Raw genomic sequence first — 72089 nt, 5'->3', positions numbered from 1 at the left:
CTTGGGAAGCCTAAGCATGAAATCTATGCTAATGTCTTGCCAAGGAGCATGTGACACAAGTAATGACGTATATAATCAAGAATTTTTCTTTTGCTGCTTTGCCATCTGATACGTTCTACACTGCTCTAAATTTTTGGTGACATCTCGCTTGAGACTTGGCTAGTAGAAACGATCCTCTACGAGGACAATAGTCTTATTGCGGCCAAAGTGGCCAGCTATCCCTCCAGAATGAAGCTCCTTGACGATGAATTCAAGAAAGGGACGTACGGGGAATACATAAACGATTTTCTTTAAAAAGGAATCCATCTCTCAACATGAAATCCCCCGCACTTTGCTGATCACTCGCGAGTGATGTATAGGTACCCCCAAAATCTGGACACATGAGGTACTCGTCTCTCAGTTGCTCAAAGCTGACAACTCTTACTCTCAAAGAATTGAGCAACACCACTTTATGGCTAAGGGCATCGACTGGTTTATTCTCTACTCCAGCCTTATGTTTCAAGACAAACAAATACTCTTGAAGGAATGCAACCCACTAGCATGCCTTGGGTTAAGTTTCTTTTGGGAGTGAAGATAATGTAAGGCCTCATGATCAGAGAATAAGGCAAATTCTTGTGGTAGGAGGTAGTGGCGCCACTATCTCAAAGACGGTACTATCACATAGAATTCCTTATCATAGGTAGAGTATTTTTGTTTTGTCTCATTCAGTTTCTCACTGAAATAGGTAACAGGATAACCCTCTTGACTCAGGACTCCACCTATACCAACACCAGATGCATCACACACAACTTCAAAGACTTTAGAAAATCGGGAAGGCGCATGACGGGAGCTTCGACCATTTCGCCCTTAATTTCTTTGAAAGCCTTAACTGCGGCTTTCAACCACATGAATTCTCCCTTCTTCATACACTCTGTAATGGGAGCCATAATCATGCTAAAACTCCTAATGAACTGACGATAGAATGTGGCTAAGCCATGGAAGCTTCGCACTTCATGGATGTTCCTTAGTTTAGGCCAATCAACTATGGCCTTAACTTTCTCTGGGTCAGCACGCTTCTCTTTTGTTGACATTATAAACCCTAAGAACACAATTTGACTAGACATGAACGAGCACTTTTTAAGGTTAGCGTATAATTTCTCTGCCCTAAGGACGCTACAGACCAACTTCGAATGTTCAAGGTGCGATTCTCTAGTGGTGCTATAGATCAGGATATCATCAAAGAACACCACTAAGATTTCCCCATGAACGGTCTCAAGACCTGGGTTATCACTCACATGAAAGTGCTAGGTGCGTTAGTCAAGCCAAAAGGCATGACCAACCACTCATATAGCCCATCCTTCGTTTTGAAGGTTGTCTTCCATTCATCATCGGGGAGTATACGGATTTGGTGATACCCAATTTTAAGATCTATTTTGGAGAAAATGATGGATTTAGCCATCATGTCTAGCATGTCATCAAGCCTAGATATGGAAAACCTATACTTGACCGTGATTTTATTGATGGCTCTACTGTCCACACATATGTGCCAAGTGACATCTTTCTTAGGTGTCAGTAAAACGGGTATGACACATGGGCTCACGCTCTCCCAGATAAAACCCTTTCGCTAGAGCTCATCTACCTACTTCTTCAACTTTGCATGCTCTGCAGGGTTCATTATAGTGAGGAAGGTTTGGTAGAGTCGACCCAGGGACAAGATCAATGACATACTAGATATCCCTGGCAACTCATCTGGCAAATCCTCAGGGAATACATCTTTGTACTCCTCTAAGACTGGGGCTACCTCGTGAGGTAACTTTACTGGTACTTCTGGTGTAGCCTCTCTAGCCACTAAGGCATACACCGTCGAATCCTCCTCTGTCTCTCTTTCAAACTCTTTAGTTGTGATGATGTGGAGAGACTTGGGTATGAATTTCCTTACTTCTTTAGGCTCACTAGCCTTCTCACCTTTCTTCATTATGCATGAAGGTACACACATTAGAACGATCGTAGATCGTGACATCATTATCGAATAGCCACGGTCTACCTAGGATGATGTGACCTACATCCATGGGTAACACATCACACCATAGGGACTCCTTATAAGACCCGAACTCGATGGGTACATGACATTGATGGGGGACATGAATGGAAGTCTTGTCTACCCATGAGACTTTGTACGGGTAAGGTCAGGATAAAGGGTGGCCTCTAACTTTAGACGCCCTAAGGTGCTAGTAGAAATTACATTCTAGTAACTTCCACTGTCTACTATCACCTTACAATTTTTCTCGCCACACTTGGTGATCGTGTAGAAGATAGTATTACGATCCCTAAATACTACTTCTAGTTTAGGCTAGCATACGCTTGACAACTGCTAATGTGGCATCATCACCCACATCATCTTCATCACTCAATGATCATATGGGCTGATATTCTTCAACTTCATAGTTGTCCTGATCATACTTGTTATCTTGGGAATTGCCTATGACTAAAGTTATTCCTTTGCTCTCAATGGAACACTGAGTTGCAAAATGACTAATATTCCCACATTCGTAGCATCGCACATTCTGTCCTCCACCTGTACCAGTACGAAGGACGCATTTTCCCTTATCATCCTTAGGCATAGGTGGAACATTCGCCTGCGCCCTGGGTTGATTACCAATGTTGGGTCTAGTTCCCTGAGAAGCAGTCTTAAAATTAGAGTTTCGGGAATCGAACCATCTTGTGATATGAGTCTTCAAATAGTGCTCTAATTCCGCACCACATGGTACATCGCATCCAAATTTGTCACGAGATGAGCCCAAAGCTCATGTTGAAGATCCAATCGAAGGCTCATCTTGAAATGCGTGAGCGTTACTAGAGGGTCTTCCTCAATATCACACCACATAATGAATTCCTCAAATTTTGCAATGTATTCTGTGACAGGCATGGATCCTTGGCGTAAAGATTGACATTGTTCTAGGAGCATCTGGCGATAAGAGAGAGGGAGGTACTTCTCTCTTAGCATAGTTGAGAAGGAGACACTTCTCTCTTTGCATAGTTTTCATCTCGCTTCATTAGGTAACGGGAGCTCCTCCCACCTATTTAATCATACATTCTTTATTGATCTAATACATCTTCGCTTGCCCCATAAGCTTCATTTTGGCAAATCCCAAATGTCGATTCTCTGACATCTCATGCCACTCAAAATAGTGTTCCATGTCAGCTAACCAATTAAGGAATGCCTTGGGATCAAAGAGACCATCAAAGCTCAGGGCATCAATCCTGACATTCTTCATGGTCCTCTTGTTAAGGTCAAAGCGGTCCTGATATGTCCGTTCTCTACCCGCATCCCGCCATTGGTGGGGGTTTGTCTATGTGCTGGCTCCTCACCAACACCACTTGTATGCGACTGCCCATCTCCCCCAACAGTGGTGTTCTCCCTTTGGGATGCCTCTAATCACTGAAATCTAGCTTCGGTGGCGGTCAATTTTCATTCGATATTTTTATTGGATGTCTCTATGGAAGTTATCTTTTGGAGTAATTGAGCGAAGTGATCGGTTATTTGCTTGTTACTCACGATGGGGTGTTGGCCAAAACCCTTACCACTTCTAATGGGCATACACCAAAAACTCAAACTTGATTTTCCTAAGCTCGACTCTAAGGTTTGAACATACCTCAATATGGATGTATGATCTTATTTCTATATGATGTATGAATGTTGCAGATTTTCAGATTTAACTAGAATGAAAACACAAATCTAGAAATTCTTATTTATATCTCATGAGACTGTGAATATGAAAAATTAAGTTCGCAATTTCTATGTGATGTCGATATGGAATTATCTAGACAATCCTAGATGAGAAAACATATGATCCTAAGTTCAGGTAACTTGATCTAACAAAAATCATGCAAAACCTAAAGCTTTGATACCAAATTTGATGCAAGACAGTCTAAACTAGAATACATGTGTGAGCACAGAAATTATCCAACGAAATAAGCTAAGCAAATCAATTGAAATATTCAACATTCCAAATTCCACATCATAGTAAAGTTAATAACAAAGGAAACATGCGATGGTTGCCGACCATCATCATAATCTTCTGATACCGTATTCAAATCATGCGTGGATTGGATTCGGCGAGGGATGGGACCTCCCGATCTTGCATGGTTTCAATCCAACAATCAATGCAGCTTCTCTAGTCCAGAAAATTAAAAGATTTCTAGAATATGGACGGCTGAAAAATCTAAGAGATGGTTGAGATCAATTCTCAAATTTTCATAGTCAATAATAATCAAAGAATACTAGACATAGAAAGAGAAGAAGAAGGTTGGAGGGTTAGAAATAAAATTTAGAAGAAGAGAAGAGATTAAGGGGAGAGAAGAAATTACCACAGAGAGAAAGGGGAAGGAGGCACCAAGCTTTCATTAAAAAAAATATATTATTAGATTTAGGGTAGAAAACACCTTATTTATAAAATTTAGATTTAAAGGAAAATTATTAAAATACCCCTATAACAAAAGGAAAAAAAATGCGCAAAACAAAGCTTACTATATAAAAAAATCCCGTGTAACAGATCAGTCTTTTAACTCATCCTACATGTGTGTCCTCCTAATGTGGGGGCTTCAATTAATCCAGGAACATGTGTAAAGTCTTCAAAATCCCCATTGGTTGTACCATGAATCATCTTCGAGCCATAAAGATTTATTCGCCGACCACCTTCATCTTTAATAAACTTTGAAGGGTCTGATGTCCTCATCAACCCTACTATATATGGGCCACCTAGCCAATGTGCCACCCGTACAAAGGCTCCATGCCAGTGGGCCCCACTTTGTTTAAAAATAAATAATAATAATAATAATAATAATAATAAACGCAAAAGAAAGATAGGAGAAGATCATCATGGTGTGAATGTGCATACCAGCCCACCTTGTTGTCCACATACAAACACACATCAAGTGGGGTCCACGGTTGGTGGGCACCTCAAAAATCTACTCATAAGCAGCCATACGCCCCACATATATCTTGAGTGGGTCCCACATCTAACTAGGACCCACATTGGCGCTTAAAAATGGATGTCTCAATCATACACCAAAAACTAATCTGATTTAGGACCATTTCAACAACGGTGGTTTCCACCCTTGGTGGGCCACCTAGCTGGCCTCATTGGCCAGTTGTGCACATAAACAAGGGCCCCACACAGCAAGCCTCACTCACATCAAATCAAAGAAAATAAAGAAGGAATGGAGGAGAAGGAATAAGGGAACAAAGGGCATGGACTCACTTAGGTCGGTTGGAAGGTTGGGTGGGCAGATGGGCTGACCTCTTCTTGCTAAGCTCCTCTCCACGTCTCTCCCTCTATCTTAGCTCTGTCTTTTGGAGATGGGGTGGGTGTGCATAAGGAAAGGAAGAAAGGGGAGTGGAAGAGAAGGGGGTGCCTCTCTCTCTCGTCTCTCTTTTTCATTTCTTTTTCAAATTTTTTTTTTTCATTTAATGTAGAAACGAGGAAGAGGCAAGGATGATGTGGGGAAGAGGGGAGGGGAATGGTTGCCATAATGGCTAGCAATTATTACATTCTTTTCTTTTAGTTTTTTTTTTTTAATTATTTTAATTGTAATAAATGTGGAGTGTAATTTCTAAGTATAATAAATTGGTATAATAATTGCAAAAGAAAGGAAAGTGATTTATTGGGAGAACGTTCTAGGCATGGCCTACTTAGGTGGGCCCCACGCAGATGTATAAATTTTTTATGGATTTGATCAAATGCACATAACTTTGCACTCGGGTATCAGATTGACGCACTGTTTTCATTGTTGTGATCGCAGCGACAATGTAATTGACCAAATAGATGTTTTAAGGTCATCCAAGATAACTCACTATGGTCCAATTCTAAGTGCTCAAGGGTGTTGTGTAAGGGTCGATCGAGACAAGTGCGCGCTTTAGCTATGTTACAAAGGACCGATGTCTCACACTAATTTTCTAAAACTATGCGATTTATGACTATTAATATACATGTGTGATGTTCAAGTTATATAATATGATTAATATATTCTTATCCTAATGCATGTAGGCAACGTTATTATAACCCGAGCATAATGCCATGCAATTATAATTGAATGTGCATAGTGCATGTTACCCTCATTCAACCACTCATCATTACATGCATGTGTATGGTTCAATAAACATCAGTAATTACTTTTCCAAACCATTCATGTCTTCTCCACATTGTGGGTAAAATGAAGAAAAGGGAGTTGAAGGGCTTCAAAAAAATTTTTGATTCTTTCTAACGATGGGGCCCACTTGACTGATGTTTTGTTGATGAGAAAAGAGAAACAAAGACGATAAATAGCCAAGTAAAGCAAAGTGCATGGGACCCTTTTGCATGAATATATAACATCATGTGCTTGACCTGTTGATCATCAATGTGTGCATGACCTGCTTATCATCACAGCATGCTTGACCCACTAAGAAGTAGTGCCAAGCCATGGAATGAATGAACATTGAATGTGAATACCTAATCAACCTTGTTAATTGAAAGCCAACATCATGGATGGATTTTAAGTAAAGAAAAAATACCCATAAATTCCATTTTCTTGAAAATGGCTTAATTCTCGGTACTATGTTAAGATTGATGTGCTTGAAATTCAAAGAGAATTTGTAAATTAAAGTGTGTTATGCCCACATCTAATAGCCATTGTCAAAGTCATGTGTTTGACTTGTACTTCGTTGTTTACACTGAGGAGATGTTTTAAATAACCAATAAGTATCTTATACAACAAATACCCTTTAAAAGCCGGAGGTATACGCTACTTGCGTGTAGGGTAAGCTACATAATATTTCTAAATATTTTCTTAAAGTAACACTTGATTGCACCAAATATCCAAAAAAATTTATTAACCAAACAAATCTTAGAATAATATGAAAAATATAGTAAAGATTTAAATATAAAGATAAAGAAATAATAATGGAACTAATTTTAAAAAAAAAATACTCATATTATTTTATTCAAATCATTAAAACCTATTGAAAATTGCAAAATGTAATAAATTATTGATATTATTAATTAATTTTAATGTTTAGTCAGTAATAACTTATTGTATGTATAAGCTACATAACATGTAGTGTTGGCTAATTAGCATGTGGCATGGGCTACAAATAATTTAAGCTATTTTCATTAGTTAAGCAACATGAAAGTTAAGCTACGCTATGTAGCGTGAGCTACACGTTGCACCCTTTGTGCATCATCCAAGCCATTTAGACATTGTGTCAAGTTTCTAAGTTTCTAAACTATGCTATTTATAACTATTAATATACATGTGTGATGTTCAAGTTAGATAACATGATTAATACATTCTTATCCTAATGCATGTAGGCTACGTTATTATAGCCCGAGCGTAATGCCATGCAATCCTAACTGAATATGTGTAGTGCCTATTACCCTCATTCAACCACTCATCATCGCATGTATGTGTACAGTTCAATAGACATCAATATTTACTTTTCCAAACCATTCATGTCTTGTGCACATTGTGGATAAAATAAAGAAAAGGGAGTTGAAGGGCTTCGAATTTTTTCTTATTCTTCCTAACGATGGGACCAACCTGACTGATGATTTGTTGATGAGAAAAGAGAAACAAAGACAATAAATAACCAAGTAAAACAAAGTGCACGGTCCCCTTTAGCATGAATAAATAGCATCAAGTGCTTGACCCATTGATCATCAATGCATGCATGACCCGTTTATCATCAGGGCGTGCATGGCCCACTAAGAAATAGTGTCAAACCATGGAATGAATGAACATTGAACGCAAATACCTATTTAACCTTGTCAATCGAGAACTAACATCATGGACAACTTTTAAGTAAAGAAACAATACCTAGAAATTTTATTTTCTTGAAAGTCACTTAATTCTCGGTACCATGTTAAGATTGATGTGCTTGGAATTCAAAGAGCATTTGTGAAAAGGGCGAGCTTAACAGACCTAGGGGGGGTGAATAGGACTATGCTAAATGAAAACTAAAGTGCTAAAATAATAAATAAATTAGAAAACTCAATTGCACTAGTGTTGAAAATTTGATTCAAACTAGTTCATGGGACAACCTACACCTAAAACAAAGTTTGGGTAGGACAACCTTACATCACAAATGATCGTAAGGATCAAGATCTCAAACCAAGCAAGAGAAAATAAAATTATCTATTACAAACGTTCACCACTTTTGCATAAATAAAATTATAGCTTTTCTCCACATATACAAAAAGTAAACATTTACCACAACACCAAGAGTTATAGTGGTTCGATGTGTACAACAACTGTTCTCAAACAACCACACCTACTCCACTCCCAATAATCACTATCCATGCGATATTGGCTTTCACTATAAATAAGGTTTTCACATGATCACCTTAAAACCTGATACAGTTGTGATTTTAAAAAGTTATTACAAACAAAAACCCCTTACTGAGATTTTCTGGCTATCTCAGAAAAACCAACAAATGAGATTTTCTGAGATAGATAGAATAGGCTTATCTTCACCTTTAAGACGTATCTCTTGATGTAGCCTGTAGAATCGCTTCTCTTGAAGTAGATTGTTCAATGTCCAGTCATATAAACAAGGGTTCTAGGTTCTATATTGATTTTAAATTGATTCAAACCAAAGGCTACTTGTTTGAATTCCTTAAGATCTCAAAGAAGAGTATCTACTCTCTTTAATAGAATAACATTCATAAAACAAGAGATCTAGGAATTGAAACAAAAAGCTATTAAAGAAATATTAAAAATACCATGCAATAGCTTGACAATAATGGAGACTTCTCTCTCTCTTGATGAAGGATTTTATCAGCTTGAATTGGTAATTTCAAAATGAGAGAAGGCCTCTATTTATAGGTTGAAAAGTTGTTGCTTTGACTCGTCTAAGGTTTTCTTCGACTCGTCTAAGGACTAATAAATTTTTAAATTTTGAGTGCGATCGGATAAAACAGAACTTCGATTGGTCGAGGGTGCCAGATTTTAGTTGATGGACTTCGAGTCGAGCACCCCTCGGCTGGTCGAAGGCCTCTCTTTGACTGGTTGATAAAGAAACGGAAAAATTCATTTTTCTGAATTCAAACTTGGATTGGTCGAAGATTTCTTAGACTGGTTGAGCCACAGCTTAGATTAGTCGAACTTAAGCTTAGACTAGTCGAAATATAGCCTAAGATAAGTATAACAACCCATATAAGTTTGTATCTTGAAAGAACCTAGGCTTAAGGTCTTTCTAGGGTCTGATATACCTGATATGACTGAATTATTGAAGTAGCTTAACCTTCATGGAACTTGTTCTTCTTCTTGAATCTTCAATAGAGCTTGAAGTTGAAGATGGAGCTTGATCTTCTACTAGAAGTGTAATAGAACTTGAATTTAGTCATCTTGAACTTTGAACTTTCCATCTTGATCCACTACTTATCTTGAAGTATAGTCTTGAACTTAAAGTAAGGTCTTGAACTTTCCATCTTGATCCACATTAGATGGACCACTTCATAAGTTATTTTGTCTAAAAGAAATTTGACAAATAAAGGTGTGCTTTATACAATATAACACTTATAATTTGTAAATTAAAATGTTTTAGGCCCACATCTAATGGCCACTGTCAATGTCATGTTTTTGACTTGTACTTCGTTGTTTGTGACTTTCAACCAAAGTATCCTGGGATACCTTCAACTGAACAACTTTCTCTTCCAATCACTTGAGCCAATCATCAACCTAAAAAGGTTGATAGTCAGAATCAGGTTCATCATCCGATTCATCCAGCTCAGCAAAGATGTCATCCATGGATGTGTCCTTAGGTAAAGGAGCGTCTTCTTCCTCTTCTTCATCCTCATTTCTCTGGCCGAGAAAGAATGCCAGTTTCATCTTATAAATATTTGTATTATCAAATGATAAAGCTGTCTCTGGTGCCTTGGTCGATGGAATGACAACGTTGCAATAAATAGTAAGGCTTGTCATGAGATAGGTAAAAGGGATCGACCCATGGCCAGGATGGATATGAAATTAGATAATCAAATAACATATCAAGGAGGGAAGACATAGGAACACCAAACACAACAGCATGAAGGACACAAGTCATGAAGGGAGTAAGTTCAGACTTATTCCCAAACCATGGATAGATATTAGATGTGAAAATGCGATGAAGGACTCTGTATTTAGGAATCATCTGGTTGGCACGGAGGGCATTACCAGAACTCCATTCCACATTAAATTAACATAATTTTCAAGTAATATTCCTTCGCTCAGATTCCATTATTTTTTCAGCAAGGGTGGCAATGGGTATACTTTCATCATTGACATTAACATCAAGTAAACCTGAAATCAGGTGTCGATCAATGGGAACTGTCCCTTCTCTAAAATAAATAGAGAATGTCAGATTATCAAAGGACAATTCACATATTGAAGCATATATGCCTTGCACTATTGATGTAACACCCCGTACTTTTCAGTACTTGGGTGTTACCTGGTAACTAAACTTAGTATAAATATAAACCTAACCTATTTGAACATTTCCCTTCATTATAGCCACGTCCGGGGAAATTCCAGTAGAATTGATCATGGATCTGAAGAATGGGCCATGTTTCTACAGCGTAACAACCAAAAAGCTCAAGAAGGACCCAATCTACATCTGATCTAAATCTATAAGAGACTTAACTGCTCAATTAAACCTATGGTAAACATCCACCCCAAATCAGTAAATGTAAAAGTAAGTTTAGACAATTTAAACATTCCTAACCGTTGGATCAAGATCACACTAACGATTCATGGATTTGATCCTCACCATTGGTATGACCCTAAAATTTATTATAGACTATCACTCAAACGGAGCCTAGAACACTTAGATCATTGATGTTCAAATTCAGTTCGATCTAATCATTAGAACCACCTGTAAACATTAGCAAACCTCACAAAAGTAAGTAATATGATCCACCTGAACATTTGATCCACCTCACCTTTGGTGGAATGGCCCAACAAACCTATTCAAGACAAATGGATGGAGTAGAGTTCACTAATCAACTTTGTGGACCATTAGTACCCTTATTATACAAACAAAAACTGATTCAATCATTAGATCGATGATAATTGGTGCTTAACGGCCATATTTTTGTCATTATGGTCCACCTAAGCTATGGATCTGGCTCACCTTCCATCCTCTGCCCTAATATGGTCTTGAAAGATGAACTGATGAAGTGGATTTGTTAAAGACATCCGTGTGAACCCCACTCTAAGATTGCATGCACGCCTGCAAGTGGTGCACTCGATGTGCACCAAACTATAACTTGGGTCAACAAGCTATTGACCCGACGAATTCTTGGAAAAAGAGGATTTCCTCTCCGCTTTCTTGGAAATTTCCCGCTGCTGGGATATTTAAACCAACAAGTTTCATTTTCATCCCAAAGCGGCCCACCATCAAAGGTCGACTTCACGATCAGAACCGTCCATTATGATCAATGGGACCCACCGACCATATCCATGTTCGGCCTACACATGTTAGTACACGCTCACGCACACGATGATCCACCCCAAGCAGCAACACATGAAAATCCTTGCTGGAAACAAAACCACATCACCACGACTCCTTGCTGGAAAATCCATTCGTCCAGAGTTTTCCCACGCACCACACCAGCGTCCTAGTCACGCTTTCCATTTCTGGAAATAACCACCTATTCGGCGAAAGGCGGAAGGAATCTCGCCATTTTAAGAAACAAGCCATCTCAGCCGAACGTTGATCTCTAAAAGCTTCCCACAGACAGATCCCGGGCGTTGGAATTAGGGCTGTTGGAGATATCGTAACTAGCCGAGAAACTCGACGAGAAGATGAAGAGAAAATGGGTCGGCGCGAACTGCCTCCATATGATTAAGCAAGACTAACCGATGGCTCTCCTTTCATCATTTAGTGGACCCCACGAGCCTCCTGTATCCGACCCACTTAAATGTTCCAGAACATCAGATCAACCGACCAACATAAAAATTCCATGATTGGCGTGATCATCTTCCTTGTTAAACCAGAAATACCCATCATCCTTTAGTGGGCCCCATTCCTCGATCTAAGTCGTTCATTTGGTGGCTCCTGGTCTCAGATGTCCATCCATATTGTCCGATCGCAGCCGTGCAAGCTAGATTGGGAGTTGTGTATCTGAGCTCTCTCAATTAGAGCAAGCACTCATCATTAATCCCTTGATTAGTTACTGCTCGAATCTTCCAGAAAGGGATTAAGATAGCCTTATAAAAGGCACCCTTTTAGGGCATCCCTTTTTGAAATAGGAAAGCCAGTAAGAGAAAGGAGAGATGCACCATTCTCCATACAACATTGGGTTGAGTTGACTCAGTCTGAGCCTGGGCCGAGTTCAGGCGTGTTTTAGTTGGGGGAGAGAGAGAGAGAGAGAGAGAGAGAGAGAGAGGAAGAAGAAAAGAAGGAGAAACAGAGAAAAGAAAGAGGAAAGGAAGGTGAGAGAGAAGATGGAGAAAATGAGTGAAAGAGAGAGAGAGAGCTCGACTCAACTGTATGAGTCAGCTCAGTTTGGTCTGAGTGTGGGTCGAGTCCAGACGTCGTCTTGTCCAACAAGAAGAAGATAGAAGAAGAAAGAGGGAGAAAGCACTGTTTAAGAAGGAAGAAGAAGATGAGGAGAGGAAGGATGGAAGGCTGTCGAGTCGGGCTGACTCGTTGTGTAGAGTCAAGTCGAACCGAGTCGGCCTGATCGAGTCATCCCTAGTTGAGCTTGGAGCAGATTTTGAGTTGAGTGGTTCTTGGCCTTGTTACAGGAGAGAAAAGACAACAGGAAAAGGAGAAAGAGAGGAAAACAAGAAGGAAAGAAAAATAAGAGGAGAGGTTGGGCGAGTTACTGAGTCGACTCGGTTCAATACCGAGTCAGGTCTCCAATCCACTGACTGGTCAAGTCCAGACTCTGCTGGAAATTCTCAGCAAAAGAAGAAGAGAAGAAAAGAGAAACTAGGAAGAAAAGGTGATGATGAGTCAAGTTGACTCAACCGAGTCAACATAGGTGAGCTGTTTTCATTCTCTTCCCAAATCAAATCCTTGTCGTTAATTACTTTCATTATTAAAATCATTTAAAATTTGTGATTAATATCATCCTATAACTATTGTCAAAGATTATAATTGAGGTTTTAAATTTGCATTAGATAGTTGTACTAAGTAGTGTTACTATCATCATCAATTATAACCCCTACTACTCATGTTCATCCGTTGCACAACTTAGACTTTAAAATTTCTAAAATGACTAACCTTAAAACGTAGGTTAGAGGTCAAATCTTGAGGTTAAATCTTAACCGTAGATGGTGTGCGGAACTTAGATCTAAACCGTCCAAGTTGGATTCGTACATTGGAGCATTCTTGTTGCGATCACATAATTTAAGGTGAGGATCACCCTTTTCCTACATCATGATGGTTATCTTAGTTCATTTATTTCACTGATTGCTTAATTTAATATTAATAGAAGATGAAGATAAATGTTAGTTCTATTCATATAATTCTTTATAGATGATTGATGGCTAGATTTAGAATTTAAGTATGATATCAAATATTCTTATTCTAGTTTGAATCGAACACTTTATATGTGCAAGTACTTTTGATATCGCACGTGACTTGTTTTACCACTTTTGATTTCTTTATGGTGTATTTAAAGGTCCTTGAATTAGTGGCCATTTGTGTAATAGATTAAATGGAATTATCTAGTGGACTTGCCATCTTTTGAATCATTTGTAGCCTAAGTGGCATTTGGGATATTTCCTTTTATCACATCCTTGAGATGAATTTGTTTGCCCTATGTGGCTTGATTTAATATTTGCCCTATGTGGCTTTAAGGAACCATCTTTATATAACCTTATGATAATAAGTCTCACTTGTAGAACTATAATTGGCCACTAGTTGAGTAGGTTACCTCTAAACATCATATTTGTTAATCTCATGAGCCAGTGATGGTGCAATAGGACACCATGCCTGAGCTGTCATCCTATGCTAGGTGACAAACCCCCCATAGTGACCTTTGAGCTTTCTTAAATTGATTGTTTGAAATTGGAATAATAATGGTTGGGCTAATCATGCATTTTCATGGCATGCGGTCTTTTCCGGGTGACAAGTTCTCCTTGGGTATACCTTGAGTACTTTTCCGAATGGCTAGATCTCCTTGGGTGATCTATATATTATTATGGTCTTTTCCGGGTGGTTAGTTTTTCCTTGGGCGTACCTTTATATACTTTTTCGGGTGACTAGTCCTCCTTGGGCAATCTATATATCATAGTCTTTTCCGGGTGGCTAGTTCTCCTTAGGCGTACCTTTGAGTATTTTTCCGGATGACTAGTTCTCCTTGGGCGTACCTTTGAGTATTTTTCCGGGTGGCTAGTTCTCCTTATGAAACTTTTTACTAGCTGGATGTGCATCCCCAGGTCTGTGAGCTTGTGCATACATCCATGCATTTAAACAAGATCTTCTGTAATTTATTTAATGAATGCGTATTAGATGAACCTTACCTGATTTCCATAATAATCATTGTGTAATATTTGTTATACCTTCTCTGATAATTGTGGTTAATTATCTTGATGATACGATAAATCTTGGGGGTTATACCTCACTGCGATAGCCATTGACACTATCGAACCGTATTCAGTGTGCAGGAGGCATAGATGATGTGCATACTGGCGTTCATGTGGATTAGGAGGAGCTAGAGGACCTTGCGACTCTCTTTCCTGACTTCAGTTCATTTTAATTTATACTGATATGTATGTAATAAGTTAAGACATTGGTTTGTATAAGTTTTTGGGTAACCACTTGGGATCTTGGTTATGTATATTTGGACTCCCTCTTATACTGGATTTGCTTATACTCCGCTAGTATATTACCTCTGATAAAAAAATGTACGTGAAATTTGAGTTACAGTTAAAGGGTGACACACAGGTTTTCAAAAGACAAGTAGTGTACTCAGGTTTCGAGAACCAGGGTGTTACAATTGAGCAATATGCCGTTCCGCCCCAACCAAGAATGTTTTCCCAACCAATAGTAGTAAGGATAGGCAAGAGATGGAAAGGAGTAATGTGGTCTACATTCACAGTCCTTTCAATGATAATTTCCCTAGAGCGGAAATCCCTAACATGCTCTGAATCTTCTTCAGGATATCTTTGGGTTCTCACCCTAACTGGAGTTAACCTGGAGGAGGAGCCACTAGGGCCCTTGCGAGTAGCCTTCCTCTTAGTGCGATGCTCCATTTAGAGATTGCAAAAGAGAATATTAAAGATGATAGATGGGTTTGGCTTAGATTAGATTTATACACAAAACCCACTAAGGAAAAGATATAAATCACAAAATAAACCACAAATGAAAGATTAACTAGCAAAGGGGAACCCAAATCTAGAAGGAAATTTGAAATGAATCACTTACAATGAAGAAATGGAGATGATTTCGATGAGTGGAGCCACGGCTGGTCGATGAAGAAAGCAAAAATGAAGAAAATAAATATTTTTCCCTCTTTTAAAGAGCAAACCTATGTACCTCGACCAATCGAGTATGGTCCTTGACCCGTCGAAGGTCGATTGGTCGAGGACGTGCTCGACCAGTCGAGTAGCAAAAAAAATCTCATTTTAAAAAAAATTAAAATTTAAATGTTTGACATTTTTAAAAATTATAAACATACAATAATAATAGAAAATGCATAAACAACATGATTTAATTAATTAAAAGTACATAAACTAATACCATGTTTTAATTTGGAATATCTATTCCTATCAAGCAGTTTGGTCATAATGTCTACAAGCTGCTTTTCAGTCGGAATATATTCTAATGAAATATTTTTGTCCTCAACTAATTCTCGAATATAATGATATCGAATGTCAATATGTTTCATACGAGAATGTTGAATAGGATTCTTTGAAATATTAATTGCTCTTGAGTTATCACAATATGATATCATTGTATCTTACGCAATCTCATAATCAGCTAACATCTTTTTCATCCAGATCAGCTGGGTGCTAGCATTGTCAGCTGAAATATATTCAGTTTTAGCTGTTGAGAGATACAAAATTCTACTTTTTGCTGAGTCAGGAAACTAAACAATTCCCTACGTAGAAACATCCACCATTAGTAGATTTTCTATCGTCGATGTTTCCTGCCCAATCTGCATCGATATATTCTGCAAGTTGTACAGTTGTATCATGCAAATACCATAGACCAAAATTAGCGGTACTTGCAACATATCTAATTATCCGTTTAACAGCAATTAGATGTGATTCCTTAGGATCAGATTGATATCTAGCACATATTCTAACACTAAAAGCAATATCAGGTCTACTAGCAGTTAAGTATAGAAGACTACCAATCATACTTCAATATAAATGGGAGTCTATACTTTTACCTGTTTCACCACTAGAAAGTTTGAGAGTTGTACTCGTAGGAGTATCAAACTTTTTCTCATTCTCAAACCCAAACTTCTTTACTAGATTTAAAGCATATTTGGTTCGAGAGATGAAAATTTAATCTTCCTATTGTTTTACTTGTAATCCAAGAAAGTAATTCAATTCTCCAACCATACTCATTTCAAACTTGGATTTCATCAGATCTGCAAACTCAATGGACTAGTGCTTATAGATCTATAAATAATATCATCAACATAGATCTGTACAATCAATAAATGTTCATTATATTTTTTTGACAAATAACGTTTTATCAATGCTTCCCGTGATAAAGTTGTGACCGAGTAAAAATTTAGTTAACTTTTCGTACCATGCATTGGAGCTTGTTTTAAACTATAAAGTGTCTTTTTAAGACGGTATATATGATCTGAAAGTTTAGGGTCCTCAAAACCCTTAGGTTGTTCAACATATACTTCTTCATATAAATCACCATTTAGAAATACACTTTTAACATCTATTTGATATATTTTGAATTTCTTATAGCAAGCAATTGAAATAAATAATCTAATGGATTCAAGATGCGCAACTAGTGCGAAGGTTTCATTATAGTTAATTCCTTCTATCTGAGTGTAGCCTTGTACAACCAGTCGTGCCTTGTTTCTAATGATATTTTTCATTTCATCAGAGTTGTTCTTAAAAATCCATTTGGTTCTGATTATATGTTTATCAGAAGGTTTATGAACTAAATACCAAACATCATTTCTAACGAATTGATTTAACTCTTCTTACATAGCTAATATCTAACTTTCATCGGCAAGTGCTTCTTTTACATTTGCCGGTTCAATTTGGGAAGTGAAACAGACACAATTATAGATGTTTTCCAACTATTTTCTTGTCTGAACGCCAGTACAAGGGTTACCTAATATCTGATCAGGCAGATGGTCTTTGACTGATCTTAATTCAGTGTTATCTGATTTAGATGAAGAGTCAAGTTTATCGATAATGTTGACTTCATCATCGTCTTAACTTGCTGTGGGTGTGATCAGATGATCGTCAATTACAACTTTAATAGATTCTTGAATCACTCCTGTTCTTTTGTTAAGAACATGATATGCTCGACTATTCAAAGTATAACCCAGAAAATTCCCTCATCACTCTTGACTTCGAACTTTTCCAAATTTTCCCGATTACATGAAATGTAACATTTACATCCAAAAGTTCGAAAGTATTTGACTGTTGGTTTCTTATTGAACCATAACTCATAAGGTATTTTATCTTTGGCTTTTCTAACATATACACGATTTATAATGTACCAAACAATATTAACAGCTTCAGCCCATAAGTTTTTTGATAAATTCATGCTATTTAGCATTACATTTGCCATTTCCTGTAATACTCTGTTTTTTCTTTCAACAACCCCATTCTATTGAGGTGTTTTAGGAGCAGAGAACTCATGTGATATACTATGGTCTATACAATACTTCTCAAAATTGTTATTTTCAAACTCAGTACCATGATCACTTATGATTTTGATCACATGTGCTTCTTTTCAATCTGAATTCTTTTTAGAATTTTCCTGACTTCATCGAGAGTCTCTGATTTCTCTTTTAAGAAAGCTACCCAAGTATATCTAGTAAAATCATCAACAATAACCAGAAAATATTTCTTTTCACCTCTATTCTCTATTCTCTTTGGTCCTACCAAGTCCATATGGTGTAGTTCAAGTGGTTTGGTTGTGGCTAAGGAGTTCACTTTATCGTGACTACTCCTAATTTGGTTGCCAATCTGACATGCGGTATAAATCTTTTTTACCTTTTTCTAATTTGAGTAAGCCACGAATATGATCTCCCTTGCTCAATCTATAAAGATCTTTAAAGTTAACATGTCCAAGACGTTTATGCCATAGTTCTATTTCGTCTGTTTGGACCATGTAGCACAAAAAGTTAGAAGAGCATGAGTCATTAACAATGTAGCAATTCTCAAAAGTTAGACGACCATTTAATATCACACTTCCCTTCTCATTTGAAATCTGACATCCATGATTTGTAAATTTTACACTGTGTTTGTTATTGCAGATTTGAGATATACTTAGGAGGTTATGTTTTAAACCTTCAACAATAGTACATTTTCGAAAGTATGAAGATTAGAGAGTTAAACAGTACCTTGGCTTATGATTTTGCAGTTGCTTCCATCACTGAAGATAACTGAACCATCATTCACTTCTTTAAAGTTGGTGAATATTGTTTTGTCACCTGTCATATGTCTTGAACATCCACTATCCAAGTACCATTTTGAATGGCTGGTGGCTTTGAAGGCTGTGTGGGCAACAAAACATGTAACCTTTGGAACCCATTTCATTATGGTTTTTGGTTTAGGAGTTCCATTAGATTTTATCTGTTTCTGGGAGTTGGAATTTCTCTCCTTTCAATTAACTCCGATTCCATTTGAGTTAGATTTTAGAAGCACTTTGAGTAAGTTCACTATTTTTTCAGATAGATGAGGTTTGTTATAATTTGATTTCTATAGCTAATGGTATTAGAATTAATCTCAAAAACTTGAAAAGGTTTTGGATTTTTGAAATCATTTTGACCATAATTTCTCCAATTCTTACCTTTTGAGTTTGATGATTCTCCTTTTACAAATATAGGAGATGAATTCTTATTTTTCTGAGAATTATCTTTGATATAGCTAGACTTGATTTGTCACCACATTTTCTTGATGAGGTTAATAGTTTTTCTAGTTTTGGGTCTACGTGGGCATATCTCCAAGTATCCTTAGAACTCAAAAGAGAAGAAACTTCGAGTTTTAGTTTCTCATTTTCAGTTTTGAGTTTTTGTAATTCTGAAGTTTTGAAATTTAAATCTAGTTTTGTTTTTTCAAAATAATCTAAAAGATGAGATTTTTCTAAAACATTGTTTTCAAGTTCTTCTTTTAACTAAATATATTTTTCTCATTAAATTTTCAATTTGACAGTAATTTTGCAATTTTCCCTGTATAGGGCATTGTAGGCGTCTTGAAGATCACTTCATTTTCATTTTTAGGATCACTCTTGAGATTTTCATAATCAGATAAGTTACAGCTATCTGAGGAGGTGACTCTGGCTATAGTCATTAGGGCTTTTACATCATTTTTACTTTCTTATTCTGATTCATCAGACTCAGAAGAACTTTCAGAGCCGGATGATTCATCCAAAGTAGCTATAATGCCCTTTCTTTTTTACTTATCCTTTTTAGGACATTTATTCGCCAAGTGCCTGTATTCATGGCAGTTGAAACATTGACCGTCCTTTACAGATTTCCAAGATTTAGATTTTCCTTTTCTTTTGTCAGATGGTGTTTGAAAATCTAATTTTTTCTTGTTTTTGAAAATTCTATAAAATTTCTTAGCAAGTAAAGCTATATCATCTTCTGTATCTTCAACGCCAAAATTAATACAATTTTCTTTTGAAACAGATTTAGACGATTTAAGAGCAATGGACTTACCTTTAGAAGCTTTAAAATTTAAATCATACGTTTGGAGAGAGCCAACTAACTCTTTAACCTTCATATAATCAGTATCTCTTAATTCCTGGATGGCAGTTACTTTAGGATTGAATCTCTCAGGAGGAGATCGCAGTATTTTAGCACAGACCTTGCTTTCTAGGATTCCATCTCCTAGATCCCACATGGAATTTACTATATCATTTAGTTTCGTATAGAAGTCCATAAAAGTTTCATTTTCTTCCATACGAATTTCCTCAAATCTAGTAGTAAGGATTTGAACTTTTGATTTCTTGACTATAGTAGTTCCTTCATGTGTCATTTCAAGAGTATCCCAAGCTTGTTTGGTTATATCACATGAAATAATTCTCTTAAATTCATCAGGTGATAAAGCACAAGTTATGGCATTTAAGGCACTGCTTTCGCTTTTCTTAGTTGCAGTCCATAAAAAGAATGCAGTTTCTCTCATAGATTTAGTTCCATCACTGCCTAATACTTCAGTCATAGGAGGTTTCCATTTGGTTACAGTGGCTTGCCACACGCTTTCATCTAAGGATTTTAGAAAAATCCTCATTCTGGCTTCCTAGTATGCATAGTTAGAGTCATCAAAAGCTGGTGGACTGATAATAGACAAGATATCGAAATTTGACATAATGAAAGCTTTAAATCTTTCAACTTAAGGAAATTACTCCTAATAAAAATGAACAACTTAACGTTCTGATACCACTTGAAAAAGGCGAGCTTAACAGTCTTAAAGGGGGGTGAATAGGACTATGCCAAATAAAAAGTAAAGTGCTAAAATAATAAATAAATTAGAAAACTCAATTGCACTAGTGTTGAAAAATTGATTCAAACTAATTCGTAGGATAACCTACACCCAAAACAAAGTTTAGGTAAGACAACCTTATTTCACGAACGATCGTAAAGATCAAGATCTCAAACCAAACAAGAGAAAATAAAGTTATTTATTACAAATATTCACCACTTTTGTATAAATAAAATTACAACTTTTTTCCACATACAAAAAGTAAACATTCACCACAACACCAAGAGTTATAGTGGTTCGATGTGTACAACAAATGTTCTCAAACAACCACACCTACTCCACTCCCAATAATCACTATCCACGTGATATTGGCTTTCACTATAAACAAGGTTTTCATAGGGTCACCTTAAAACCTGATACAGTTGTGATTTTAAAGGGCTATCACAAACAAAAACCCCTTACTGAGATTTTTTGGCTATCTCAGAAAAACCAACAAATGAGATTTTCTAACTATCTCAATAAAACCAAAATACAAAAGATAGAATATACTTATCTTTACCCTGAAGACGTATCTCTTGATGTGGCCTGTAGAACCGCTTCTCTTGAAGTAGATTGTTTAATGTCCAGTCATATAAACAAGGGTTCTAGGTTCTTAATTGATTTTAAATCGATTCAAACCAAAGGCTACTTGTTTGAATTCATTAAGTTCTCAAAGAAGAGTATCTACTCTCTTTAATAAAATAAGATTCATAAAATAAGAGATCTAGGAATTGAAACAAAAAATCTATTAAAGAAATATTAAAAATACCATGCAATAGCTTGACAATAATGGAGACTTCTCTCTCTCTCTTGATAAAGGCTTTTATCAGCTTGAATTGGTAATTTCAAATTGAGAGAAGGCTTCTATTTATGGGCTGAAAATTTGTTGCTTCGACTCATTTAAGGTTTTCTTCAACTCCTCTAAGGACTAACAAATTTTTAAATTTTAAGCGCGATCGGATAAAACAGAACTTCGACTAGTCGAAGGCCCTGCTCGACTAGTTAAGGACCCTATTCGACTGGTCGAGGATGCTAGATTTTAGTTGCTGGACTTTGAGTCGAATACCCCTCGACTAGTCGAAGGCCTCTCTTCGACTGGTCGAGCAGCCTATTCGACTGGTCGAGAAAGTAACGAAAAATCCATTTTTCTAAATTCAAACTTGGACTGCTCGAAGATTTCTTAAACTAGTCGAGTCACAGCTTAGATTAGTTGAACCTAAGCCTAAACTAGTCAAAATAAAGCCTAAGATAAGTATAACAACCCATATAAGTTTGTATCTTGAAATAAACTAAGCTTAAGGTCTTTCTAGGGTCTGATATACCTGATATGACTGAACTATTGAAGTAGCTTGACCTTCATGGAACTTGTTCTTCTTCTTGAATCTTCAATAGAGCTTGAATTTGAAGATGAAGCTTGATCTTCTATTAGAAGTGTAGTAGAACTTGAACTCAATCGTCTTGAGCTTTGAACTTTCCATCTTAATCCACTACTTGTCTTGAAGTATAGTCTTGTACTTAAAGTAAGGTCTTGAATTTTCCATCTTGATCCACATTAGATGGACCACTTCATAAGCTATTTTTTCTAAACCAAATTTGACAAACAAAAATGTGCTTTATACAATATAGTACTTAAAATTTGTAAATTAAAGTGTGTTAGGCTCGCATCTAATGGCCACTGTCAATATCATGTTTTTGACTTATTGTAACGTCTTGGAAAATCTGTACAAAGACCTGAGTACCACCTCAGGTAGAAATCAGTAAGGACCAAATCCTTTAGAAATTAGACGAGAAATAGCTAAATGCTAAACCATATTTCTTGTGAAATTAGCACTAATTGTGTTAAATATGATCGGTAAGACCCAAAACTTGTAGAATCATGAATGCTACTTTACCCTAAAATTTAGAATCAATTTCTAAACCCGTTTGCTCTCGGGAGCACCTTGAAACTCCGTATTGGACCTGGACCGCACGTCGATGGTCTGATTTCTGTGAAACCATACAGTTAGGACTGTATTCCTGGACTTAACAACCATCTTAGAATTCCAGTCCTAATAGTATCCAGAAATGCATAACTTGAGCCCGGAGCGAAGTGGGTGAGAAACGTGAATATCTTTAGAAAATGAACTGGGACTTAAGTGAATTGAGTCATTTTACTTATAGACCAAATCTAAGGATTCAGACCATTAGAATCTGACCCAATTACACCCTCGGATCAGGGAAAATTTCTAACACATGTCAGTGTACTTGTGGCCCTAATCGAGTATCGGTGACCGTTGAACTGAAACTGGTCCGCCACGGTCAATCTGTAAACCCGATCGGACCGATAACTTAACTTGACCTAGATCCAATGTTAGAGAGCTTAAGTCCGACCGCACGCAGAAAAGGGGCCTCTAGAAGTGCTCCGTTGAGCCGAAACAGATGGGTTTTGGCTATAACCTAAGTATACCATAGCCCTGGGGCCATTAAGCTCACGTTTGAGCCTATATAAGGGTCTTAGACCCTCTCTCTCTCATTCCATAGGAATTTGGAAAACCCTAAGAGAGAGAAGAGAGAAAAGAGAAGGAAAGAGAGAGAAAGTGAGAGAGAGAGTTGGCGTTTCTTCCTGGGATTCAATCCCATTACTCCATGTGCTTATCCACCACTTCCTGTATCACTATTTGGGTGATTCCAATCCCATTTTTAAGTAAGAAAACCTAATCCTAATCTGTTTTAGGGTTTCAAATAGAGTGAAGGATGAATTAGCTAACCTATTTCATACGTTAGGTTGTCGTTGTGCCGTAGACGACTAATGAAAGAACAAACTGAATTCATTACGAGTTTACCGGCAAAAGGTGCAGACTATAAGTGTTTAGGTTATGGTTTTCAAGGCTTTCAATGTCAGTTAATGATTTATGACTGACTTGATTGCTATCACATGCTTAGAAACGATGTTTCCCGCACTTTACACATATATATGAACTATGTTGAATATAGTGAAATTCATGTGTTTGTTGATATGCTGGAATGAATATGGAATTATGATTCGTGCTTGCCATGATTATTGATTGTAAATGCATGATCGTTGTATACGTGGCATCTCCTTTGTGAGAGGATTTGTTATAATATGTGTTTTAATTAAGTTATTACATGTATGTTATATGTGTAGTCTAAGTTTTGATGAAATGCCTGAATATGAAAATACTTGTTTAAATGCATGTAATGAGGGTGTTGGGATAGGATTCTCAATCCCTTTAACAATGGTTATAGTATCCTTTATATAAACCTATCTTACTACTATGGGCGGTATGGATGAAATGTCTATGTATGATACTATGTGCAGTATGTGTTTATTAAATTACTCAAGTACGACTTATACCTAATTTCTATTGTCACATGCTGTTTTGGATTCCCATACGTGAATGCTATCTTTAGAATGTGATTGGGGCTATGACGTAGTCCAAGTAATCGGTAATGGCTTACGATAGATGGCCGTACTACTTAGCCATGATAAACACGCCCGATGAATCCAAGTCGTACGCTGCTAGTTGACAGTGGTTAGGCCACGCGGAGTGCTTGCGTGCTCCATGTCGATCGGCTCGACGTATACTCGTACCAGTCGAGCTTGTCAAGCAACCCGGTTGGCCCGATGTATGTTCACCATGTATGGACGCCACTATTCGAATCTAAGGTACCAACTTACCAGTGCCACAAGCCGTTTAACCTTGGTACCTCGATCCGCTAAGACTCATGAGCCGGGCATGGTGGTATGGGACACCGTGGTCGTCATATCGGCCTACGCTGGGGTGACAAGCCTCCCCGTAGTGACCAGTGAGCAACCCAAACTCGTGAGCCGAATACGGTGGTATATGACACTGTATTCGAGCTGTCAACCTACTCCGGTGCAGCCTGGCTGTGGTCCCCAGTCGGGTTGGTGACGAGCCTTCAAAAATAGACTGCCAGTTGGTAGGGCGTTGGTGGTAGTGACCTCAAGTATACACTAGGACTGCGATTAAGTGATGAGCCTTTTCGTAGTAAACTAGAGTATAAACTAGGCCTGCATTAAGGTGATGAGCCCTTTGTAGCGACCTGGAACCGTAACATTGTATGAGACTAGCTAGGACTGACGACCCTAGAATGGATCATTGTTTAGGAAATGATATAAGGGAGGTACCTTAGCTTCCCAATCCTTCTATATGAAAAGGACTAATAGGAACTCAGTAATCATGCTCATAACATCACACTGCATGTGCCTTTGGCGTTGGTGTTGAGCACAGAGGAAGGGGTGCATGCTGTGACCGTAAGAGGAAGATCGCAGAGGGAGTGCAGGTGAGGGCATGCATCATTAATACATATCATATTTGCATTAACCAGAGTACTTAGGGATGTTTGGTTGTATTGCTTTATCATTACTGTTTGATTGAATTGATAACATGTTAACCTTTGCTCTATAGCTCCACTGAGTTGATCATTCACTCCCACGTTCTGGGACGGTGGTGTACACACCAACTATACTCTGTCTTAGCTGCAAGTGATGGCAATGCTTATGAAGCAGAGCCGGACTATTTCGATGACGAGGAGAAGTTCTCCTATATGCAACTCTCTTGCAAGTCTCTGTAGACCTGGAGCTATTGGGGCTACGAGGTTTCGGACTAGATGACATTACACATTACCATCTTGTATATTTTGAGAATTTACATGTAATTATTGACCTGGTAAAATGATCATAATCTGGAGACTTACGATTACTTATACGTTTTATATTCCTATTACAGTCTTCCGCTTGCCTAAATTAAACATCTCTGGAGTATGATATGTTGTTTTGGCTTAATCTCATTCATGTTTAATGTGCTAATACAGACAACATTTGACCATCATTATCTATGTTGTATAAGTGATGCGTTGGAACTTGGGAGTTGAGCTCCTGCTCGACCCCCGATTTTCAGGGCGTTACACTTATACATCATTATTTACACAGAATAGATGTTTTAAATAACCAATAAGTATATCTTATAGCAGATACTCATTAGAAGCCGGAGGCATAAGCTACTTGCGTGTAAGGTAAGCTACATACTATTTCTAGATCTTTTATTAAGGGTTCACTTGATTGCATCAAATATCACAAAATTTTATTAACCAAACCAATTTTAGCATAATATGAAAAATATGGTAAAGATTTAAGTATAAAGATAAAGAAAAAATAATGGAACTAATTTAACAAAATACTCATATTACTTAATTAAAATTATTAAAACTTATTAAAATTATTAATTAATTTTATTGTTTAGTGAGTAATAACTTATAGTATGTACAAGCTACCTAACATATAGTGTGGGCTAATTAGCATGTCGCATGGGGTACAAATGATTTAAGCTATTTTTATTAGTTACGTAACGTGAAAGTTAAGCCACACTATGTAGCGTGAGATACAAGTTACATCCTTTGTGCCATCATCCAAGCCATTTAAACATTGTGCCGAGTTTCTAAGTTTCTAAACTATGCAATTTATAACTTTTAATATACATGTGTGATGTTCAAGTTGTATAAGATGATTAATACATTCTTAATCTACTGCATGTAGGCTACGTTATTATATCCTGATCATAATGTCATGCAATCCTAACTGAATGTGCGTAGTGCCTGTTACCCTCATTCAACCACTCATCATCACATGTATGTGTACGGTTCGATAGACATCAATGGTTACTTTTCCAGACCATTCATGTCTTGTGCACATTGTGGATAAAATGAAAAAAAAAAGGGAGCTGAAGGTCTTCGAAATTTTTTCTGATTCTTTCTGACGATGGGGCCAACTTGACTGATGATTTTTTGATGAGAAAAGAAAAACAAAGACAATAAATAGCCAAGTAAAACAAAGTGCATGGGATCCTTTTTCATGAATAAATAGCATCGTGTGCTTAATCCAATGATCAACAATGCGTGCATGACCTACTTATCATCACGGCATGCTTGACCTACTAAGAAGTAGTGTCAAACCATAGAATGAATGAACATTGAACGTGAATACCTAATCAACCTTGTCAATCCAGAGCTAATATCATGGACACCTTTTAAGTAAAGAAACAATACCTAGAAATTTCATTTTCTTGAAAATCGATTAATTCTCGGTACCATGTTGAGATTAATGTGCTTTGAATTCAAAGTGCATTTGGAAATTAAAGTGTGTTAGGCCCACATCTAATGGCCACTGTTAATGTCATATGTTTCACTTGTACTTTGTTGTTTACACAGAAGAGATGTTTTAAATAATCAATAAGTATCTTATATTGAATATACTCATTAGAAGCCAGAGGCATAAGCTACTCGCGTGTAGGGTAAGCTACATGCTATTTCTAAATTTTTTATTAAAGGTTCACTTGATTGTACCAAATATCACAAATTTATTACCCAAATAAATCTTAGAATAATATGAAAATTTTGGTAAAGATTTAAGTATAAAGATAAATAAATAATATTAAAATTGATTTTTTTTAAAAAAATATACTTATATTACTTTATTAAAATTATTAAAACTTATTTAAAATTCTAAAATGTAATAAATTATTGATGTTATTAATTAATTTTAATGTTTAGTGAGTAATAACTTATATTATGTACAAGCTGCATAACATGTAGTGTGGGGCTAATTAGCATGTGGAGTAGGCTACAAATGATTTAAGCTACTTTCATTAGTTACACAATGTGAAAGTTAAGCTATGCTATGTAGCGTGAGCTACATGCATGTTACACCGTTTGTGCCATCATCCAAGCCATTTAGACAATGTGTCGAGTTTCTAATCTCTAGACTATGCTATTTATGACTAGTAATATACATGTATGATGTTCAAGTTATATAAGATGATTAATACATTCTTATTCTAATGCATGTAGGCTACGTTATTATAGCCTGATCATAATGCCATGCAATCCTTACTGAATGTGCGTAGTGCCTGTTACTCTCATTTAACTTCTCATCATCGCATGTATGTGTATGGTTCAATAAACATCAGTGGTTACTTTTCCAAACCATTCATGTCTTGTGCACATTGTGGATAAAATGAAGAAAATGGAGTTGAAGGGCTTCGAAATTTTTTCTAATTCTTTCTGACGATGGGCCCACTTGACTGATGATTTGTTAATGAGAAAAGAGAAACAAAGACAATAAATAGCCAAGTAAAACAAAGTGTATGGGATCCTTTTTCATGAATAAATAGTATCATGTGCTTGATCCAATAGTCATCAATGCGTGCATGACCCGCTTATCATCACGGCATGCTTGACCTGCTAAGAAGTAATGTCAAACCTAGGAATGAATAAACAATGAACGTAAATACCTAATCAACCTTCTCAATCGAGAGCCAACATCATGAACAACTTTTAAGTAAAGAAACAATACCTAGAAATTATACTTTTTGAAAAATTGGTTAATTCTTGGTACCATGTTGAGATTGATGTGCTGGGAATTCAAAGAGCATTTGGAAATTAAAGTATGTTAGGCCCACATCTAATGGCCATTATTCAGGTCATATGTTTGACTTGTACTTCATTGTTTACACAGAAGAGATGTTTTAAATAACTAATAAGTATCTTATATAGCAGATACTCATTATAAACTGGAGGTATAAGCTACTTGCGCGTAGGGTAAGCTACATGTTATTTCTAAATCTTTTATTAAGGTTGCACTTGATTGCAAATATAAAAAATAAAAATAAAAATATTTACCAAAAAAATCTTAGAATAATATGAAAAATATAGTAAAGATTTAAGTATAAAGATAAAGAAATAATAATAGAACTGATTTAAAAAAATACTCATATTACTTTATTAAAATTAATAAAACTTATCCAAAATTGTAAAATGTAATAAATTATTGAAATTATTAATTAATTTGAATGTTTAGTGAGTAATAACTTATAGTATGTACAAGCTACCTAACATGTAGGTATGGGCTAATTAGCATGTGGCATATGCTACAAATGATTTAAGCTATTTTCATTAGTTACGCAATGTGAAAGTTAAGCTACGCTATGTGGCATGAGCTACATGTTACACCCTTTGTGCCATCATCCAAGCCATTTAGACATTTTGCCGAGTTTCTAAGCTTCTAAACTATGCAATTTATGATTATTAATATACATGTATGATGTTCAAGTTATATAAGATGATTAATACATTCTTATTCTAATGCATGTAGACTATGTTGCGCAGCACGCCAACAACGCAGTGAACCGAGATCCAATCTCACGTCTCACCCACAAACGATAAACAAGAAGAAATATAAAGTAGAAAAAAGAATCAAAGCACTCCAAACAAACCACAAGACAAGATATACATGGAAAAACCCCAACAAGGGTAAAAAACCACGAATGCAAACTTTCACTATGAAGAAAAATGAAGATTACAAGGCAATATACTAACCTCTCCTTTGGAAGTACATAGAAAACCCTTTGCCCACACCTTAGAATTATTTCCCATACCCTTAAAAAAACCCTAGGGACACCTATTTATAGTTTAGGCAACTTTCCTTTCGCACCCTTACGAAAATCGACTCAAATTTCTGCAGTCCGCATCAAATTCATAAACGAATCTGCATAACCTCGACTGGTCGAGCAGACTGCACGACTGGTCGAGCGGACCCCTCGACCGGTTGAGCATAGGCCACGACCAGTCGAGCACCTCGGAACTCAAAATCTAATGCTTGCTGGACTTTGAGTCGAGCCAATCCACGACTGCTCACGACTGGTCGAGTGGGGCACTAGACCGGTTGAGCATGGGCCACAACAGGTCGAGCAGCCCCCAGATGTGGCTCTACATCTCAACAATCTCCCACTTGGAGTCACATCACTATAAACCTTTGTCTTCTACATCCGGAGTGCATCGCCTCCCCGTCTTCAAGCCTAAAGACCAATCAAAGCTGAACAAAGCTTCAACTTCTCCCGTTTGACCACCTTGGTCAGCATATCTACAGGATTCTCACTTGTATGAATCTTCTCAAGAGCAATCGATCCATCTTCCAGTAACGAACGTATGAAGTGATATCTGATGGCATTATGCTTGATCCTTGAATGAAAGGCTGAATTCTTAGCCAAGTGTATTGCACTCTGACTGTCACTGTATAGCTTGCAATCTGCTTGCTTTTTATCCAATTCTTCCATGAAACCTTGCATCCACACCATCTCCTTGCATGCTTCTGTAGCCGCAACATATTCTGCTTCGGTCATACTGATAGATACTATCTTCTGTAACTGAGAGACCTAACTGACTGCAGCACTACCTAGAGAAAAAACATAACCTGCAGTGCTTCTTCTGCTGTCGATATCTCCTACCAAATCTGAATCTATGTAGCCTTGTAGATCTACCATAACACAGCCCTACATCCTTAGTACCTAGTAGGTATCTAAGGATCCACTTCACAGCTTCCCAATGTTCCTTCCCGGGATTGTTCATGAACCTGCTAACAACTCCCACTGCTTGAGCAATGTCTGGTCTCGTGCTCACCATAGCATACATGAGACTCCCTATAGCTGACGCGTATAGGACTTTAGTCATGTAGTCCTGTTCCTCCTGTGTCTTTGCACCTTGCTCCTTAGATAGCTTGAAGTGGTTGGCTAAAGGAGTGCTAACCGGCTTAGCACCTCCCATATTGAATGGATCAAGTACCTTGGCTATATATTCTACCTGTGATAAAATCAGTTTCTTATTTTCCTTGTCACACTTTATCCTCATGCCTAGGATTTATTTTGCTGCTCCTAAATTGTAACGCCCTGGAAATCGGGGGTCGTGCATACGCTCGATTCCCGAGTTCCCGGGGTCACTTATAATTGGTTTTCATTAATATGCATTTAATTGGGTTTAAATGCGCAGCCTGAAGTTCCTGGAACATGAAGCACAAATGCACCTGTCGACTGAAATGAAAGAGAACTAGCATATATATATACACACACACATATACATGACCAAGAAAAAAAATAATAAAGGGTCGCACATGGTGTCACCCAACATAATCACAAAAGAATAATATGTCAAAAAAACAGAGAATAAAGCTGAGCCCTATGCGCAGCGATCCAACGACCCATCTACTGATTTGACGGGGTCCTGCTTATCAATTGGAAGTAAGGGAACTCGTCCTCCTCCTCAAGGTTCGCATCATCAGGCTCCATGAAATCTGTATCACCTGCATCTATGAACGGGTCTGGTTGGTGTTTTAAAACACCGTCCTACAGTGGGAGTGAGTGATCAACTCAGTGGGTGCTATTAGCCTTAAGTTGCAACAAGCATCAATTATAATAAGAATTTAATGAAAAACAATCAATCATAAACATCTATCTAGTCTTGTTAATGTGCATGCATGCAGGATGATATGATGTATGCCCTCACCACAACACTCCCTCGTGCGACAACATCTAACGATCGCCAATGCCAACACTCCCTCAGTGCGACCTCGACTGCCGAGTCGCCAACCTAGCTAATGCCATGCAATGATGATGTTAACCGGGTTCTTAGTTAAGTCCATTCATCCAGCAGATTTGGGAATCTGATACACCCCACGTATCAAATGCCCTGAACTAGTTGCGAGGCCAAGACCCCCCAATGTGTGAGGCCGAGACCCCGCGATCCTTGACCCCGTCGGGTTTTCCCCATCCCCGACTTCAAGCACATGGGGGTGCTGAATGTGGGGTCGCTCGCGGTCACTACGGGGAGGCGCGTCACCCCAGCGTAGGCCGACAGCTCGGACATAGTGTCCCATTCCACCATGCCCGGCTCACGAGACTGTGGATCAATATTCCATCTGGTATCGATGGGCTACAACGGTGGTAGGGTGTTCCAGTTTCCATACATATGTGAGCAAACAAGGTTAACAACCAGGTGGGTCAGCCAGTGGACTAAACCGCACGAGCCCAGGCAAGTATGTGGTGGAACGACATCGGGTACAAGCGACCCATGTAGCCTAACTACTGCCGCCCACACGTACTCATCCAAACCCATGGGTTTAGCCTCAAGGTGGTCCTACCAACGGAACCACCTTCGCTCTCCTCATGTTCCTGACCAACCCAACGGTAGGAATAGTGACTCATAGCATGCCAACTACCAATGTAACATCAAGCATATTCAACACCATGTTCTCATGTTGCTCAACATACAATTCAAATTTCTCTAACAAGTAACTATTAATATCATGAATAAAGTGTAGGTGTGTGGTGTGGGTTAGTGAGGAAGTTAACACTTCCTCCATGTTGAGAAATCATATGTACAAGAGCAATAAATCATACACAGGATGAAGCAACACATATGAGAAGAAGAAATCAACCATACATGAGCATGTAATCATCCATACACTAGATTATGAGAGAGGCAAGATTAACATCAAAGAGAAATAAACATACAATTCATACAATTCCAACAATATGTCATTCCTAGGTTTTTCTAGATTCTTCCATACAACACACCAAGCAAACAAAATCATTAAACTCCAACTATAATTGGTGCTAGGCCACCTAAGGATAATAATCCGCACCTATGGATCGTTAGAGGCTTGGAAAATGACCTAGGAATAAGGGCTTTTGGGGTCGGACGGCCGAAATCCCTAAAGCAACCATTTGCATGTTAGAGTTTCAAGCAAATCCTTCCTCAACTCAAGGTTTTCAAGAAAAGGGATGAGGGTTTTTACCTAAATGATCAACGGAGCGAATGTGTGGTTGTGGTGGAGGGTTCTTTCTTGAAGAAGAGGTAGGGTGGTGCAAGATTGAACTCCCTTGGATCCCACCTTGCCTATGGTCCACCTTCACTCTCACCTTCACTCTCTTCTTCCTCTCTTCCTTCTCCTTTTTCTCTCCTCTCTCCCTTTGTTCCTTAGGGCAAATTCGTATGAGGAAGTGGGTGCCCCAAATAAAGCCTTTTATAATGCCAGATTTGGTGACAATGGGCCTAAGTGTTGGGTTTTTACTATACTAGACCTATGAGAGGGTCTTTCTAGCCTCTAGGGCCCACTATGGGGTGTACAAGTCAATATACAGCGTAGGATAACTAGCCCTAATGATGATCTACGTATGGATATGATCAGCCCGCCATTTGGATGCGCTGATCGACAGATATGATAAGAAGTCTGTTCAACGGTCACCGATAGTTGATCAGGGCCGCGGCTATACGGATATGAGCAGGAAAATATCCTTACTCCATGGGTAAAGTTTGGTCACAAACTGACGTCCGAAATCCTCAACTTTGCATAAGAGTGGACGACTCAATTCACTTAAGTTCTAACTCCTTCCTTTAGGGTATTTGCACTTCTCATGCACTCGTCCTTCAGCTCAAGTTGACCGGTTATGGACCGTACCCAAGTCCGATTCCCACGATGGACGTCAAGCCCAATGAGACGGACATTATTCTATAATTTTGGAACTAGTGGTCCACCAATGAGCAGTCTAGAGCTTGTTTAGATAACCGGGGCAATTCTGGCGGCCCTCTAACCATGAAATTTATAGGATATGTGCTCTATGGCCCGATGAAGGGCCATGCAAAATTTGGGAATGATCAGATATGGGGTTTGGTCGCACGGGTCTGATTCGCGATCAACGGTCACCGTGCCACGATCGGGACCCAGATTTTTGTGGGCGGGTGTAGAAAAATACATTAGACCCTCATCGTAAATTATGAAGAAATCTGACGGCTGAAATGTCTTACATTTCAGTTTTATTTACACGTGCCAGATTCTAATTTTTGGCATTGGTGGGGCACATCTGGCAAGTGTCAGATTTCACTTCTGGGTGTCCACTTGGTCCGTGGTCTGCGATGGTCCCCAAGCCCAGTGAGATCTATGCTCCCCTAAATTTTTATAATTTTCTGACCTTCCCGTGTCGCGATATAGTTTGCATGGGCTGTCGCTAGGTGTTAACGGCCATCTGGCTTGGCGGCTCGCACCAGGTTCTATCAAGGCCCGTCTGGTCTATTCAGTTGGGTTAATCTTGGTCTAATTTATTTGTGATACCTTACTATGAGTAGTTTAAACGAACGGTCCTATGGAAAATCCTACGTAGATGCCCCAGGACACTGTTCTGGTTGGGCGGGACGTTATACTACACCTGATATTCAAGTGATCGGGCGGATTCATTGGCTTCCCACGACTGATTAATCGGACTAGTGCGGCTCTTTACTGGTACCACCCCTGTATACACTGACATTGAGTGCTAATGGTTATTAAGTAATATTTAAGTTAATTAAATAAAATAAAATAAAAATAAAAATTGATGGATTTTTAGAAATCCAAAACAGTGAAAATCGAGGATGTTACAATCTACCCCCATTAAAAACAATTTCATCCCCGAAATTGCCTAAGGGTAGTAAGTAAAGGCTTCATTATTTCATTTGCCCAGGTTTGTTGATTTCAAGCGTATATGCATGGTAGGGTGTATACTATCTATGCTAGGCTGGCTCATTTTAGTCTACCCCCCTTAAAACTTTTTCACCCTGATGGTTTACAAAATTTTATTTATAAAGATTTAGATTCATAACGACGGTTTTCCTCCATCTAGAGTAAAAATATTTATTTTCAATGGTAGATCAATACGGAGAGACGGTTGTAGTAGGCTTGAACCTGATACGTCGATCATCTACCTGACCAGGGTAGAAGGCTCATCGTATCCCTTCTTCGTCCTGGTGGATCCTGGTCTTCTACTTGGCCAAAGTAGTGAGTCCATTGGTAGTCGCCCAGGATTGAGAATTAAGTCAAGCCGCGAATGCTTCGCAGGTGTATACTTCCGTAATTTCGTAGTCCGATCAATCTAAATGTTTAGGGAACGGCCATTATTTGAAAGTTTAAATATCCTACTTATAAAGTTGTCCTTTGGGTCTTGGTCTGAGAGAGTTCTCATTTTAATTATTGTCTAACTTAGTGATTTAAATCTCCCACGGTGCTTATGGTCAGATGATTATCTAAAAAAGGTTTCTAGTAGTATAAAATCTTATATGCGTATCACCATTTCGATCTCATGTCTAGTGGGTTAGGAGCAAACTGCACTTTAGTTTCATAAATTTCAAGAATGAAGGAATAGTCAATTTTTTTTAAAGTATTCTGGTGGTTTGAAGTGCTAATAATGTTAATAAGGACGCAGTAAGGCAATCATACATACAAACATTCACAAGGCAACAAGAAAATTTCAAGATAATCCATACATACATATTAGATTCAAAGTGTCATTAGTATGGCCAGTTACATCCTACAGTATGGATTTCAGCATAGATATTCCAAACATAAGGGAAATACAAATTAGTCAAGCAAAAGTTCTAATTATCCTTCAATACATGGAAATAGCCCTAACTGACTCAAAACAACTACTAAATTTTCATAAAGTTACGCTACTATTCTTTTGGGTCGGACAAGGACGGGGGTACCTCGTCCCCTATGCTGCGGCAAATAGGTTTGGGAAGTGATATGGTGATTTAGAGAGAGCTAATGGAGTCAATCAAGACTCAAATTCTGCTACAGCTCCAACAGGGCAACAAAGGCAACTTATCGGTTGGAACACCTAGCGCAAGCTATTGAAGGGTTAGATTGCACCATCCAGGTCGATGTTTTGGATCCTCCTTAGTTATGTGGACTACATAGCATCCTTAGCAACTTTCTTTATCTGGAAAGCTTTAGAGAATGGAAAGAAATTAAGGTTTGTGGCCACAAAACTCAAAGGGTATGGTCGTTTGGTGGCAACAACACCAATTGGTCTATGAAAGGAAGGGAATGGAAAACATTAATATTTGGGCTAAAATAAAGTTGAAAATGGACAGTAAAATATTGTGTCTTGATTATTATCAAACCTCATATAAAAATTTCAATTGCAACGATCTAATGATCAATCTGGGCCCAAGTATATAAGATCAAATTTACAAATTGTTGACTCGTATTGATTTGCATGGGGATGAAGACGAATTGGTGGCTCATGTTGCTACTGATGAAATATGTTAAACATGAGTTGTTGAGGTCCCACTCACTCTATTCACTCGAGTAAACCAATACCTAGAACCAGTTCCACTAGACATTAGTAGGTATTACTTTCTTGCAATCACTCTTATTGAATCTTCTTCAATATATATCTGGAAGAAGTACATGACACCCTGGTGCACTTATTCTGTTTGTAATATTTAGGTGGATAAATCTCCAAGCATCGACATACTCTTATACTCAGTTAGCTTTACTCCTTAGACTGTGTGCTTTTGGTATGTAATCACAATCACATTCTCTATTTAAGAGATATATGTAGTCACTTGCAACACCTTTCCACCAATCCAAACAGCCCCTCTAGTGTTTTAGAAATACTCATTTCTCATTTCATAGCCAGTTTTGGTCGTGCTCACGTTTCTCCAATGATTAATTTACGTGAGCTCACTGTTGTCATATGTATTTCCAGAATTTATACAAAGGAAAAGACTAATGCCTCCTTTTTACTTACCCTCTCCCAGGATCCTTCAACAGCACTGGGCTGGTAGTCTCTTCTAAGCTGCCAAGGTTCTCTGACATATATACACCCTCTATTGCCGGTGCTGATCCGAAACCAATTTATGCTAGAAGACTAGTCCAGTTCACAAGAGTGTCACCAAATGGTTTACTCGTGATGGGGTTATTATGAAAGATCTATTCTGAAAAGTTGTTATAAACTGATTGATGATTTTCCTGAAGATTCTCGAAAAACCAAATGAATCCAAACAGACTATAAGTACTAATATACAAGGTATGATTGGTCGATCAGGTGAAGTGAGGTAGTGGCACCATTGCCTTAAAATTTTTGACAGTTTGAATCCTACCTATTTTACCGGAGCTCTTTGGAAGTTGCATGATTTACAGTAAGCTATTCTCCAAACATTGTTGAAAAGAAAATTGAATCCATAATACATTTCTTCCCAAATATATATATATATATAGATATAGATATATATATATATAATGATATTAATAAACAAACACTTCGACACATAAGCAAACAGGGCATTATGATTCTCATCTAGTAAAAGAATATTGACAAAATAGTTGGTACACAAATAGTATCAAGTACAATGCACATCTTCAGTTAAAATTGTATGACAAGACTCATTGAAGAACATATTAAATAGATGTGCCATAGTTGGAGATGGGTTTTGGAAAATGAAATTTGGAAATGGGTTGGAGGTGATGTTGAGTAAGATGAATTTGGGTTGGATGTGAGAAAGAAGAGATGGGTGTTTGTTGGAGGAAAGGGATTTGAGAGTGGGTTTGAAGAAAGGGAATTTGGGAATGGAGTTTGGAGTGATTGAGTGAATGGGTTTGAGAGTAAATGAATGAATGGAGTGGGATTTTTTTAGTGAGTGGGTTTGGAGATGGATATTTTGTAGGTTTTAGGAGTGAAAGAGAGTGTGGGTGAATGGTGTTAGATTTCGTGAATGAGATTTTGTGGATGGACTTGAGAACGGGATTGAGAAAAAAAAAAGAAAATGGTTAAGAAACGGTTTAGGAAGGTGGTTTGGAGGTGAGGAAGAGGAGATGAGGAGTTTGTAGGAGGAGAAGATGGATTTTGAAGAGATGGGAGTTAGTTGGAGAGAGTAGTTTGGAGATGAGGAAGAGGAGATGAGAAATGTGGAGGAGAAGATGAATTTATTTTTTTTTTGAAGAAATGGGTTTGAGGATGGGAGAGTGAGGATGATGGAGTGGGAGAAAAGGGAAACGGGCTCTACACATTCCTAATTTTTTTTGAAACGTTTCTTATACTTTTAGTAACTAAATTATTTTTAAAATTTTTATAATGATTTATCATTAAGTTTAAAGCCATCTTACAAAATTTCATCTTATTTGGAATTGTAGATAAATTATTAAAATTCCAAGAGCAACAGCTGTCTGAAATTAATAATTTTTATATAGTTGGTAAAATATCTTAATTCTAACTATATTATAATTTTTATTATATTTTATTTTATTTTTATATAAAACTAGACTTATCAAGCTTCAATCTGGCTTTTGAATCACCTAAATCGGAGTTGTAACGAATAAGATATGATTTTTTGAAGTTGGATGAAAATTACAAAAAATTCTGGCGGGGGCAACGTGGGTCGGCGGGGTGACCACGCGGATCGGCGGGGTGGCCACGCGGGCGCTGGCGGGGCGGCGGGGTGACCACGTGGATTGGCGGGGCGGCCACGTGGTCCTCTGGACTATTTGCGGGGTGATAACGCGGGTTGGAGGGGCAGCCACGCGGTCCTCTGGACCAACGGAGGGGCGGCAACGCAGATCGGCGGGGTGACCACGCCGATTGGAGGGGCGGCCACGCGGATCGGCGGGGTGACCACCCGGATCAGGGACCCGGATACTTTTCGGTATTCCCGGGCGTCGGAAAGACTCCCCGGGAAGTACCATATATGAATTTGGGGTAGGAGAAGCCAATCTACGCAATGGGCCTAGCTGTTTCACAATATTCCACACAGTTAGTAGTCAAAATCCAATTTTTCTATAATTTCACTAATTTCAGTAAATTTTCATTCACCTCTATGTCTTCATCCTCGAATGGGTTGGAATTATCAAATTTGGTCCAGTATTAGGTCATTTGGACTAGGACAATGGCTCCGTTCGTCTAATCACCCAATTCCCTGCTCGCTCCTATCAATGTCCCGAGAAAATTAACGAACAGGGTGAAGGTAGGTGAAGATTTTAAGGGGATAGGTTGGGGAGAAGAATTTGGACTTTGGCCAGTTTGGCCAATGATATTAAGCTATACTAAATGGGGTTACAATTCAACCCCAGCTCAAGATTGGGAATGACATGTCTAGAACAAGCGTGGGATGGGACTTAAATTTATTTCACAGGCTTCGCTAAATGAGCCTTACATTAGAAGGTGTGATATGGGATTTCTAAGGCCCATGATATTGGATTACCAAGTGTAATTTGAAGGGAAACTACGCGATTTACCTTTAATGGCATGCATCCCAAACCTGGTATTGGAAAACATGGAATACTGACAATCTAGGGACAATACCTTACACATGTATTTATTGCTACTCTTACCATTCTATTCACCTTAGTCCCACCTAACGCAGTTGGCCAAACGGGCCCTTAGGGATTAGGTGGACTGGACCACCTAAATTTTCTAGTTAGTCGAATCGGGTCTTGCCGTTAAGTTCTCGAGTTCTTGCCCGGGAATGGGCTAAAACGTGTCGTAAGGCTCCCAAGTCAAATTCTAACATTGTTATGCTCTTTGTCCTCAGCCTAAGCCCTTCGTAAGGCTCTTGGACCTATTTCCTAGCGTCGCTACTTGCTCTCGCTACCCAACCCCAACACTCTGGAAGTCTCATCTTCCGTCTAAGAGCGTCAGCTCAGGGACTGGGGTGGTTCCTAGCATTCTAAGTCCCTGTTGCGTTTCCTAATACGTATCCTCTCAAGTCAGCGGACGCGTTAGTGAGTTCATAACCCATGGCCCAAGGAATTCCAAACTATTGCTCTGATACCATCTTGTAACACCCTGGAAATCGGGGGTCGTGCATACGCTCGATTCCCGAGTTCCCGGGGTTACTTATAATTGGTTTTCATTAATATGCATTTAATTGGGTTTAAATGCGCAGCCTGAAGTTCCTAGAACATGAAGCACAAATGCACCTGTCGACTAAAATGAAAGAGAACTAGCATATATATATATATATACACACACATATACATGACCAAGAAAAAAATAATAAAGGGTTGCACATGGTGTCACCCAACATAATCACAAAAGAATAATATGTCAAAAAAAAGAGAATAAAGCTGGGCCCTCTGCGCAGCGATCCAACGACCCATCTACTGATCTGACGGGGTCCTACTCATCAACTGGAAGTAAGAGAACTCGTCCTCCTCCTCGAGGTTCGCATCGTCAGGCTCCATGAAATCTGTATCACCTGCATCTATGAACAGGTCTGGTTGGTGTTTTAAAACACCGTCCCAGAGTGGGAGTGAGTGATCAACTCAGTGGGTGCTATTAGCCTTAAGTTGCAACAAGCATCAATTATAATAAGAATTTAATGAAAAGCAATCAATCATAAATATCTATCTAGTCTTGCTAATGTGCATGCATGCAGGATTATATGATGTATGCCCTCACCACAACGCTCCCTCGTGCGACAACATCTAACGATCGCCAATGCCAACACTCCCTCAGTGCGACCTCGACTGCCGAGTCGCCAACCTAGCTAATGCCATGCAATGATGATGTTAACCGAGTTCTTAGTTAAGTCCATTCATCCAGCAGATTTAGAAATCCGATACACCCCACGTATCAAATGCCCTGAACTAGTTGCGAGGCCAAGACCCCCCAATGTGTGAGGCCGAGACCCCGCGATCCTTGACCCCGTCGGGTTTCCCCCATCCGCGACTTCAAGCACATGGGGGTGCTGAATGTGGGGTCGCTCGCGGTCACTACGGGGAGGCGCGTCACCCTAGCGTAGGTCGACAGCTCAGACATAGTGTCCCATTCCACCATACCCAGCTCACGAGACTGTGGATCAATATTCCATCCGGTATCGATGGGCTACAACGGTGGTAGGGTGTTCCAGTTTCCATACATATGTGAGCAAACAAGGTTAACAACCAGGTGGGTCAGCCAGTGGACTAAACCGTACGAGCCCGGGCAAGTATGTGGCGGAACGACATCGGGTACAAGTGACCCATGTAGCCTAACTACTGCCGCCCACACGTACTCACCCAAACCCATGGGTTTAGCCTCAAGGTGGTCCTACCAACGGAACCACCTTCGCTCTCCTCATGTTCCTGACCAATCCAAGGGTAGGAATAGTGACTCATAGCATGTCAACTACCAATGTAACATCAAGCATATTCAACACCATGTTCTCATGTTGCTCAACATACAATTCAAATTTCTCTAACAAGTAACTATTAATATCATGAATAAAGTGTAGGTGTGTGGTGTGGGTTAGTGAGGAAGTTAACACTTCCTCCATGTTGAGAAATCATATGTACAAGAGCAATAAATCATACACAAGATGAAGCAACACATATGAGAAGAAGAAATCAACCATACATGAGTATGTAATCATCCATACACTAGATTATGAGAGAGGCAAGATTAACATCAAAGAGAAAACATACAATTCATACAATTCTAACAATATGTCATTCCTAGGTTTTTCTAGATTCTTCCATACAACACACCAAGCAAACAAAATCATTAAACTCCAACTATAATTGGTGCTAGGCCACCTAAGGATAATAGTCCGCACCTATGGATCGTTGGAGGCTTGGAAAACGACCTAGGAATGAGGGCTTTTGGGGTCGGACGGCCGGAATCCCTAAAGCAACCATTTGCATGTTAGAGTTTCAAGCAAATCCTTCCTCAACTCAAGGTTTTCAAGAAAAGGGATGAGGGTTTTTACCTAGATGATCAACGGAGCGAATGTGTGGTTGTGGTGGAGGGTTCTTTCTTGAAGAAGAGGTAGGGTGGTGCAAGATTGAACTCCCTTGGATCCCACCTTGCCTATGGTCCACCTTCACTCTCACCTTCACTCTCTTCTTCCTCTCTTCCTTCTCCTTTTTCTCTCCTCTCTCCCTTTGTTCCTTAGGGCAAATTCGTATGAGGAAGTGGGTGCCCCAAATAAGGCCTTTTATAATGCCAGATTTGGTGACAATGGCCCTAAGTGTTGGGTTTTTACTATACTAGACCTATGAGAGGGTCTTTCTAGCCTCTAGGGCCCACTATGGGGTGTACAAGTCAATATACAGCGTAGGATAGCTAGCCTTAATGATGATCTACGTATGGATATGATCGGCCCGCCATTTGGATGCGCTGATCGACAGATATGATAAGAAGTCTGTTCAACGGTCACCGATAGTTGATCAGGGCCGCGGCTATACGGATATGAGCAGGGAAATATCCTTACTCCATGGGTAAAGTTTGGTCGCAAACTGACGGTCCGAAATCCTCAACTTTGCATAAGAGTGGACGACTCAATTCACTTAAGTTCCAACTCCTTCCTTTAGGGTATTTGCACTTCTCATGCACTCGTCCTTCAGCTCAAGTTGACCGGTTATGGACCGTACCCAGGTCCGATTCCCGCGATGGACGTCAAGCCCAATGAGACGGACATTATTCTATAGTTTTGGAACTAGTGGTCCACCAACGAGCAGTCTAGAGCTTGTTTAGATAACCGGGGCAATTCTGGCAGCCCTCTGACCATGAAATTTATAAGATATGTGCTCTATGGCCCGATGAAGGGCCATGCAAAATTTGAGAATGATCAGATATGGGGTTTGGTCGCACGGGTCTGATTCGCGATCAACGGTCACCGTGCCACGATCGGGACCCAGATTTTTGTGGGCGGGTGTAGAAAAATACATTAGACCCTCATCGTAAATTATGAAGAAATTTGACGGCTGAAATGTCTTACATTTCAGTTTTATTTACACGTGCCAGATTCTAATTTTTGGCATTGGTGGGGCACATCTGGCAAGTGCCAGATTACACTTCTGGGTGTCCATTGGGTCAGCGGTCCGCGATGGTCCCCAAGCCCAGTGAGATCTATGCTCCCGTCAATTTTCATAATTTTCTGACCTTCCCGTGTCGCGGTATAGTCTGCACGGGCTGTCGCCAGGTGTTAACGGCCATCTGGCTTGGAGGCTCGCACCAAGTTCTATCAAGGCCCGTCTGGTCTATTCAGTTGGGTTAATCTTGGTCTAATTTATTTGTGATACCTCACTATGAGTGGTTTAAACGAACGGTCCTATGGCAAATCCTGCGTAGATGCCCCAGGACACTGTTCTGGTTGGGCGGGACGTTACACTACACCTGATGTTCAAGTGATCGGGCGAATTCATTGGCTTCCCACAACTGATTAATCGGACTAGTGCAGCTGTTTACTGGTACCACCCTTGTATACACTGACATTGAGTGCTAATGGTTATTAAGTAATATTTAAGTTAATTAAATAAAATAAAAAATAAATAAAAATTGATGGATTTTTGGAAATCCAAAACAGTGAAAATCGAGTATGTTACATAAATCCTTCATGGTAAATTCTCTAGACAGTTGTCTTTTGAGATCTGAGATGTCCTTCGTGCTTGAACTGGCCACAAGTATATCATCAACGTACAGAAGAAGGATGATATACGACGTATTAAACTTTTTCAAATAACAATAGTGGTCTGCATGACATCTCCTAAAACCGTTTCCCGATATGAAACTGTCGAACTTCTTGTAACACTGCCTCGGGGCCTACTTCAAGATATATCGACTCTTTTTCAGTCTACACACCTTGTTCTCATTTCTTGGTGCCACTTATCTTTTCGACCGATGCATATATATATCTTCTTCAAGGTCCCCATGAAGAAAGGTTGTTTTAACATTTAGCTGCTCTAGATGTAAGTCTCTGTAGCCACTATACTCAAGACCATACGAATCGTAGACATTTTCACCACAGGTAAAAATATTTTAGTGAAATCGATACCTACCTTTTATTGAAACCCTTTCACAACCAATCTAGCCTTGTATCGTTTCGAACCATCATGCTCCTCCTTCAGTTTGTAAACCCACTTATTATGAAGAGCTTTCTTACCCTTAGGTAGAGTGACTAGCTCCCATGTAAGATTAGACTCAAGAGAGTCCATCTCATCATTCATGGCCTGCTTCCACTTAACCCGTGTATCCAACTGTAATGCCTCTTCAAAACACTCTGGTTCACCATTATCTGTCAGCAGTAGATAATGTAAGGAGGGTGAGTATTGGATCGTGGGTCTCTTCTCCCGAGTAGACCTCCTCATAACTGGTGTATGCGGCTCTGCCTCATAATGCTCCTGTGCATGATCATCCTGTGGTGCTGTAACACCCGTATCCGGTAACTCTTCCAACTCTATGAATTCCTTTTTCTCAGCCTTATTTTTCTGCACATTGTCCTTATGCATCACTTTTTCATTTTAGACTACGTCCTTACTTCCGATGATTTTTCTATTTTGCGCATCCCAAAACCTGTAGCCAAAATCATCCTGCCCGTAGCCTATAAACGTGCACCTCCTGGACTTTGCATCTAGCTTGTTTCTGTGCTCTGTATCAATGTGAACATATGAAGTGCAACCAAACACTCTGAGATGTGCAAGGTTCACTTCTTTCTCAATCCACGTTTCTTCTGGTAGCCCACCATCCAATGGTGCTGAGGGACTTCTATTGATGAGATATGCGGCAGTATTCACAGTATCTGCCCAAAAGGTCTTGGGCAACCCTACATGTAACCTCATGTTCCTAGTGCGCTCAAAGATGGTCATGTTAATGCGCTCAGCCACATCATTCTGCTGCAGTGTCCCTGGAATCATTTTCTGATGTTTGATTCCATTTGCTGCACAATATTCCTTAAATCTTTTATCACAGTACTCTCCCCCATTATCAGATCTAAGACATTTTACTGTTTTACCTGTCTCGTTTTCTACCATAACTTTCTACTTCTTAAATACATCAAATACATCAGATTTATATTTTAAGAAATAGACCCACAGTTTTCTACTAGCATCATCAATAAAGAAAATAAAATAATGTAAGCCACCAAGAAATAATACCTGTGTCGGTCCCCACACATCAGTGTGTACAAGCTCCAACAGATGCGTCTTTGGAGCGCGTCTCGTCTTCTTGAAGCTTACCTCTTTCTGCTTGTCATACACGCAGTCCTCGCAGAATTCCAAGTCAATAGACTTCAGCCCTAGTTGTCACGCCCCAGACTCGGTAACCGGACTCACAAGGAACCCGATGGCCGGTTCTGGCCGCAACAGCCTCCGTAGTACCCCATTCTCGGCTCCTGAGGCAGGTTCCGATCCTGAGATCCTATAAGGAGGATTTCCATAATAGTATAATCATTTTCAATGCAAGCATACCCAAGATCACAGCAAGTACATCTGAGAATAACAAAGGCACACATCACAAAATCCGCTATAAATTTGAACTTTTACAAGTTTACATCAGGTTCAAAAGAACATACATAAGGTAATAAGAAAAGATAGAGAAATTAGCAACACTGGAGTCCTCACTGCTCAACTCTACTCCACGCCCTGCTGCTATGACTCCTGCCTAGAATCTCCTGCACGCATCAATCGTGCATAAGCTTATAGAAGCTTAGAGGGTGGTGAAAGTGTGTATCAATGGTACACAGAAGAATAGTAGGAGGTACAAGGAAAGAAACATGCTTAATGAGAATATCACTAGCCTTACCAAGGCTTATCGTGAATACCATGCAATGAGTACTGAGAGCCATAACAAGGCAATGCATGAAGGGGCTTACACAGTCAATGCTAATGCAATGCAAGTAATGCCAGTACTCATAACCAAACCATATATCAAGTATATTTCCAATCATAAGGAAATCACCGAGGTCCATTACACTATTGAATGACTGTCGTTTTACAGACCCCGCATAGTCAAACGAGCGTAAGGGACCTCACTACCCGTATGTGGACAGCCAATCAACAACAAGGCCTGAAGGTAGCGGACCTATTTCACAAGCTGGTCAGACTTAGCCTAATAATGCCCTCCCTCACAGGTGGATAAGGTCACATCCCTATCCAACCGACTACACGACAGTGGGAGTCACGGCCTACAAGTGTAAGGCCCTCGTACGCTCATGTTTCCACCTGGTCATGGCGTTGGAGCAGATCCTTGGAACCATGGAAGTTTTGAGAATTTCACCTATGGGCATCCTATGCACCCGGTATGCTTAAACACATTTCCGGTGTCCACACGTCCAGCCATCCACGAATATCTCTGTGGAGGCAAGGCCCTGATGAAGCGATGGCGAATGTCGATCATAGTATGCAATGTCATATGCATGAATCACACAAACAGCTATACATCAAACCTAAACATCCAACATGCTCAAGAGGGGAAAACTCCATCCCTCACAATACCCTGCCCAATGACATAACCATGACCAATCACATCTCAACCAAGCATGCATATGATGCGTATGGGAGTAGGCCATGAAGATGAATAAGAAATGACAATGCGATGAAGATGTTCTCCCCTCCTCACTAGTAGGGTCTAGGTACTTAGACCATTTCTCAAAAGGAATGTAACCTCAATGGGGGCCCAATAGCCTGGGGTAGCCCACGAGACTAGATGGATAATGGCATGGACCTAAATAATAAGAATGGGCCTAGCAATGGTCTATGGTGGACCTTTAACCACCCATAGAAGCAAGAATGAGCCTAACAAGGGCTTAAAGGGGTATATCAAGGTGGGCATTCAACCACCATTGTCCCCTGAAGGCGACCTAATAATAATCTGCCAAGGATCAAGGCCCCGTGGCCCGAGCATCACCATAAGAAAGAGATGGGCAGCTATATACATATAGATACATCACATGTTGGGCCTCAATAAAGTAGCCCAAGGCTACACATAATTCATAGGCCCAATAGGGGCAATATACAACCAAATCTACATGCAATAATATGGGCCCATAAGGAAGGTTAGGGCCCAAACATAAGGACCACCAAGTCCATACATTGTGGTGGGCATAGTGGGCATCCCATTACTCCAACACATGGGCGAGAATCGTATTCAAGATAAGCAAGTTGGGCCTAGCCCAAGATTTTAGTTATTTTGGTAGGAAACTAAGTGCCCACCCACTCATACATTCCAGCCCACTAGCCCAATAGAATACCATGGAGAATACAGCCCAAGAATCCACTGGCCTATCTAAAGGGTTCCAGCCCATTTGGGCTTACAAGGAGTCCAAAAATCTGGTTACATATAAATACCCATATAGCCCAAACAAGGTGAGTCTCAATGATGCATTAATTAAACCCAAAATTTAGGGTGTAAAGGCATAAATTATCCTACAAAATCCTCACAATATGGTGGGTTATACAACTCATGTAAGTGGGCCCACTGGGTAGGCTGGAGGGTCAGCCAAGGCTGGACACCCCAGCCTGGGCGTCTCTACCTGATGAGCCACTCCACGCCGCACCACCAGTAGTATAAGGGCCCAATGGCTCTAAAATTTTACAAGGAGATAATTTCATGGGTGGGACATGCCTCCAAAAAATTTCAGGATTTTTAGACACCTAAAAATATTTTAATTAATTCAAATAAGACCGTCTGTCCAAAAACTCGGACTGACCTAGACGTCCCAATGTGGTGGGCCAGTCCGGCCCTTGCCACGGTGTGCACAGGGGTCTACTGGCCCCAAATATTTGTAGGTGAGTCCCAACATGGGTAGGTCACCTCCCTGTAAATTTTCATAATTTTTAGACATCTAAAACTATTTTAATAAATTTCGGAATTCCAACCTATCCAGGGTGGAATGCTGCTGGAAAAATAGTTGTCCACTGTCTTGAATTTGGGTCATCCAAATGGGTGGGTTTTGGGGCTCCAAAATTTCTGAAATTTGACTGTAAGGTACCTCATCAAGATTACAACAATATGGAGTCTAGAAAAGTGGCTCACCTATAGAAGAAATATTTATGAATTAAATCTTTTATCAGATTACATTGTTGGACTGCACAACAGAAAATTAAAGTAGTGTTGTCCCTAATTTGAACACCGCAAAGGAGTGGGCCCAAGTTCTCCAAAAATTGGGGAAACTTAATTTTAACCTCCCCATACAACTGCACTACAAGGTAGGTTCCACAAAAGTGGCCCACTATTACAAAAAATATTATGTATTTATGAATTTCTAAACTGCAATGTTGCTGGACAGTCCAGAAAATCTGGACTGTCCACCCCACTTGGGCCACTCCTTTGGGACCTCAATCAAGGTCAGATGGAGGTAAAATTTGGGGTACATCTAGGTAGAGTCCACACCTTCAATAAAAGTATATAAAATGGGTAGAAACTATCCCCTAATCAGTCCAAAAATCTAACCCAAAATCCACCAGAAACTGTCCAGAAATTTTCTGGACAGCAACATGCTAATGGAATAAACCAAGTATATAATTCAAATCAAGGGAAAAAACCCCATGAAACCTGAGTTATGGTCCACCACAGTGGGCCCCAAAAACATCTAGAACTATTCCTCATATAAAAATTGATTGCATATGCATCTAAAGGGGGCAAAAAGTCATCACCATCCATGGAGTGGACTGCTATGGGCGTCCACCCCACTTAGACGGTCTGGATATTTCCAAGCCAAATGGTGGGCCACACACCTCAGAAAAATAAGTGATTATTAAGAAAAGAGAGAGAATCAGCCATCAGGGAAGGGATTCCGCCACATTGGGGCCCTTCCCTTCCTCACGAACCACACATCTCACTATATTGATGGTATTACAAGATCTACCCATGCATGCATCTTTAGATCAAAATCCAATGGTGGAGATACCATCTCCACTAACGATCAAGGGTCTAGATGACCTAAGAATCCTTCTAACTAAGAAAAGAAACCATGGTGGGGTCCATGGAGAATGGCCCCACCCATGAGTTATGCATGCACAAAGGATGGACCAATGGCCACATCCAAGAAGACATGGGGCATCCACTATCATTTGATGGGCCCCACATGCTTTAAACATGAGGTGAAGAGAAGAAATAAGAAGAAGGAATGTAAATCCTAAGATTCTAAGTACATGCACACCCACGTACAAGGTCTTCAAGCAAACACCTCCAAGATGGTCTTCAAGCTCCAAGGTACATGGATCTAAGGTTGAGATCTTTCTTCAAGGGTTAGATGGGGGATTATATGAGTGAAAGTGAGATAGAATAATGGAGGAAAGTTACTGGAGAAGAAGAGAAGAAAGAGGGAGAGAGGGAGAGGGAGAGAGAGAGAGAGAGAGAGAGAGAGAGAGAGAGAAATGAGAGGGAAAAAGAGAGAGAGGATTTTAAGGCTAGAAATGATGAGTTTCTCCTAGAGAAGGGAAATATCTAAATTTTGCTAGAAAAGAAGGGCTTAGGATAGAGAAATGCGTCATAGTTTTTCTAACAAAGAGAGCAATTATTGCCTAGGTTTAGGCAAATCCATCATACTAGCTATTAAAAAAAAGGTGTAAGGTAGCTTGTAGGTTAAGCTAGGTAATGATGTGATTCCAGAGTGGGTGTCACCTAGGAAAACGTGCACAAGCACCAAGTGGGTCCCACATCGTGATCAGTGGCCCAAATAATGCACGGCCTACAACTTTTGATGGACACGTCGGATTTACGTACGAGATGTAGCATTGGAACTGCAACGACGAAGCGGACAAGATGGCACAGGTTTCGGCTCAATCCGAATAGGGTCTATGTGACTGGACTTAAGGATGACCACAAACATTATCTGATGGTCGCGGATCATCGAAATTCGACCAGTAGGACCGCGGGACTAAGATGAACGAGATGCATACTCTCACACACATGCACACATACGAACTTGGGTCGACTCTTACAATCCTCCCCACCAACCAAAAAATTTCATCCTCGAAATTGATAAAATCGGAACAATGAAATGCATAAACATCATCACATATATCTCAATCATCAATCACAAGAGAAGGCAATACAAGCAATCAATCATCGAACAAATGGGGATAACGCTCTCTAATTTCGGCCTCACATTCTCAAGATGCCTAGGCCTCCGAATGATGACCCCATTGCACCTTTACCAAGGGAATGACCTTGGTCCTGAGGACCTGCTCCTTCCGATCAAGAATACGATTCAGCTGCTCAAAGTAAGAAGCATTCTCACGGACCTCGAGTGGCTGCCAATCAAGCACGGGAATAGTGTCTGACCCACACTTCAGTAACATAAAAACATTGAACACGTCGTGGATCATGGACAACTTAGGAGGCAAGGCAAGCCTATAAGCCACGGTGCCTACGCGCTCGATAATTAATCTCAAAAGGTCCAATAAATCTCGAGGTGAGCTTGCCCTTCACACCAAAGCGAACCACACCCTTCATAGGCGAGACCTTAAGATACACCATGTCTCCGACTGCAAACTCGAGGGGTCGACGCCGACGATCAGCAAAATTCTTCTACCAGCTCTGAGTTGTGCGCATCCTCTGCCTAATAACATTAATAGCCTCTGACGTCTGCAGCACAAGCTCGGGACCTAAGTGACGACGCTCTCCAACCTCGACCCAACAACTAGGAGATCTGTACGGTCTACCATAAAGTACCTTAAAAGGAGTTATGCCGATAGTTACCTAATAGCTGTTGTTGTACGCGAACTCGGCAAGGTGCATATGATCATCCCAACTGCCCCCAAAATCGATCACACAAGCCTTGAGCATATCCTCAAGGATCTGATTGACCCTTTCAGTCTGCCCATCCGTCTGCAGATGATAAATGGTGCTGAGATGCAAAGTGACCCCCAGCGCCTGCTGAAAACTCCTCCAAAACTGAGATGTAAATCTAGAGTCTCGGTCTGAAACGATCGAAACTGGGACTCCATGCAGTCTCACTATCTCCTTAATGAACACCTTAGCAAGCCGGTCCATAGACCAGGAAGCGCATACTGGAATGAAATGAGTCGACTTTGTCAGACGATCGGCGATAACCCAGATGGTATCATGACCACGTTGAGTCCTCGGCAAACCTACGATGAAGTCCATCGATACGTGCTCTCACTTCCACTCTGGATCGCTCAACGGCTGCAAGGGACCAAGGGGTCTCTAATGATCGGCCTTGACACACTGGTATGTGTTACACTCGGCCACAAAAATCACAATCTGATGCTTTATCCCCTGCCAGAAGTATTGCCTCCTCATATCATGATACATTTTCGTGGAGCCCGGGTGGATAGTAAGTCTCGATTGGTGTGCCTCAGTCATCAGATCATGATGCAACTCTGGCACTTCCAGGACACAGAACCGGCCTCTGAAGCGAAATCCACCATCGGAACCAATCTGCCAGTCTAAGTGCTCCACTGATGCAGCCTCTGCTCGGTACTCCTGGAGTGACTCGTCCGTCTACTGAGCCTCGATCACCCAAGCCACCAAAGAGGGTTGAATCGACAAGCTCGAAAGCTGAACAATAGAAGACTGCAGACCAAACTCAAAGTCAAACTCTGATACATCCTCGAGCATTTGCCACTCACGCACCATCATCTGTGCCACCAGGCATCGTGGCTGGCGGCTGGCGTGTCCGCCACCACGTTCACCTTACTCGGTTGGTACTGAAGGTCAAAATCATAGTCTTTCAGCAACTCCATCCATCGCCTCTGTCGCAGGTTCAACTCGAACTGCGAAAATGGATACTTCAAGCTCTTATGATCCGAGAAGAGCTCGAACCTGACCATATATAGATAATGCCTCCACACCTTCAGTGCGAAGACAACTGCTGTAAGCTCCAAATCATGAGTAGGGTAGTTCAGCTCATGGACCTTGAGTTGGCGTGAGGCATACGCCACTGGCTTCCCATGCTGCATCAATACAACACCCAAGCCAACTCTTGAGGCAACAGTGAAAACAACGAAACTCTCACTCCCATCAGGAAGAGTGAGAACAGGAGCGAACATGAGGCGGTCCTTCAATTTCATAAATGCCTTCTCGCAAGCATCACTCCAGACAAACTCGACGCCCTTCCGCATCAACCGGGTCAGTGGTGCTGCAATACGGGAGAAATCCTCAATAAACCGTTGATAATATCCCACTGGACAAGGAAGCTGTGAATCTCGGATGCGTTCGTGGGCTGGCCCCACTGATGCACTGCATCAACCTTTGAGGGGTCCATAGCGACACCCTCCCTTGTCACCACGTGACCGAGGAACTTCATCTCCTCCTGCCAAAACTCGCACTTCTTCAGCTTCACATATAGCTGGTGGGCATGGAGGGTCTCAAGCACAATCCGCAAGTGCTCAGCATGGTCCTCTCGGGTCCTCGAATATACAAGAATATCATCAATAAATACCACCATGAATAGATTAAGGAACGGTCGAAAACCTCGTTCATCAGCTGCATGAATACGGCGGGCGCGTTGATCAGTCCAGATGACATGACCGAGAACTCGAAGTGACAATAACGTGTCCGAAAAGCCATCTTTGGAATGTCCTCCTCCCAAACCCGAATCTGATGGTAACCGAAACGCAAGTCTATCTTGGAAAAATACTGTGCACCCTGCAACTGATCGAACAAGTCATCAATTCGGGAAAGCGGGTATCGGTTCTTGATGGTGACTCTGTTGAGCTCACAATAGTCCACATAGAGTCGCAACGAACCATCCTTCTTCTTTACAAACAATACCGGGGCTCCCCAAGGCGAACTGCTGAGATGAATAAAACCTAACTCTCGAAGCTCATCCAACTACTCTTATAGTTCCCTCAACTCCAATGGTGTCATCCGGTAGGGGTCTTTGAGATAAGCGCAGTACCGGGCACCAAATCAATCTGGAACTCCACCTACTGATGCGGCGGTAAACCCGGAATCTCCTGAAATACATTCGGGTACTCACAAACAACTGGCAGCTGCTCAAAACTCTCTACCACAAAATCCTCAACGACCAAAGCCAAGAAACTAGATAACGGCTCTCCTCTGGGCTCGGCGACGAACTGGAATACTGGCAAGCCTGGGATATGAAACATGACTCTCCTCGCGGCATAGTCTAAAATGGCACCATACTTTGTAAGTCAATCCATACCCAGAATCACACTAAAACCTGACACAGGCATCACAAACAGATCGGTGGGAAGAACCATCTCGCCCACTGACTCCGGGCAAGAAGGACAGCGACGGGTCATCACAATGGACTTCCCCATAGGAGTCGAAATGGTCAAGGCCTCAGACACGGCCTCCGATGGAATATCGGTCGATCGGCAAAACTGCTTGGCCACAAAAGAATGGAAAGCACCAGAATTAAACAAAGCATGAGCAATGCAAGTGGAAACAAGAAGAATGCCCTCAACGACTCCACTAGTCGATGACTGCAGGTCCTGGCCTGGCGCCTGCTGCACAGAATAAAAATGGCCCAGAGCTGGTAGGGGAAGCAAACCGGAAGACTGAGGGTCCTGAGTCTGTGCTTGCTGGGCTGCGATAAATACTGGACCCAGGGACCGGACATACGAATATCCCCTCTGCTAGTTTTGCGGCTGCTGCTGTCTCTTTTGCTACTGTCTCTACTGAGGAGGTCTACCTGGCTACCTCTGCTGCTGAGGAGGAGCCTTGGAGCGGCTAGTGGAAGTTGTGCTCTCTGCTGCTGCTGAGGAGGATGAGGAGGGGGCAACTGTGATGGCCTTTGCTACTGAATGGGGAGAGAGCACTCACGCCTCCGATGCCCTTCCTGTCCACAATTGAAGCAAGCGCCGAAAAAGAGGACAGAAGATGAAGTAGTTGGCGGTGCTGATGATGATGAAGAAGCTACTGTCTGAACCGCGGGCTGCCGAAATCCTAATCTGCCCCTCCATCTCTGCTGACGGAGCTGCCTAGAGCTGCCGGCTGGTGCTCTCCTCTTCCGGTCTCCACCAGAACTCTACTCTCTCAACCTCTGGGTCATAGCCCAGTCCTCCTCATAAACTAATGCCCGATGAACGACCGGGTCGAACGTCTCCAAACAATGCCCTACAACATGGCTATAAAGGGCAGGACGTAACCTAGTCACAAAACGACGGACCCTCATCTTCTCATCGCTGGTGAAATGAGGAGCGAATCAAGACAAGGCTAAGAAACGGGCCTCATACTGGGAGACAGACAAATCACCCTGCACTAGGGTCTCAAACTTGATCGCTCGCTGGATTTGAACATGCTCAGGGAAGAACTTCTGGTCGAAATGGACTACGAACTCCTCTCATGCCCAAACGAACTGAGGCCCCGCCATCCTGGATACAGATGACCACTAATAACAGGCCTCACCCTGAAGGAGATAGGTCGCAAGGGATACTCTCTGACCTGCAGGACACTGTATACTGTCAAAAATCCTTACAACCTCAGTGCGTTAGGCCTCAGAGACAGAAGGGTCAGGGTCACCACTAAACCACGGGGGATCATGCTGCCGGAACTCTCGAGCAATCTCACTAGAATGTGGTAAATCAGACTGCCCAGAAACCTCAGCAGTAGCTGGCTGACTGGTCTGCAATGCGGTGGCAACAAGCTGCATCAGCTGTTGGAAATGCTCAGCTCCTATAGGTACTGTCGGAAAGGCAGAGGCGGCACTCACCTCAGGCGGAGGCACGGGTGCGGTCGGCGGAGTAGGAGCCTTCGAAACCGGAACAACAGACTGAGGAGGAAGAATAGGTGGGGGAACTAGAGCAACTGGAGGTACGGGCACTTCGGGCTAAACTGAAGGAACAAGCCGGATCGAGACCTCAGGAATTGGATCCTCAACAACGGGAGCAGGATGTGCTCGAGTAGGATGGGTAACTCAGGCGCCTCATCCACGGGCACCACGACCTACGGGCACCACGACCTATGAGCACCATGACCACGGGCGCCACGACCACGGCTACCACATCCACGTGTCATCGTCTACAAAATATTGACGACGCAAGGAATCAAGACAATTATAGGCTCAATACAGAGTGAAGGAAAGAATCTTAGTATACTACTTGTCCTATGTTCTTGGCAAACAAGTAATGTTATCCTAAGTCATCCCAAAATACTTACTACACTCTGATACCAACTCCTGTCATGCCCCAGACTCGGTAACCGGACTCACAAGGAACCCGATGGCCGGTTCTGTCCGCAACAGCCTCCATAGTACCACATTCTCGGCTCCTGAGGCAGGTTTTGATCCTAGGATCCTACAAGGAGGATTTTCATAATAGTATAATTATTTTTAATGCGAGCATACCTAAGATCACAGCAAGTACATCTGAGAATAACAAAGGCACACATCACAAAATCCACTATAAATTTAAACTTTTACAAGTTTATATCAAGTTCAAAAGAACATACATAAGGTAATAAGAAAAGATAGAGAAATCAGCAACACTAGAGTCCTTATTGCTTAACTCTATTCCACGCCCTGCTGCTACGACGCCTGCCTAGAATCACCTGCACACATCAATCGTGCATAAGCTTATAGAAGCTTAGAGGGTGGTAAAAGTGTGTGTCAATGATGCACAGAAGAATAGTAGGAGGTACAAGGAAAGAAACATGCTTAATGAGAATATCACTAGCCTTACCAAGGCTTATCATGAATACCATAAAATGAGTATTGGGAGCCATACCAAGGCAATGCATGAAGTGGCTTACACAGCCAATGCTAATGCAATGCAAGTAATGCCAGTGCTCATAACCAAACCATATGTCAAGTATATTTTCAATCATAGAAAAATCATTGGGGTCCATTACACTACTGAATGACTACCATACTACAGACCCCGCACAGTCAAATGAGCGTAAGGGACCTCACTACCCGCCTGTGGACAGCCAATCACCAACAAGGCCTGACAGTAGCGGACCCATTTCACAAGCTGGTCAGACTCAGCCTAATATTACCCTCCCTCACAGGCGGATAAGGCCACGTCCCTATCCAACCGACTACGCGACAGTGGGAGTCACAGCCTACAGGTGTAAAGCCCTCGTGCGCTGATGTTTCCACCCGGTCACGGCGTTAGAGCAGATCTTTGGTACCATGGAAGTTTTGGAAATTTCACCCATAGGCATCCTATGCACCCGGTATGCTTAAACATCATTTTCGGTGTCCACACGTCCAGCCATCCACGAATATCCCTGTAGAGGCAAGGCCCTGATGAAGCAAGGGTGAATGTCGATCATACTATGGAATGTCATATGCATGAATCACACAAACAGCCATGCATCATACCTAAATATCCAACATGCTCAAGAGGGGAAAACTCCATCCCTCATAATACCTTGCCCAATGGCATAACCATGACCAATCACATCTCAGCCAAGCATGCATATGATGCGTATGGGAGTGGGCCATGAAGATGAATAAGAAATGCCAATGCGATGAAGATGTTCTCCCCTCCTCACTAGTAGGGTCTAGGTACTTAGACCATTTCTCAAAAGGAATGTAACCTCAATGGGGGCCCAATAGCCTGGGGTAGCCCACGAGACTAGATGGATAATGGCATGGACCTAAATAATAAGAATGGGCCTAGCAATGGTCTATAGTGGACCTTTAACTACCCATAGAAGCAAGAATGAGCCTAACAAGGGCTTAGAGGGGCATATCAAGGTGGGCATTTAACCACCATTGTCCCCTGAAGGCGACCTAATAATAATCTGCTAAGGATCAAGGCGAGCATCACCATAAGAAAGAGATGGGCAGCTATATACATATAGATACATCACATATTGGGCCTCGATAAAGTGGCCCAAGGCTACACATAATTCATAGGCCCAATAGGGGCAATATGCAACCAAATCCACGTAATAATATGGGCCCTTAAGGAAGGTTAGGGCCCAAACATAAGGACCACCAAGTCCATACATTGTGATGGGCATAGTGGGCAGCCCATTACTCCAACACATGGGAGAGAATCGTATTCAAGATAAGCAAGTTAGGCCTAGCCCAAGATTTTAGTTATTTTGGTGGGCAACCAAGGGCCCACCCACTCATACATTCCAGCCCACTAGCCCAATAGAATACCATGGAGAATACAGCCCAAGAATCCACTGGGCCTATCTAAAGGGTTCCAGCCCATTTGGGCTTACAAGGAGTCCAAAAATCTGGTTACATATAAATACGCATATAGCCCAAACAAGGTGAGCCTCAATGATGCATTAATTAAACCCAAAATTTAGGATGTAAAGGCATGAATTATCCTACAAAATCCTCATAATATGGTGGGTTATACAACTCATCAAGGTAGGCTCACAAGGTAGGCCGCACCACCAGCAGTACAAGGGCCCGATGGCTCTGAAAATTTACAAGGTGACACTTTCATGGGTGGGACGCCCCCCATAAAATTTCAAGATTTTTAGATACCTAGAAATATTTTAATTAATTCAAATAAAATGGTCTGTCCAGAAAATCGGACTGACTTGGATGTCCCAACATGGTGGGCCAGTCCGGCCCTTGCCACGGTGTGCAAAGGGGTCTAATGGCCCCAAATATTTTTCGGTGGGACCCACCATAGGTAGGTCACCTCCCTGTAAATTTTTATAATTTTTAGACACCCAAAATTATTTTAATAAATTTCAGAATTCCAACCTATCCAGGGTGGAATGCTGCTGGAAAAATAGTTGTCCACTGTACTGAATTTGAGTCATCCAAATGGGTGGGTTCTGGGCCTCCAAAATTCCTGAAATTTGGGTCCAAGGTCCCTCATCAAGCTTACAACAAGATGGAGTACATAAAAGTGGCCCACCTGTAGAAGAAATGTTTATGAATTAAAGCTTTTATCAGATTACATTGCTGGACTGCACAACAGAAAATTAAAGTAGTGCTATCCCTAATTTGAACACCCCAAAGGGGTGGGCCCAAGTTCTCAAAAAATTGGAAAAAATTAATTCTAACCTCTCTATACAAGTGCACTACAATGTAGGGTCTACAAAAGTATCCCACCATTACAAAAACTATTAAGTATTTATGGATTTCTAAACTGCAATGTTGCGGGACAGTCCAGAAAATCTGGACTGTCCACCCCACTTGGGCCACTCCTTTGGGACCTCAATCAAGGTTAGATGGAGGTAACATTTGGGGTACATCTAGGTAGGGTCCACACGTTCAAGAAAAGTATATCAAATGGGTAGAAATAGTCCCCTAATTAGTCCAAAAATCTGACCCAAAACCCACCAGAAATTGTCCAGAAATTTTCTGGACAGCAACATGCTAATGAAATAAACCGAGTATATAATTCAAATCAAGGGGAAAACACCCCATGAAACCTGAGTTGTGGTCCACCACAGTGGGCCCCAAAAACATCCAGACATATTCCTCATATAAAAATCCATTGCATATGCATCTAAAGGGGGCAACAAGTCATCACCATCCATGGAGTGGACTGCCATGGGCGTCCACCCCACTTGGACAGTCTGGATATTTCCAAGCCAAATGGTGGGCCACACACCTCAGAAAAATAAGTAATTATTAAGAAAAGAGAGAGAATCGGTCACCAGGGAAGGGGCTCCGCCACATTGAGGCCCTTCCCTTCCTCACAAACCACACATCTCACTATATTGATGGTATTACAAGATCTACCCATGCATGCATCTTTAGATCAAAATCCAATGGTGGGGATGTTATCTCCACCAAGGATCAAGGGTCTACATGACCTAAGGATCCTTCTAACTAAGAAAAGAAACCATGGTGGGGTCCATGGAGAATGGCCCCACCCATGAGTTATGCATGCACAAAAGGATGGACCAATGGCCACATCCAAGAAGACATGAGGCTTCCACCATCATTTGATGGGCCCCACATGCTTCAAACATGAGGTGAAGAGAAGAAATAAGAAGAAGGAATATAGATCCTAAGATTCTAAGTACATGCACACCCACCTACAAGGTCTTCAAGCAAACACCTCCAAGATGGTCTTCAAGCTCCAAGGTACATGGATCTAAGGTTGAGATCTTTCTTTAAGGGTTAGATGGGGGATTATATGAGTGAAAGTGAGATAGAATAATGGAGGAAAGTTGCTGGAGAAGAAGAGAAGAAAGAGGGAGAGAGAGAGAGAGAGAGAGAGAGAAATGAGAGGAAAAAAGAGAGAGAGGATTTTAAGGCAAGAAATGATGAGTTTTTCCTAGAGAAGGAAAAATTCTAAATTTTGCTAGAAAAGAGGGGCTTAGGATAGAGAAATACATCATAGTTTTTCTAAGAAAGAGAGCAATCATTGCCTAGGTTTAGGCAAATCCATCATACTAGCTATAAAAAAGGTGTAGGGTAGCTTGTAGGTTAAGCTAGGTAATGATGGGATTCCGGGTGGGTGTCACATAGGAAAACGTGTACAAGCACCAAGTGGGTCCCACATCGTGATCAGTGGCCCAAATAATGCATGTCCTAAAACATTTGATGGACATGTCGGATTTACGCACGAGACGCGACGTTGGAACCGCAACGACGAAGCGGACAAGATGGCGCAGGTTTCAGCTCAATCCGAATCAGGTCTACGTGACCAGACTTAAGGATGACCGTAAACACTATCCGATGGTCGCGGGTCGCTGGAATTCAATCGGTAGGACTGTGGGACCAAGATGAACGAGATGCATACTCACACACACACACATGCACACATGCGAACTCGAGTCGGGTCTTACACTAGTAACTTCCCTTTTGACAATAGAACTTTCATCCCTTTCTCACTCATATGTTCCAACCTCTGATGTCATAACTTTCCATTCACTCGAGTTGATGTGACTACGAGTGAACTATATGATCCTGAAGTCACGTACAAAGTACCTTCCTTCTTGCCTCGAGATATCATCAAGGCACCTTTTGTGATCTTCCAGTAATCACTGGTGAATGTCGTTACATAACCGGTATCAGCCAACTGCCCCACTGAGATCAAGTTATGTTTCAAACTCGGTACATGTCTAACATCCATCAATTTCAAAGTCGTTCCATCTTTCTGATTTATATGAACGTCCCCCTTTCCAACAATACTGCAAGGCTCATCATCACCCAGGTAAACTCTCCCGAAGTTACCTGATACATAATTACGCAGAACTTCCTTGCATGAAGTGGCATGAAATGAAGCACCCGAGTCTATAACCCAAGACTCATTCCTCACATCAAGAGACAAGATCAACGCCTCTATGTCACTCTCCTTAGATAGATTCACTGAATCCTTCCCGCCTTGAGAGCTTCCTTCTTGTTTCTTGAACGCCCTGCAATCACGTTTCATGTGCCCCTTCTTGCCCCAATGCCAACACCCGTCTTTGCCTTTTCAGTCCCTTGGACTTCTTTCTCGACTTAGAACGCCCGTGTTTATTACCTCCTTTGTTCAGCGATCTTCCTCTTCCTTCAATGTTTAGAGCACTCCCTGAATCCCTTGAAACTCTTAATGCCTTTCTTCTAGATTCTTCACTGAAAATTAGACCAGCCACATCATCAAATTTTAGCTTTGTCGACCTTGAAGAATTGATTACAGCAACCACCAAACCATCCTAACTGTCTGGCAAACTGGATAAGATTAATAACGCGCTGACCTCATCCTCAAAAACAATGCCAATGGATTCCAACTAGCTCGTAACTGTATTGAACTCGTTTAGATGTTTAGCCACGCTCCCACCATCTGACATCTTCATGTTGAATAACTGTTTCATAAGATGAACCTTGTTAGACGCTGAGGGTTTTTCATACATGGTAGTTAGGGCTTCCATTAATTCTTTTGTGGTTTTCATCTTAGATATATTGAAGGAGACGCTCTTAGATAAAGAGAGTCAGATCATTCCTAAAGCCTTCCGATCCAATAAAAATCATTCATCATCTGTCATCTTCTCTGGTTTCTTCTCTTTTCCTCCTAGAAGAATATAGAGGTCCTTCTGATACAGATAATCTTCCATTTGTATCTTCCAGAAGGTAAAGTTTGAACCATTAAACTTTTCAATTCTAGTCTTCTCTTCTTTTGTTATCGCTCCTAATAGAACTAAACTAATTGCTTTGATACCAGTTGTTGCACAGCACGCCAACAACGCAGTGAATCGAGATCCAATCTCAAGTCTCACCCACAAACGATAAATAAGAAGAAATATAAACTAGAAAAAGAATCAAAGCATTCCAACAAACCACAAGATAAGATATATGTGAAAAAACCCCAACAATGGTAAAAAACCACGGATACAAACTTCCACTATAAAGGAAAATGAAGATTACAAGGCAATATACTAACCTCTCCTTTGGAAATAATAGAAAACCCTTTGCCCACACCTTAAAATTATTTCTCATACCCTAAAAAAGCCTTAGGGACACCTATTTATAGTTTAGGCAACTTCCCTTTCGCACCCTTGCGAAAACCGACTCAAATTTCCTCAGTCCGCATCAAATCCGGAAACGAATCTACGTAACCTCGACTGGTCGAGCAGACTGCATGATCGGTCGGGCGGACCCCTCGACCGGTCGAGCATGGGCCACGACTGGTCGAGCACCTCAGAAACCAAAATCTAATGCTTGCTACACTTTGAGTCAAGTCAGTCCACAACTGCTCACGACTGGTCGAGTGGGGCACTTGACCGATCGAGCATGGGCCACGACCGGTCGAGCAGCCCCCAGATGTGGCTCCACATCTCAACAGGCTATGTTATTATATCCTGATCATATTGTCATGTAATCCTAACTGAATGTGCATAGTGCCTGTTACCCTCATTCAACCACTCATCATCGCATGTATGTGTAGTGTTCAATAGACCTCAGTGATTACTTTTCCAAACCATTCATGTCTTGTGCACATTGTGGATAAAATGAAAAAATAAAAAATAAAAAATAAAAAAGGGAGTTGAAGGGCTTCGAATTTTTTCTGATTCTTTCTGACGATGGGGCCAACTTGACTGATGATTTGTTGATGAGAAAAGAAAAACAAAGACAATACATAGCCAAGTAAAACAAAATGCATGGGATCCTTTTTCATGAATAAATAGCATCATGTGCTTGATCCAATGACCAACAATGCGTGCATGACCTGCTTATCATCACGGCGTGCTTGACCTACTAAGAAGTAGTGTCAAACCATGGAATGAATGAACATTGAATGTGAATACCTAATCAACCTTGTTAATTGAGAGCCTATATCATGGACGCCTTTTAAGTAAAGAAACAATACCCAGAAATTTCATTTTCTTGAAAATCGATTAATTCTTAGTACCATGTTGAGATTGATGTGCTTTGAATTCAAAGTGCATTTGAAAATTAAAGTGTGTTAGGCCCACATCTAATGGCCACTGTTAATGTCATATGTTTGACTTGTACTTTGTTGTTTACACAGAAGAGATGTTTTAAATAATCAATAAGTATCTTATATTGAATATACTCATTAGAAGCCGGAGGCATACACTACTTGCGTGTAGGGTAAGCTACATGCTATTTCTAAAAAAAAATTATTAAAGGTTCACTTGATTGTACCAAATATTACAATTTTATTACCCAAATAAATCTTAGAATAATATGAAAATTTTGGTAAAGATTTAAGTATAAAGATAAAGAAATAATAATAAAATTGATTTTTTTAAAAAATACTCATATTAATTTATTAAAATTATTAAAACTTATTGAAACTTCTAAAATGTAATAAATTATTAATACTTAATATTACATATTAAGTATTACATTTACAAAATGTAATAAATTGTAAATGTAATAATTAAAATTATTAAAACTTAATGAGTAATAACTTATATTATGTATAAGCTACATAATATGTAGTGTAGGCTAATTAGCATGTGGCGTAGGCTACAAATGATTTAAGCTATTTTCATTAGTTACGCAACATGAAGGTTAAGCTACGCTATGTAGTTTGAGCTACCCGTTACACCCTTTGAGCCATCATCCAAGCCATTTAGACATTGTGTCAAGTTTCTAATTTCTAAACTATGTTATTTATGACTATTAATATACATGTATGATGTTCAAGTTGTATAAGATGATTAATACATTCTTATTCTAATGCATATAGGCTACGTTATTATAGCCTGAGCATAATGCCATGCAATCCTTACTAAATGTGCGTAGTGCCTGTTACCCTCATTCAACCACTCATCATCGCATGTATGTGTACGGTTCAATAAACATTAGTGATTACTTTTTCAAACCATTCATGTCTTGTGCACATTGTGGATAAAATGAAGAAAATGGAGTTGAAGGGCTTTGAAATTTTTTTCTGATTCTTTTTTATGATGGGGCACACCTGACTGATGATTTGTTGATGAGAAAAGAGAAACAAAGACAATAAATAGCCAAGTAAAACAAAGTGCATTGGACCCTTTTGCATGAATAATAGCATGATGTGCTTGACACGTTAATCATCAATACGTACATGACCCGCTTATCATCACGGCTTGCTTGACCCACTAAGAAGTAGTGTCAAACCATGGAATGAATGAACATTGAACGTGAATACCTTGTCAATCGAGAGCCAACATAATGGACGGCTTTTAAGTAAAGAAACAATACCCAAAAATTCCATTTTCTTAAAAATGGCTAAATTCTCGGTACCATGTTGAGATTGATGTACTTGGAATTCAAAGGGCATTTGGAAATTAAAGTGTGTTAGGCCCACAACTAATGACCTCTGTTAAAGTCATGTGTTGGACTTTTAATTCGTTGTTTTCACATTAGAGATGTTTTAAATAACCAATAAGTATCTTATATAGCAGATACTCAGAAGTCAGAGGCATAAGCTACTTGCTTCTACATACTATTTCTAAATCTTTTATTACGGTTGCACTTGATTGCACCAAATATCACAAATTTTTATTAACCAAACAAATCATAGAATAATATGAATATATGGTAAAGAATTAAGTATGAAGATAAAAAATAATAATAGAACTGATTTAACAAAATACTGATATTACTTTATTAAAATTATTAAAACTTATAGAAAATTAAAAAATATAATAAATTATTGAAATTATTAATTAATTTTAATGTTTAGTGAGTAATAACTTATAGTATGTATAAGCTACATAATATGTAATATATGCTAATTAACATGTGGCATGGGCTACAAATGATTCAAGCTATTTTCATTAGTGACATAACAGGAAAGTTAGGTTACGCTATATAGCGTGAGCTTTAGGTTACATACTTTATGCCATCATTCAAGGAATTTAGACATTATGTCGAGTTTCTAGGTTTCTAAAACTATGCTATTTATGACTATTAATATCAGGCCAATGTCCATGTGACCATTCCATTCCGTAAGATCCGGTGGTCCTCCCGGTCGAATTTCAGCGACTCGCAAACTGTATATTGCATTTGCACACAACCCGAGTCAGCTTGACCCGAGACCTGTGCCATTGCGACCGCGCCGTCGCTGCGGTTTCGATGTCGCGTCTTATGCGCCAATCCAACGTCTAGATCATAAGATGTGGGTCGTGCATGATCATGGCCGTGGACCGTAAGTTGTGGGACCCACCTATCCTTTATGGCACATTTCCCTAGGCCATTATGAGGATGACCTCACCCTAGTTATGGCTGCCCTAGCTATAGCCACCCTAGCCCCTAGCCCATGATCCCTTTCTCTTCCCCATGAGAGCATGCCTTCACCTATCATCATTGCCTAGCTAAGAGATCTAGGCAATCATTGCATTTCCCTCTCTCTCTTATCTCTCTCCCTCTCTCTTTCACTTCTCATTTTCTTCATTGCTAGAGCTCCCAACGTCCCACCCATCTTCCAAATTTCAAGCCACTTCCTCTCCCTAATCTTCCTAGTTCAACCATTTAGAGGCCATCTTAACCATTGAATCTTGTCCCCTTAGAGCATTGGAAGCCATTGGTGGAAGAAGAAGTCCTAGATTTGAAGGTGGGTGCATTTTAAATCTAGATTTCATCCTCTCCTTTAATTTCTTTCTTTTATTTGCTTGGGAACTTGAAGGGCCCACCAATCCACTGTGGAGATCCTCCATGATCCCCTTGATGTAGCCTAGGCCCATCTTCTTGCATGCATGAGTCATGAAGGGTCCATTCTCCATGGACCCCACCATGATGGGTTTTTCTCTAATCCATACCTTCTAAGGGTCATCTAGACCCCTCATTTGCATGGTGGGGATGGTATCCCCACCTAAATTTTTATATATTATGCTGGGCCCATATATATAATTGTATGGTGTAGATCTTGTGAGGGATCCATAGTAGCAGAGTCCTCCTTCATTGGCCATTTTCTCTCTCTCTCTCTCCCTCTTTCTCTCTTCTTCTTATTTTGACAATGATGATGATGTATGTGGCTGGTGGGCCACATGTACGTGGGCCCCACTTGGTGGATGAATTACATCTAGACTGTCCAGCCATAGAATGTCCAGCAGTAACACTGCTGGACTGTATGAAGGAAAACACCAATATTATATTGATCTAAATTAAGTGGACCACGTCCACATGGGACCCACGTGTGATGCATGTGTTATATCTAAACCGTCCATCTGCTGGACGCTAGGCCAACAGTCCAAACGTCCAACAGCCATGGAGTTATTGTATCTGATGTTAGCAAGTTTTATGGACTAGACCACGAGTTATATGTTATATTCAAACCGTCCGTCCGTCCACCTGGAAGCATGTGGGGCCCACCCACACGTGCTACACGTGTGGGATGGGACCCCACCGTGATGTGTGTATTTCGCACTCACACCATCCATCCAGATGGTGGGTCACAGCAGCCACAGCTGCTGTTAACGTCAACAAGTTCGATGGATCTGATCGTGAGGTATGCGTTATACCACACCGTCCATCCATTGGCAGTGTGGGACCCACCCCACACGTGCTGCACATATGGGGGTGGGGCCCACCTTAATGTATGTAATCTATATCCACACCATCCATGGTTAGGACAGTGGAACTTCACCATGATGGATCTGTTATCTAGCCGTCCATCCAATGCACGGACGTGGGACCCACCTTGGTGGATGCCTTGCATCCACACATGTGGGGCCCTACCTTGATATATGTATTCCTTGTACACACCATCCATCTGGACGGTACTGTGAGAGGCCGACCGTGATGTATGGGCCCGATCCACACCATCCAGCACTCTGGACGGTGGGACCCACCTCATGTATGTGTTGTATATCCAATCCGTCCATCCTTGGACGGTACTATTTGGGTGCCCACCTTTGATGAATCTATTGTACATCCACCCCGTGCATCCGTGAGGCCCATATGATGTATATCCACACCTTCCACATGGGACGTGGGCCCCATGTGATGTACGTGTTTGATCCAAGCCATTCATCTAGTGGGGCCCATTTGGAATGTGTAGTGCCCACGTCAACACATCGTATTTAAGGCCCATTTGGTGAGGCCCGATGTGATGTATGAGGCCCATATGATGAGGCCCGATGTGTTGTATATGGGGCCCATATGATGAGGCCCAATGTAATGTATATGAGGCCCAATGTGATGTATATATGGCCCATGTGATAAGGCCTATTATGATGTATATGTGGCCCATGAGTAAGGCCCATCATGATGTACATTAGGCCTTTGTGTGAGGCCCGTTATGTTGTATATGAGGGCCTTGTGTGAGGTCATGGGCCCACTATATGTTAGGCTCTATATGGGCCACTCCTTAGGAGCAATGTTGGTTAAATGTCCACATTGATGGGCAATGATGATTAAACATCCACATTGTGACCTTCCCTTAGGCCTTGTTAGGCCCATTCTCATAATTCTCTAAGTGGGTTAACCCAAATCATTGGGCCCCATTGATGTTTGCATGGTCCATCTATTTGTATTGGGATAACCCAAGATGTTGGGCCCCCATTGGTTGCTTATAAGACTATTTCTTTCTTTTTAATCTTGGAATCTGTCTAAGACTCATTTGGGCCTCCTAGGGCATCTAGTGGGCTATATAATAGTATGGAGGAGGAACCCTTTCTGGATCCTTAAGTTTATAGGTAGGTCATCTAGGCCCAACCTTGGTATGAGGAGAGTTCATCATCGCCGAAGATGGATGGATACGTGCTATTGGATTTGGTATATCCATAGTCGAGGGCCAATCTTTATATTATGATTTAGATCGATTGTTCATCTATGGACCTCGCCTTATATATAGGCCGGTTATCGATACCAATTATGAGTATGTGATAACATAGCATCATGATACATGCCCATACGCATCATCTGCATGTTCATTATGAAATGTGGTTGACCATTTCATATGCCATAGGGCAGGTTGTTTATAGAACTCCTTAATAGGCGGAGTCATCCCACATGAGCGCACGGTATGCACAGGATTGATGTGATTGGACTGTGTGACTCATGCATCTTGCATTGTGTGTTGTGATTACTATACGCCCTAGCGACATTAGGGTCATAGCCTCCACAGGCATATCGTAGATGACAGGTTTGGACACCAAAAATCTTTTCTTTACATGGGGCACGAAGAATGTCCCTGGGTGAAAGTCCCTAAACCTGACGATACCGAAAGACACTCCAACGTCGAGACCGAGTGGCTACATGAGAGCACAAGGGCCGAATACTAGGAGGTCGGGTCTCTCACTGTGTCGAGGTCAGTTGAAAGGGGGTATGGCCTTACCCGCCCGAGGGTAAAAGGCAATTGCTAGGCTGAGTATGACCAGCTTGTAAATGGGTCCACTATCGACGTGTCGGATAGATATTGGCTGACTAATGGCTAGGCGAATGGTGAGGTCTCTTCCACTTGCACGGTTGTGTGATCAGTGTAGAGCAGTAATGTGGTGTATAGTGTATTTGACCCTGGTGATTATCCAGAGAGAACTATATTGATGAACTGGATTGGTATGTGGATTGGTATGCTTGAGCTGCATCTTGCACATGACATTGGCTATGTAGGCCGTGCATCGTATGGCCTTGGTGTGGCCGATAGCATTTATTATGGGGAAACCTAGGTAGGGTCGACCCGAGCCATCTGAACCAGTTAACAGGACCTCGAAAAGAAAATATCATGTCGGGCACCAGCGGACCTCTGGACTACGATCCTAGGCCGAGTAGGACGAGCTCTTATTCTCATCCTCATCCTCATCCTCATCTTTACCCGAAGAAGATTGGTCGAGCCGAGCTCTCATCCGCGTCCTCATCCTCATCTTCATCCGAAGAAGGATGGCCGAACTGAGCTCTTGTCCTCATCGTCATCTTCATCCGAAGAAGGATGGCCGAGCCAAGCTCTCGTCCGCGTCCTCATCCTCATCTTCATCCGAAGAAGGATGGTCGAACCGAGATCTCGTCCTCATCCTCATCCTCATCTTCATCCGAAGAAGGATGGTCGAACCAAGCTCTTGTCCTCATCCTCATCCTCATCTTCATCCGAAGAAGATTAGCTGAGCCAAGCCCTAAATGAGCACGCCTGACTAACCCCATCCCGATGACTTAACTGTGAATGCCGACTACAGGTTCTCAGCCGTGGACTTGGATAGGATAAGGTCCGAGTCTGAATGAAGATACTCTGAGTACCGAATTGGGAAACCAGTCTAATTATGGATGTGGCTGAAGATCACGCTTGGGGATACGATCCATTATGACACGATGCACTACGTGTTCCAAAGATTGTGGAGTATCTCCACGATCTTAGTATCCACTTGATTGAGTAAATCATGCCAAGATTGACAGACGCGATCCACCCAACCCACAGGTATAAATACCAAGGGACCCCATTGCAATAGGTACACAATATCTTGCAGTCTCTACATTACGCAACTTAGACCCAGATTCCCTAGCCTGACTTAGGCATTGGAGGGTCCCCTATTTAAGTTAGGGTCTCCTTTGCATACCTTTTTGTGCAGGACCAGGGTCCATCTCGAGTTCGCAAGAGTTGAGTGGAGGGTGGTCCAGATTTTGACCTCAACATTTTTTGGCGCCGTTTGTAAGAATCTCAAACAAAAAGATAGAAGGCTTTATCAGAAATGGCGAGAGGAAAGAAGGTCATAGTAGTGGAGCCCGAACTAAGTAGATAACATCAATCTTCGTCATTGCTACATACTGAATCGGTCCCGATAGGGCCATCTTAGCTGACTCGGAGTCAAGGAGGAAAGTATAAGGTGTTACAAAATGAAGTCCAGATGCTGAGGGACGAAATCAACCGAATGAAAGTGCAACAAAACCAACTACCACCTCTTAACATGTTGGAAGCCACCCCGGCTCCCGAGGAACAACCCCAGCAAGTTAGTTCTTGGGTCAGAGGGTCCCACACACAGTCCACAGGAGCTCCCAACCCTACGCAAAATGCAGTATCTGAGAATCGGTCCGCTCAAGTCCCAAAACCTGCTCAAGAGGCGGAGCCATCCTTTATGTCCACAACTTCAGCTTTGGCTCCCACTGATCGCCGCCATCGGGTAGGGAGGAGAAGACAGGGCAGAGTGCCTGAGGTGGAAGAGGCCTCCCAAGAGGTAGTAGCTGAGAATCAGAATCCTTGGGAGGCTCAGCTTAAAGAACTCCGTGACCAGATCAAGACATTGCAGAAGAACCAGCAGTCCACGTCCATCCCGACTACAGTCTAAGCGATGATGGAAGAGACCGAGTCTCCCTTCACCTCAGAAATTATGGATGAGGTCATGCCGCAAAGGTTCAGGATGCCCCCAGTCATCCAATATTCTGGGTCTGGAGACCCGTCAGAACATGTGGAGTCCTACCATTCGTGGATGCAGATCCAATCGGCCACGGATGCAATGATGTGCAGGGCCTTCTCAATAACCCTCTCTGGGTCTGCTCGGAGTTGGTATCAACAGCTTAAGCCAAATTTGATCGGCTCCTTTGCAGAGCTCAACATATTTTTCCTTACCTAGTTAATATCCGGTAAGAAGAGTCGGATGCCGACTACTCATCTGTTCACCCTCAAGCAGGGGAACAAGGAGTCATTGAAGGACTTCATCGCCTACTTCAATAAAGAAGCATTGTTAGTGGATGATTACGACAACAAGATGACACTTTCTGCCATGTTCAGTGGTCTCAGGGAGGGGAAGTTCGTCTTCTCAATCAGGAAGAATTCGTTGACCACTTTGGCCAAGCTCATCAGCCGAGATCAGAAATACACTAATGCCGAGGAGTTCTCCAACTCTCGTAAGAACGTCCAAATTGTCGAGCAGTCGTCCAAGGAGAAGAGACCAAAGAATGAAGAGCCTCAGTCATCTAGCAAGAAGTCAGATGATCGAGCCTCTCGCGATCACCGACTGACCAGGAGGCCTAAGAGCAAGTTCCACTCCCACACCCCCCCAAAACATCTCCAGAATAGATATTACTAGATATCAGGGACCAGAAACTCCTGCAGTGGCCAGTTTGCACGAAGGCCGACGTGAATCAGTGAGATAAGCACAAGTACTGCTGCTTCCATCAAGACCACGACCATAATACCAGCAACTGCGTGGATCTCAAAGATGAAATCGAGGCTCTCATCTGTAAAGGCCATCTATGGCGATACACTAAGGAAGATAAGTCAGCCGGAAGGGAAGATCGGCGGAAAGACCAGCCAAGCAAGACCATGAAAGAGCCTGCCGAGATCGACACGATCTATGGCGGTTCGTCTAGAGGGGGTGACTTAAATAGAGCTCGCAAAACCTATTCCAGGATCTTGGACCCTGAGCATTACGTCCACTTTGCTAAAAGGTCGAGGAAAGAACTCCGAGTAAGCCCCTGTAGCTCGACCTTTACAAAGGATGACATGTGCGGGATTCAGCATTTGCACGACGATGCCCTGGTGGTGGCGGTGACTATAGCTAACCAAAAGTTTTACCACATATTGGTCCACACTGGCAGCTCGGCCGACATCATCTACTCCGAAGCATTTGAAAGAACGAGGATCAACAAGTCACACCTCCGACCTGTGAAGACCCCCTACACGGCCTTGCTGGAGATAAGGTGATCTTTGAGGGAGCCACTTCCCTCTCCGTGACAGCAAGGGAAGGGCAACATTAAGTCACACTTCTAGTCGACTTCCTCATTGTGAACATGCCTTCAGTGCATAATGTTATATTAGGCCGACCTTCCCCTAATGTAATGAGGGCGGTCGTGTCCACTTATTACCTCATAATGAAGTTCCCTGCCTAGGGAGGAGTCAGATACCTCCGAGGAGATCAACGTAAGGCCCAAAGATGTTACTCTGTGGCGGTGAGAAATGGTTTAGTAAAGTAGACCCTCACCGTCAACGTCCTCGACTTTAGAGCTCCTACAAAAGATTCCTCCACAGAGGACTTAGTAACTGTCCCACTTGAAGAAGCCGACCCGAGCAGAACAGTTCTGCTCAGATCGTTGCTGAATCTCGAGCAGCAGTCTCAGATGCTGGTTTTCTTACAACATCATAAGGACGTCTTCCCATGGTCACACGAAGACATGCCGGGTATCTCTCCCGATGTTATAGTCCACAGACTAAACGTAGACCCAGATCACAAACCAGTGAAGCAAAAGAGAAGGACGTTCGACCCTGAAAGGTACTCGGCCATAACAGATGAAGTGTTGAAGCTCCTCAGTGCTGGATTCATCGAGGAAGTGTATTATCCAGGCTGGATCACAAACATGGTCCTTGTGAAGAAAGCCAACAGGAAGTGGCACGTCTGTATAAATTACTTAGACTTGAACAAGGCCTGCCCCAAGGACAGCTTTCCCTTACTCAGATCAATCAACTGGTGGACAGCACAGCCGAACACGAACTGTATCCTTCCTAGACGCGTATTCTGGGTACAATCAGATCGCAATGCATCCTCCAGACAGGCAGAAGACGAACTTCATCATGGATAAAGGTCTCTACTGTTATTGGGTCATGCCCTTTGACCTGAAAATTGCTGGGGCAATATATCAGAGGCTTGTGAACCAAATGTTCACCAAGCAAATCAATCGCACCATGTTAGTGAAGAGCGTCAAGGCGTCTGACCACATTACAGACCTCAGCGAAACTTTCTCGATTCTTTGAGAATACGGTATGAAGTTGAACCCCGCCAAGTGCGCCTTTAGAGTCGGCTCTGGAAAATTCCTCGGGTTTCAAGTCAGCCAGAGAGGCATCGAAGTGAATCCTGAGAATATTAAGGCGTTGCTTGACATGAGCTCACCTCAGACCACAAAGGAAATCCAATGCCTTATCAGTCAGGTGGTAGCACTCAGTCAATTTGGATCCCGAGCCACGGATAAATGCCTCACCTTCTTCCAACAATTAAAGGGTTATAAGAAGGCCAAGTGGACCCTGGAGTACAAACAGGCATTCCAGCAACTAAAACAGTACCTGGGCTCACCACTCCTACTATCTAAGCTGGAAGAGGGCGAGCCCTTATTCCTATACCTAGCAGTCTTGGCTTCGGCCATCAGTTCTGCAGTCATTAAAGAGGTGGGGGCAGGTAGCACCCTGTCTACTATATGAGCAAGGTAATGGTACCCTTCAAGACTAAGTACCCGAGTATGGAGAAGCTAGTACTCAGCTTAGTCTTCTCAGCACGGAGGCTGCGTCCGTACTTCCAGGCGTATACTATTGTTGACTTACCCCCCCTCAGGTAAGTCCTTCAAAAGCCTGAGGTGTCAGGTCGATTGACCAAGTGGGCGATAGAACTCGAGGAATTTGACATCCAATGCTGTCTAAGGACTGCAATCAAGGGCCAGGCTATGGCCGATTTCATAGCAGAGTTCACTACTCCAAGTGTAGAGGCGACAGACGCAGGCACGGAGGCGGTTCCCGAGGCCCCACCGGCTCTCCCGCTTATCCAGGACACGAAGTCAGAGCATAGATGGATTCTTTATGTGGACGGGTCATCTAATTCCAAACATGCCAGGGCAGGGATTGTCCTAGTCATGCCTGATTCAACCTCCATCCAATACGTTATCAGGCTCAACTTCAAAGCCTCTAACAATGAAGCAAAGTACGAGGCCTTGTTAACTGGACTCAGATTAGCAGCTAGTCTGGGGGTTCAGTCTCTCGAGGTACAATGCGATTCTCAACTCGTTGTGAACCACATTTCCATCGAGTACGAGGCCAAGGAGACTAGAATGGTGGCTTATCTTGCCGAGGCCCGAAAGCTGATAGAAAAGTTTTGGAGCTGCGTCATCAATCAGATTTCGAGACGGAGAACTCTTGGGTCGACACCCTCGCTAAGCTAGCCTCGGACGTGGAA

General features: G+C 41.3%; 1 long non-coding RNA gene across 1 annotated transcript; it reads right to left on the bottom strand.

Moving 5' to 3' along the window:
* Positions 1–28936: 28936 nt before the first annotated feature.
* On the bottom strand, positions 28937–60416 carry LOC131225377 (uncharacterized). Its single transcript, XR_009161332.1, has 2 exons — positions 60315–60416; positions 28937–29120 (listed from the first exon to the last, which is right to left on the bottom strand). It is a non-coding gene; the product is annotated as an uncharacterized LOC131225377 (long non-coding RNA).
* Between the last annotated feature and the right edge of the window lie 11673 nt (positions 60417–72089).

Source organism: Magnolia sinica, chromosome 14 (genome assembly GCF_029962835.1).
Source record: "Magnolia sinica isolate HGM2019 chromosome 14, MsV1, whole genome shotgun sequence".
Lineage (NCBI taxonomy): Eukaryota > Viridiplantae > Streptophyta > Magnoliopsida > Magnoliales > Magnoliaceae > Magnolia > Magnolia sinica.
This window is presented reverse-complemented; position numbering and strand designations above follow the sequence as displayed.